The sequence below is a fragment of the Nelumbo nucifera genome, chromosome 8 (genome assembly GCF_055504915.1).
Source record: "Nelumbo nucifera cultivar China Antique chromosome 8, China Antique-T2T, whole genome shotgun sequence".
NCBI classification, from domain to species: Eukaryota; Viridiplantae; Streptophyta; class Magnoliopsida; order Proteales; family Nelumbonaceae; genus Nelumbo; species Nelumbo nucifera.
The window spans coordinates 30,382,499-30,454,587 of NC_142656.1; the positions used below are offsets into that span (position 1 = coordinate 30,382,499).

A 72,089-nucleotide genomic window follows, 5' to 3' on the forward strand; every position below is an offset into this window, starting at 1 on the left:
GGAGCTAATCCAAATTAATTTGGATTAGGGCTTATCCATGTTTAGATATGGACATTATATTCTTAAGAGAATCATTGCTCCATAACCATATCCATATCCATATTTGATCCATGTCAACTTAAGTTGTCATGTGACTATTCAACTAATTAAGACCCTTTTTTTTTAATGGTTCACTTCTATAGGCATTGCATGGTGTGGGACCCACAAAGGTCTCACATAAGTCTACAAGGGTTTGGCCCTACCCCTAGAAAGGGGTAGGCTGAATTCACTGCCTAAGTGATGTAGAACAAAAATGAAACACGTGAGAAAAGCTTCAAAGAAAAGAGTAGAAGTCGAATTTTAAGAAGAAGAATTTTTCACTAAACAATTAAGATAAAATTGATAACAAGAGAACTACCCATAGCCTTCCCCTAACTAATCTTTATATAGGCATACACCCTTATGTCTCTTAATCCTAATCTAGAAACACTCCAAAATAGAATCCTACTAAAATCCTTCAAAAGGAAAGTCATAATTGAATATAAATTTGAAATAATGTTATATTGGTAAAGACGAATTAAGATGGAAACTCTGAGATGACACCAAGTTGGTAAAAACGTATTAAGATAGAATTCTCGTGATGATGTTATATCGGTAAATTTTTACTAAGATGGGCGAGCAGCGTCATTTCTGCTTCTTATGTGTCTTGGAACGGTCTCAACTTGCATAGAACTCATTGGCCTTCTCTTGTACTACATCACTAAGGATGGTAAACCCCTAAACCAATCAACTTGGGCTCAACTTAGGCCTAACATTTAAACAAAAATGATCCTTAGATTTAGCTACCTTATGAAGACTCAAGGGTAATGGACTTATGTAAGATGAATCCCATCGAGTTATCATCCCTATAATGGTTTGTTTCCCTTAACCTCTCAGTCCATAACCATTAAATACTGCTCATAGGGAATGACCTCTTCCTTGAATGCAAAATGTAGTGTTACACTCTCTCCTCAAATTAATCGCAAGATTAAAACCATTTGCAAACATTTTTTTCTAAAAATAATGACATAATATATAAGTTCATTTTGCAACTAATATTTCAAATACCTTGATATTCACTTTGTCTAACAACGGAGCTAATCCTATCACTAAGATCACCCACTTAGGTAATTTTCTAAACTTCTCCAACATACTCAGATACTTGACCATTAATGAATTTCTTTTGCCCGCATGTCAAAAACAACTCAATCCAAAACCTAATGCAATATCATAGTCAAGTCTAAGGTTAAGTGTAACATTCCAATTTTTTTCCATTTATCTCCAAGGTCTAAGGCACAATTGATAATTGGTCTAAGTTAGTATTTATCTAAAAAACCCACTATCTATGCTTGGGGTCCAATCCTAATGGTTAAGACAAGTTGCTCTAGTAATTTGACAACACATCAATGTCAGATTTGTTAGGATAAACTCTCCAAGTCTATCCAATAGTTGAAAACTTTTCTAAACTAACACAAGTATAATAAGTGTCCAGTTTAAGGAGTAATATAACCACACCAATTTGAATATGAAACAATAGTGTACTTATATATTACTCAAATATAAATGTTTGTGTACATCAATCTGATTGGAGATAAGAGCATACACTTTCTAACAACTCCCACTTGCACTTAAATTTAATTAGGCATAAACCTCAGTCACATGCTATCCACATGTTCCTCAAACACTTTTTATGTCAATGGCTTAGTTAATGGGTCTACCACATTTTCTAATAATGCCACCATTTGAATTTGGGTGTGTTCTCTACTAACAATCTCTTGTGTGATGTGATATTTCCTCTTGATGTGCTTTCACTTCAAGTGGGCTCTAGGCTCTTTAGCTTGAGCAATAGTTCTACTATTGTCACATAATAGTGGAATGGGCGATGTGTTAAATGGTACAACTTCTAATTCTTAGATGAATTTATTCATACGAACTACTTTCTTGGAAGTCTCACTTGCAAGTCAAATTTTATAGGTTTTAAACTTTTCATCAGGGCCCTTTTTTCTTTTATAGATCCACTTGTAACCAATTGTTTTTATACAAGGGTGATTCTATAAGAGTCTAGATCCTATTGGTGTTCATTGAGTCTATCTAAACTTTTTGCCATCTACACACTTTAAGGAGTCTATGCTTAATAATAGTTTTTGTAAAAGTTAAGGGATCTTCCTCATTATTCATTGTTTTCATCAAGTAACTTTCTTGATCATAACGAAAACAAACAGGATGTCCAAACATCAGAGTTGATCTTCTAAGTTGTGTATTGATATTTATAACTTAAAGGTTACCTCCCACTACCCCTATTCCCTCGAAATAATGGTGATTTCTTATGATGCAAATTACTTCTAATAATGGGAATTTCAACTAACAATGTTAATGCCCCTACACATCACTATGAATAATATCAAAAACAAAAGAACATTTTTTATTGCTTGCTTTAAAGGAATGGCTACAATACTTCTAAGTTGACAACCCTCACACTCTAAATTGGACAAATTAACAGACTTAAACATTTTTTGAAACAAAAAACACAAAGAAGCAAAAGACAAATGCCTTAACTGATTAAGCCAAAGCATAATCTAACCAATTAACTCTAACTCATTGTTCTCGCTGACATAATAACTCTAATGACTAGGAAACTCATCCCATTCACCTCACAACCATTCCCAATCGTCATCTTTGATTCCAAATCGTACAAAACACAATGACTAGGAGAAAAAAATCACTAAATAGTTCAAGTTCTTTTTCAAACTACTAACACATAAAATATTAGTGTTCAATCTAGGAACATGAAGAATAGAAGGTTGGGTAATTGTATCAGTTATCTTAATAGACCCTTTCATAGCAATGGAAACATGTGATCCATTAGATGTGGAAACTCTATCTCTACTGGAGCAAAGGTGGTATGAAGAGAAGATGGTGGAAATATTGGTCATATGTTCTAAGGCTCCCGAGTCTATAATCCAAGGAGGTCCCCATTTACTTGTAGTGGATGCATAATTGTAGTGGCAATGTGAACTACCTGTATATGCAAATGAAGTAGAATAGCTACCTCCTGATTCACCTGCACCTTTTTATGCACCTGATAATGAGTTGGAATTGGATATATCCCTCTGATTTAAAAACTACCCATGTCTCTCCAATTTGACCCTCACTGCAACTATTATAACAGACACTAGAGAAGTGTCATCTTGATATAAGGTGTGGGTAAAGCCTCTAATAGGTATTTCTAGTATGCTTAGGTTTCTTGCAATAGTCGCAAATTAGATCCTTCTTGTCTTCCTTCTTCAGTTCATTTCCACCCTTATCCTCACTCGCCTTAGGCTTCACTATGCTAATCGTAACTAACTACTCAAGGCCCTGATTCCTCATCATCACATTCATCTTACTTTTTTCTCCAGACATAAAGGCATATGCCTAAAAGAAATTGATGCATCTTTGCTAGAAACTCAAATACCTTATTTGGGGTTAAGTCTTGTTAGAAACTCAAATACCTTATTCTTTTCTACCAGCTTCTAATAAGTTGATGCATCTTTGCAACTTTCCCAAACCATAGTCTCAAAATGATCTACCTCCTATTTCATAAGGTATTAATGGTTGAAAAATAAATTGCAACAAACTTATATCCCTACCTAGTAGCAATCACCTGGTTTCTCAATTGGTAGGCTCTAGCAACATTCTTATTCTGTGAATAAGTTTCTGCTACTCCATCCCAAATCTCCTTATCTATATTAGCCCATAGAAAGTTATTACTAATTATATGGGATACTATGGAATTGCACAACCAAGTCATTACCATATATTTCTCCTATACTCACCGAGAGTAGTTAGTCTCAGGCTTCTTTTTTTCACTAGTGATATACCCCAATTTTCCATGAACTTCAATGGCTGTATTTGCAGTTTGTGACCATTCTAACTAGTTTATACCATCCAACTTGATTGTAGTGATGGTCCCAACCTCAAAGAGATCACCAACACCTCCTCCACCTAGTCCCATTTCACCTACAAATTTGTTTTAAACTCCACAACCCTCCATAACTCTAAGAACTTATTATGAAATCAATTTGAGATGAAAAGAAAGGGTTTTATCTCCTTTAGAAACCTCTAACACCTTCCTAATACCTTAGAAGCCCCTTCCTCCAAAGATCCCCTTCTTCGTGAGAGTAGGAGAAGAAACAGAAGAGGTTGTCACTCCCTCCAAGGGTCCCCAAAAAGCTGGAACTTGAACCACCCTCTTCAAAAAACCTCAAGAAACCCTAGAAACCAAAGTGCCACTTCCAAGGTCAAAATTGAAAAGTTCTACTAAATCAAGACTTTTCCCCTTTCTTCAATTCTTCATGATTTTGGTGCTAAACCCTAGACTAGTTATAAGGGATTCCAATTCCACCAAAAACTGGGCTTACCTAAAGTCCTTGATCAACACTTTACCTCTTCATGCAGTCAACTAATCTAGGGCTGAATGATGGAACAAATCAAATAATCTTTAACGACCTTGCTCTAATACCAAGTAGAAAAGTGCAGAAGATCTGTTTTGATATAAAATTTGTGTAAGGAAGAGAAATAAAGAAAAGAGAAGGTTTGTGTAGAGAAGAAAAGAGGAGAAGGATTGAAGAGAATGGGTGAAGCCAAAATTAGGTTTGGCCACTCCTTTCATAAGTTTATATATTCACAAATAAAAGCAGAATACAAAGACAAGTATGCCCTTAGTAAGTCAACTACTTATAAAAACTAACACTCTTAACTTAAACATAAACTAATGGGCCTTGGGCCGAATAATTCTCTAAACCAAAATTAATAACAATTTATAAAGAACATAGGAACTCACCCTATGTGAAATCATCTTGAATGAATAAGGAATTTGATTGCCACTACTCTCCATCCATTCAACCATTGAATCCACCGTAAAGCAATAATAAATAATGGAAGAAATAATATAAAAAATATTAAGATCATTGGCCCAATCAAGAGAAAACCAAATTCTCAAAAACTAGTGAAAAATTGCTCAAATCGCCTAGACTAGTTCTAGCTGATTTGATCGATGCAAGAATCAAATTGGATTGCATCTAATGCTAGACCAAAACCTAGTGCTCATATACTACTGTTGGTAGGATTGTAAATTACCTAAAATTGTTTAACCATGCTAGGTTTTCTAGGGTAAAATTCAATTCTTTTAATAGTCCAACAAATAGAGAACCAAAACCAAAATTCTAATTAGAGAAGCCAATTTCTCTTAGACTTGGGGACTTAGGAGCTAAAAATCAAATCTCCGACATTAACTAGGAGTTAAAAAAATAACTCATCTTAAAATTTTATACCATATGAATAATCAATTAATACAATAAAAATATAAAATGATTAAATAAAATTGAAAAAAATGCTTTAACAAAATAGAAAATAAAAATTTGCAATGAAGTTGAAAAAAAATTTAAAATTAACTTATAAGGTACAAATAAAATTGATAAAATATCAAATCATAAATCTAAAAATTTTCTTCAAATCCCACTAAGTGGTGATGCTTTGGATGATTTGTCATGTCTTCCTTTATCTTGCAGTCTATCTTCTACATCAAATCAATCTTTAAGACAAATGCACATCTCTAATATTTCATCACGTGCCACAATAACAAGAATAGGATATATAATTATTTTCCTATGCTTTCCACCAAGCTAAAATATCAAATTTTCCTATGTTGGACATCTAATAGTTTTATAAATGTCTTTTCAAATGGTTGTGCCAACATTACTTTGATAGAAAAAAAAATCATGTTTTACATTTATTGCAAACTGCTCTCATGCTATTTTCCGCTACATCCTTTATGGTAAAATAATTTCAAAGATCACTGGTTTTCTTTCTTGGTACCCTAAAATTATTAAGGTCAGCACCAATTTGGGTTTGAAAAGAGAAATTAGCCATTTTAATAAATATTAAAATCTTATAAAAATCCAACTAACCCGATAATTGCACTTGGATCCTTGGAGTTCAGTCTACTACTTCGGTCTTTCAATTTGAATGCAAAGCTTTTAAGTCTCTAAAATTTCCAACTTCAACTTGAGACACTCGATTAGGCCTCCATGTTGAGAGTAGAATAGTATGACATGAGAGTATGAGAATGAGAGATTGTATTTGATTGTTGTTGTGAATCTTTGGTGAAAATGGGTAAGGATTAGGGTATTTATAGGGGTTAAAAATAAATGAGTTAACCAAAATACCCTCCTAAACTAGTTTTTTGAGTTATTTAAAGGGGTATTGTGGTTATTTATATGTTTATTTATCACTTTACATGAAATGCCCCCCTTTAAACTAGTTGTTTGTAGTTTTTGGCATTTTAGCTATTTTATTTCACCCCCTTTAGTAAAATACACAAATTAATGCCCCCCAAATATTTATTTATAATTGTTGGAGTATTTTTATAAAATGCTCGGGCCATGCTAGGCCATGAGGTGTGTCGTGCTTAGGGGTGGCAACGAGCCAAGCTTTTCACGAGCTGCTCGAGCTTGGCTCGACTCAGTTGAAACCGAGCTCGAGCTCGAGCCTATTAGAGCTCGACTCGTGAGGCTTGCGAGCCAGCTCAAATATATATATATATATATGTATATATATATATATAATATTATATAGTATAATAATCATATATATAATAAAATTATAGAAAATAATATATATATAATAAAAATATTATAATTCTTAATTTTTTAAATATCAAATAAAAAATATATATATATATATATTTTTTTATAAAATATTTTTCTTAAAATCGAGCTCGAGTCGAGCCGAACTCGAGCTCGAGCCTTGTAGAATAGTCTCGAGCCATGCTTGAGGTTGGTACTATTCGTCTCTGCTCGGCTCGAATCAACCCCCAGTCATGCTTGTACCAAGTCAATAGCCATGTTAGCACAAGCCCACATGGGCTGCAAACTATGTTGTGCCGTAGACCAAAAGCCCTCAGCTCAACCCAGCCTAGGGGGTCGTGTTGTGCCTAGCATAGACTATCACTATAGCTGCCTAAGCCGTGTTGGGTCGTGCCGGGGACCAATTTTACACCTCAATGTATGGTAGAGTGTAGATAAAATTTTTGCTTGCAAACTTGCTCCTCTCTCTCTCTCCCCAAAATGAGAAGCTTAATTAACAGTGTTTTCTTTTCTTTTTTTTTCTCTAGTTACTTTTATATTTTAGTTGTGATGATGTCCATTATAGTGTGACATGTTATTTAAATCATTTTAGCACATGATTTTTGGTTCCTCGTCTATTCCAACTATGGAAACTACAGCCTGTAGGTTCTTAGAAATGGCATAGAGTTGAATAAGCATTGCTCTTTGTGTGATTGATGCTCCAATAACTAGTAAGGGAAGGATGATAACCTTGGGTATGTGAAAACATGTTGTCGAATGATTTAAAATTCGGTGTATTTGATTACTTTTTCCCTTTCTTTAATAGTGCTCATACAACATATACATTTCCAATGGCTTTAACTAAGGCCAGTGAGAGAATTCACTCCCCTATTCTTTTGGATCACCATGTGCTATGTCCCACATGTAACTTTCTTTAAAGAAAAACAATTGTCCTTGTTATTTAGGATACAATTTTTCTATACTTCATTTGATTCTTCCTATATTTTTCAATGGGTTATAGCCAAGGATCAACGTATGGGTATCAAGTATCGCATTGGACAACCCAGATACAAATATTAGATATGAATACACTTTAAAAACACATGGATACAAATGAAAGATATAGAAACGCTTAGATAGATAAATGCATACATATCACATAAATACATTAATAATATTAAATCTAAAGATGAGTTATCTATGAATAAAGTTTAAACACATGACAAAGACTTTAGAACATGTACACATCATGCAATAATTATCACTTTTCAGTTTTATTAACTTTTCAGGGAAAATTATTTATTTAGTAAATTTATATAAATAATACCTCCATTTCTCAAATAATAAATATTTTTCATTTTTAACAGATAATTGTAAAATAAAGCATATTAACCATTTAAGGTAGATAAAATAATTTAGTTTTATAATTTTCATTTTTTATGAAATTTTTAGAAGAAAAATAAATATTAAATTATTTATATCAGATTTTATGGTAATAATTTTCTATTTTTATTAATTTTTTGGGAAATTTATTTATATATATTTATATAAACAAAGATTATTTTTTAAATAATAATATTTTACATATAAATCATTTTTAGGTAGATAAAATAAATTATTTTTATTTTTTTAGTATTTATTAAAATTTTAAGGAAAAATAAATCTTAAATTATTTATTTCAGTTTTTATTATTATAACTCTATTTCAATTTTATAATTATAATTTTCAGTTTTTATTAAAGTCCAAGAATAGTCAACATTAAATTCGTTAACCCAAACACCAATGTGCTTTTGAGACCTGGCATTCAATTTTTCAAACAATAGTATTTAACAAGAGGGTATTTTCCACTTTCAAATAGAAGTTTTTTTTTTTTTTCCTTCGGACATGTCTCTATCTATTCTCAAAAAAGTGAAATTAGTTAACTTCACTATTAGAAAAGTGTTAACTTTAAATACATGGCTAACTATAAGAAGAAAAAAAATATCCACTATAAGTTAACTTTAAACACATGGCTACTTATAAAAAAGGTATCCACTCTATCTTTGTAATTCAATTTCCTAATTCAAATAGAAGATTCATTACAAAAATTTAATTATCTATACTATATAGAATGGATACTTTTGGCATCAAGTATATTTATATCTCTATATATATAGCAATGTGGTCCACTTAACCATGCCTCTCCTTGCTCCAAACCCCCCATGCTACCCTCCTTAATTCTCTCTCCCTCTCCTTCCCACCATTCCTATTAAGACATGTCCGCACCCTCTATCTCCATTTATTAATTTGCTCTCTCTCCATTACTAACTCTCTATACCCACACAACCACTCTCCTTAATTAGCTCAACTCATCTCTCTCTCTCTCTCCCTCAAAGCATTCCTATTGACACATCTCCTTAAAAACATCCCTAAAATCTCTCTCCTAAAACCTCTCCATACTCCTAATTTATTGCTCTTAAAACTCTCATTCTCCCTATCTTACTCTTTCTAATCCAATTTTTCAATTATTTAATAAACCTTTCCATTTCTTAATTCCTAAAACTTCTCTCACAACTAACTTTTTTTATACTCTTAACTAATTCCCACTTCCCCACTTCTAACTAAAGTGATGTGGTTTATTTTGAATCTGGTATGGTTCTATTTTCATTAATCCGACCCGACCTATTTACTTTGAATGCTATATTACCTACTGTTTATAATTAATAATTTATTTCTATTTTATTATAATCCATACCAAAATGAATTAATTATTTTTAAGATTAATTAAAAATACCAAAATTCACTTAAAAGCTATTATTTATATCCATGATTTATTAAAAATTACCAAATAAATTATTGTTTTTAGTAATTAATATTACTGAATATTATTGTTAATAATAGTGATATTTTTACAAATTAAGAATTATTAATTTTATTAATTCATAATTAAGAATTATTAACTATAATTATAAATTTATTAATATTTTTAAATATTAATTATAAAATTTAAAATTAATCATTAACTATCTATATGCGAATAATTAAAAAACCATAAAATATTACTTCTTCTAGTAATTAATATTATTGTTAATAACTATAAATTGAAATTTGTGCAATGCATGATTTTTGTTAAAAAATTTTGAGGCAAAAGGAGCTAGGGGAGTAGCTTAGGTTGGGTGGGCCTCACCCGAGCCTGACCTAGTTCAACCAAAGCTTTTGCATAAGTTGGGCTTGAGTTTTCGAACTTCTAGTTGAGTTTAGGCCAAAAAAGTCAAGGCTAATCTAATCTCAAGTTGGGCTTTGGTTGAGACCTTAGGTAGTTCAAGTGCAATCCGGCCCAATTTGATCTCGTGCCAACATTTTATGATATACATATCTATGTATTATCAATATGTTCTACTTGGAAATTGCGCTATAAAGTTCAATATGCCTAAGCCCAAGTCCAGCCCAAGATGTTAGGTTAAGCTTGGGGTTGGGCCTGAGTTAGTAAATTATCAGTAATTATTGCCATTCTATTTTTGTTATATATTAGTAAATTATCAGTAATCATTGAAAATTACAAGTAACTTTTCTCTTACCAACTTAGCCTTAATCCGAGCTTTAACCCAACATCTTGGGTTGGGCTTAGGATTGGATGTGTTGAGCTTTGTTGCACAATTTCTTTGTAGAATATATTGATAATATATAGATATGTATATCACAAAATGTTGGGTGGGCACAAAATGGTCGAATCAGGCTCGAGTTACCTAAGGCCCCAACCCAAGCCCGACCTTAATTTAAGTTAGGCTTGAGTTTTTTGGCCTAAGCCCAACTTGAAGTTCAAAAACTCAAGCCCAACGTATGCAAAATCTTTGGTTGAATTTGGGTTAATCCTACCTAAGCTGCACTCGTAACTCCTCTTAATTTGCCTATTTTTTTTTAACAAAGTCCATGCATCTAACAGGTCCCCATTATATAATGGATACTTGCCTTGATTTGCACTATCCAAATACCATATTTCATAGACGTAATCTTACACCATTGTTGAATGAATAGACACCAACCCCATTCGGTCCCTTTGGAAACATACACCATGGTTCTTAAAGTGTGCTTCCTAGCCATGATCATTGTTTTTGGTCGCATATGTGGGTCTCTTGTTTAGTTATTAAAACTGAGTAAATTGGGCGGTTATTGAGTAATTTTCTTTTCTTTTAAAGTCTCAAAAGAGAGTTTCAATTTCCTTGGTAAAAAGGACTCATAATTGAAAACTTGGCAATTTGTTTTTCTTTAATAGCTCAAAAATTTATTTTTTTTCCTCCAAAATTTTGCTATTGATTAAATAACTGAACATTGTGGCATGGATCGGCTGCACAAAAAACACTGAGCACATGCTATGCACAGGACACTACAGCTGCAGATTGGGAAAATCTCCCCATGAATGACAAATACAGGAGAAAAAACTGAATTTAAATAACGTGCATGGCATAGAATACAAGGTATGTGAAAGTAAACTCTTCATATTCTTTTTCTGTTCTCATATTAATATTGGCTTTTATCTTTTTTAAGGAAATAAACAAGCAGAATCCCTGATATTAAAACTTAAACAAACAATTTCATTAGTTGGACCATTAATTTTCAACTAAATAGTTAAACTAGGCTCCTGTTTCAGCAAACTCTGGAGCCAATTTGATCTAAATGGGTAGATCTGCAAACTTTTCTCTGTACATTCAAGAATATGTGTTGGTGTTCTTAAGATCAACTACAAACTTTGGAATAATTGATCCTAATAATGTTTGCATGAGATTTGCTTTGAAGATACCTTACAGTTCTGGTAAAAATGGGCTAGGCTCTGAACTCGTGTCTGAAGAGGCTAATGTGTTTGCTTGGATATTATGGCCTAGTTTGTTTAAAATATAATTTGATATGCACCGGTGTTGAATGCAAATTTTGATTGATTTTTGTTTTAAATTTTATTTCGTTTTGTATGTTTGTAGTACACTAAGTAAAATAAAACCTGAAGCAAAGTAAAATCTGTACTAAAGGTAAATAAGAATTTCTGGTTTCTACACCAATGCAGATGTTCTAGTGCAATTGGAATTTCATAGCAAACAAATGAAGCCTATTTGGGGCTCTATAACATGCCATCTGTATCAGGACCCACTATTCAACAGTTCTCACCTATAAGGATAAGAGATTAACTGGAATTCATATTTGCTCCTCACAGAGCGCGCCTCGCACCAACCTCACCGTGCATTGCAGCTGAAAATCTTCCCATGAATGATGACATCAAGTACGACAGATGTTCTCAATGCAAGGCTACACTGTGCCTGTGAGGTTGGTATTAAGCGTGCTCTGTGAGGAGCAGACCCATCTCGATTAACTGGGCCAAAAGTCAGTTTAAATTCTTGTCCAAAATGTGGGTCTATCTATAATGGCAAAAGCTTCTGTTGGAATTTTTTCACTTTCAACCTTTACTAGGAACTATGTGGCTGTCATAGAATAATATATCAACTGGTTAAACACAAAAACATAATTTAAAGTGGCAAGAAGGAAAACAAAGTTCAAGTTACCCACAGACTACAAAGACTAACTCCTTTTCCTTCTAACTTGGGACTTTGCATCTGTTAGCTGCTTCACCACGTCTCTCATGGTGGGTCTCTCACTTGGCTGCTGTGCTGTACATTTCAGTGCTACCAACAGCACATTTGCTGCTTCCTCTAGGACAGAGGAATCCAAGAATTCTTCAATGAGGCTTGGATCCGCAATCCTATTGAGGGACTCGGTTGTACTCCAAATTGAGCTTACCCAATGGACAATGCCTGTGTCCTTGGGAAATGAAGGATCCAAGGCCTTCTTTCTGGTTATTAGTTCAAGCAAAACCACACCATAGCTGTAGACATCGGATTCCTTGCTTTTTGCCACTCTATATGCAATCTCTGTTACAAACCAGAGTCAATGAAAATTTTACAAATAATTTCAAGATAAAAAGGCTGAAAAATTAAGGTGAAGAAAGTGAAATGCCAGAGAGCATGAAAAGGAATAAAAAGGATAAGAAAAAGAAATAAAGCTAATATCCAAAGGGCAGACCTGGTGCTATATATCCAATGGTGCCTGCTACTGTGATGGACTGATCTAAGGCAGAAGAATCTAGAAGTTTGGCAATGCCAAAATCAGAGATATGAGGCTCCATCTCCATGTCCAGTAGTATGTTATTTGGTTTGATATCTCGGTGAACAATAGCAGGATCGCAGTCATCATGAAGATAAGTTAATCCATGGGCAATTCCCAGTGCTATCTTGAAACGCACTTCCCACTTGAGAACTGGAGGTGGTTTTATCTCATGCAGAACATCATGGAGGCTTCCATTCTCCATGTACTTGTACAAGATCAATCCGTAGTCATTCCTCAACCAGAAAACTTCCAATTTCACCAGATTTCGGTGTCTGATCTTCCCAGCAGTCTGGATTTCCCTAATCATGCTCCCACTTGCACCTTTATGGTGTGAAAATGCAAGTTTCTTTACAGCATACAATTTCTCTGGACCCAATACTACTTTGTAAACAGTCCCATGGGCTCCTCTGCCAATGATAAATCTTTCATTCAGATTATCAGTGGCCTCCATCACTTCATTCAGTAAGAAAGTTGAAGCTTCACAAAAAGAACTTTCAACTTCTGGTTTTGATCTTCTAGACATGAAAAATACATAACTTAACAGGAGAATCACTAGAACACAGAATAGTGATGATCCAAGAGCTATCAATGCAATCTTTACTCTAAAGCTTTTCTGATCACCAGACCGATGATTACAAGTGCTGTTCATACTGCAACTTGAGCCATCCCCAAGAAGACAAGGAACACAGATTCCTGGGTTCCCCAGGAATGATGAAGGAGAGGACTTTAGCAACTTAATTAATGTATTTGGTACAGGACCAGTGAAGAGATTATATGAAACATTTACACCCGTCAATGACTCAAGTGCACCAAGAACTTCCAAGCTTCCTGAAAGATTGTTGTGAGATATATCCAAGCATACAATCTTATTCAACTTCCCAATCCCTGATGGAAGTTCCCCCATCAGTCCATTATCACTGAGGTTCAAAGCAATGACTAGGTTCTGCAACAATCCAATTGTTGAAGGGATTTCACCCCCAAGAAGATTTCCTCCAAGTTGCAGCTCTAGAAGATTTTTAAATTCTGACAAGAAATCTGGAATACCCCCATTGAACTTATTCTCTCTCAGTACCAAATTGGATAATTGAGTTAAGCTTCTTAGACTTGAAGGAATTGAACCATTTAATGAGTTAAACCCCAGGTCCATCTCCGATAAGTTCTTACAGTTTGAGATCTGTGGAGGCAATGGACCTAAAAGATTGTTATGAGACAAATTTAACCGCTCTAGGTTCGCAAGGTTTCCCAGTTCTTGAGGTATAAACCCTGTAAGTTCATTCATGGACAAATTAATTGTTCCAAGATTGGTACAGTTCCCCAAGCTTGAAGGAATTGTTCCATTTATTTTATTTCCACAAATGTTCATGAACAAGAGGTTTGAGTTTTGCACAAAATCAGGAAGGGGGCCAGTAAGATTGTTTTTCTTAAGAATCAGTCTTCTCAAGGACGAGCAACGCCCAACATCTGAAGGTATGTTACCTTCAAATTGATTTAGGCCCATATTCAAAACTCTCAATCGTTTTCCAAAGCAGAGGTTTGGCGGGATTTCACCAGAGAACCTATTGTTAGTCAATTCCAACTGCACCAAGCTACTATTGATTCCCAACCCTTGGGGTATGACTCCAGAAAAATGGTTGCTGAACAAAGATATGTTTTCCAGTTGTTGGAGCTCAGTAATCTCTAAAGGTAATTCCCCAGATAAATTGTTCTGATAAACCATGATGTATTTAAGTGTTGGAATCTTCCAAATGCTTGTTGGAATCTCTCCAGTCAATTGATTGGAAAACAACTCAAGGTCCTCTAAATAGCTCAATGATCCCAACTCACTCGGGATTTGACCCTGTAGTTGGTTGGTATACAACAGTAACACCTTCAAGGATTTACAGCTCCCAATCTCAGGTGGTATTTCTCCAGACAAATTGTTTTGATTAAGGTAAAGTATCTCAAGTTTAGTAAGTAAACCAAAGGAAGAAGGGATCTTACCTGTTAAGCTATTGTTAAGAGCTGCAAAACAATTCAAGCTACTGCAATTGCCCAGACCTGCTGGAATTTCTCCAATAAAACGGTTGGTAGACAAAACCAACTTCTGTAAATTCTTGCATCTTCCTGAACCCAATGTAATCCTGCCCTCGAGTCTGTTCGAACTGACATCCAAGACGGTAAGTAGCTCAAGATTGTTTAGGCTCTCAGGCAAAAAACCAACCAACTGGTTGTCAGTAAGATAGAGTTCTTGCAATTTAGTACAATTCCCAATAGATTCTGGTATGCTACCCGATAATTGATTACCAAAGACCCACAAAGAAACAAGTTCAGTCATGTTCCCTACATTCGACGGGATAGAACCTGTGAATCCATTATTCTGCAGGTAAATCGTATCCAAGTGTGGAATCTGAAACAAGGCTTCTGGTATCTTTCCACTCAAGAAATTATCAAAAAGCATTAAATACCACAAGTTCCTCAAGTTTGCTAAATACCCAAGCGCTTCACCACTGAAACCATTCGCAGATAAGTCCAAGTATTCGACAAGACTACAATTCGACAGCTCCGGCGGTATCAAACCTGAGATATTGTTAGTGTCCAGGTCAATCGTCTTGAGCGATCTCAACTGGCCAATCTCCGGTCTTAGTGAACCAGAAACCCCAATACCCGACAAGTTCAGAGTGATTACATTCTGTTTGAGCTCATCACACTCAATTCCTTGCCAGTTACAAGGCGTGGAATCGTTCGAATTCCAGCTCGATATAATTGAAGGTGGTACTGTCAAACCTTTCAGAAGTGAAAGCAGAGCTTCTCCATCGGAGCTCAACCCAGAACCGTTACGAACCCAAACAAAAAGAAAGAACAAGTGCAAGCACAAGAAGTCTCTGAGAACACTACCCATTACACCAGAATCAATCAAAAGCACCAAACTTGGGTTATGAATATGGCGGTATGCTCACCTTTAATGAACCAGTCTTGCGAAAAAGCAAGAAATCTGTTTCTGTTGCCTTTATTTGTACACCTTGAACCTGTTATGATAAGAGCTGACAGCTTCGACATTTCTAAGCGGTTTCCCTGTGTTCATACCTAGTCTAGTGTAGTAGTGCTCTTGCCTCCTGCTCTCTGCACGCGTTGCTGCCGCCCTGCTATTTGTTTTTGCTCTTTTATTTTTCTCAAGAGTCCTACTAGCTTTGAAAGATGCAGGCTTCTTTTGACATATCTGAGACCCTCTGTCCTGTCTTTGCCCAATTCAAAAGTTAACCCTTCGTCCTCAGTCCTCGCTTTGTTTTCTTCTGGAATGAATACCGGCAGTCACCTTCTGTGAATTTAGTGTTCACACTGACTTTTTTGAAAATCCAACTCTAAATTTCCCTTGTTGGGCATGGTATTCTGGAATGAATACCGGCAGTCACCTTCGTCCTCAGTCAACTGTCAATGCATGAATAGAAATGACTTTAAACTTTTATGAAATGAGTTGAAAAAGAACTTTTTTTTTCTGAAAAAAGAACATTTTCTTGAAAAGCACTTTAAAAAAAAGGGATTATAGGCAACTTTTGGGTCTAATACCAATAAACTAATACTTTTATTTAAATTTCAAAAATAGGTTAACTTTTTAAAAATAATAGCAATTAAGGGCAAAAATACCGTTCATCTTCTTCCTCTTGCAATTGAGTCATTAGCGCCACTGCCCACCACCGCCTCCGGCAAACTCTGGCAATGCCTCCTCCTATCTCCGGCAACGTTGCCGGAGGCGGGCAGAGGCAAAGGCGGCGGTGACGGCGCTGGTGGTCATTCCTCTGCCCAATGCCGCCACCACCGCCTCTGCCTCTGCCCACCTCCGGCAACATTGCCGGAATTTGCCAAAGGTGGTGGCACTGATGATTCAATTGCAAGAGGAAGATGATAAGCAATGTTTTTTCTCTTAATTACTATTATTTTTAAAAAGTTAGCCTATTTTTGAAATTTAAATAAAAGTATTACTTTTATTGATATTATGGCCCAAAAGATGCCTTTATCTGTTATAATCCAAAAAAAAAGAACTTTTATAAAACTTAAACCTATATCTTAAACATATTGTTACCTACTAATAATATTAATTTTATTGTGCTTAAGCATAAAAGTAAATGCTTAAATATTATATCCGATCACATAGAGGTAGATTATATTCAGTCCACTTATAAATGGATTAGGTTCAGATTGCCTTATAATCAAATTGGACGAATTGAATCCAAAATGGATGTCATTTAAAGCCTTAGATTGCTATAGTGATCAAACACTATTTGATATACTCACGCTGAAATGATTCATCAATAAGCCCATAAAAGCAACACTTTGTTGTTCTTTGTTGTTCATCTCAAGCCTTGGCCACCATTTCAAGAGTTGTGATGGATGTAGGAGAAGACAGCCCATGAAATATCATGAGCCAATTCTCGGGCTGCTTGAACTGAAAGCCCTGGAACAGCTTGGAATATTGTCCTTCAGAAGTAAATTTAATGATCAAGATAGTATTCACAGAATGTAGGATAAGAGAAACTGTGATTTAGTAGGCACACTTGTAAGTACTTAGGGTCTATTTAGTTCACAGTTGAATTGGATTCAAAATCTGTTGGAATCAGAATCAGAATGATCTGATTGGAATGAGAATTGGCTAACCAAACATTTGGAATTGGAATGGTATTCTAATTTTGCCTAACCAAACAGTTGGAATTGAAATGAGAATGTCATTCTCATTCTAATTCCAGACCCCTATTCTTGCAACTAAACAGGCTCTTAGAAAATTTTTTATGCATATCCCATATCCAGTCTCCTAGGTTAAAACCAAATAGTTGGAATTGGAATGAAAATATCATTGCCATTCTGATTCCAGACCACTATTCCTGCAACCAAACAGGCCCTTGGTAAATTTTTTAAACATATCCCATATCAAGTCTCCTAGGTTAAAACTAGAGTATATTTTTTGAGATATTTGGTGAAATTCACCACTAATAACCCCCACTCCCCAAAGTTGGTGGTTGCAGGAATTGGCTCCTAGAGTATAACTGTAAGCCTGAATTGACTCTACCAATGACGACTGTTCTGCTTGAAACATCACTTACTGCTAACCGCTCACTAGTCACTAGGGTTGTGTTTGGTACCATAGTGGTTGAAGTGACAATATTTGTGTTGGGCTTCGATGTTTTGCACACAATTGAAGGTATAATTTTTTTAATATAATTTCACTCGCATCAATACTATTAGGATGGTGTTTGGTTTCATTGTTGTTTGTCTGAAAAAATGGTATCATTAATTTCAATGCCACATAGGCATTTCTCCTCTCCTTAAATGGAAATAGACCTAAGCACACCCTAGATGTTGCAAGATAACGGAATAAAGGAGGAAACACCAAAAGTGACTTGCAACTTGCAAGTAAACCTGAGTGATAATGTGAATTACACATAACTCCAACCAAACATGTCGGTTTAATAAAATCAAAGCATATATATATATATATATATATATATATACTTATGGAGGCACAAGTACAAATGTGAGACTTCAAACAACAATGACACTAAATACTCTTTAGATCAATCATGAAGGGATGATAGTATATATACACTACATTTGTTGTTATTGTTGCTAAAGTCATTCAGGCCCCATTTGGTTCACAGGAATAGGGGTCTAAAATCGGAATTGGGATGGGCTATTTCGATTATAACTGTTTGGTTGAGTGGAATTGGAATCCTATTCCCATTCCGGCTGGAATGGCAATCCCCCATTTCAGGGTATGGTCAATCCCTGCCTCTCTCTTCAGAATGAAATATCATTCCAGCTGATTCTAACTTCTATTCTCATTCCTGTCTGAATCAAATAGACTATAAGAGTAGACCATTCCGATTGCGGTTCCAAAGAATTTAGATTCCAATTCTGGCTGTGAACCAAAAGAACTCTCATTTTGGCAAATACTCCTAAAAATAAAATCTTTTAGGCAAAGTGGATCATGGGCATGTTACATGCATGGACATCCATCCTGTAGAGGATATTAATAAACCAATTAAGAAGAAAATGAAAAAGAAATTCTTTGAAAATTGGCTATTTCACCATAAAGAAAAAGCTTAAAAAGCTTCCACTCACCCTAAAAGAGGAGGGAATATAATCCTAACCAAGTCATGCTGCATGGTTGATCTTAAGCTTTCCTCTTGATAATTTATATAGATGCTGTGGCTATCAGCCTATCATCATTCTCCAAATGCCAAATGCATTATGAAATGCAAAGGTTTGATTTCCGATTGTGAGAAGTGGGAGAAGGAATATTCTAGCAGCGAAAAACAAACAAGCATTTAAAAACTGAGAACTAAGCTATCATCTCAATGGAGTACTTTAACTTGTTATCTGTTTTGTTTACTTTTTGTGGGCCCACTCCTTAAATGACTTCCTAAAAACCCTTTTTCACATTTTAATAGCTGTTTTAAACTGACTTGGAAATAGAACCACTTTTCCTTTTCGGTAGTGGGTCAAGTATTCAACCATTTGAATCGATCAAAGAATAAAAAATACTAAGAATATATAAATCTTCATATTAAATAAAACAAATGTGAGAAATGAGAATTATTTTATTACTGATAATGGATGGATAAAAATATAAAAATGGAATGAACCCACTGATTCAGTGAAATGGTTCAGCAATTCAACCAGTCAGGTAAACAAGTATTTTATTGAGGCTACGTATAATGCCCAAGCGATGGACCACCACTTGTTCGAATGCCTGATTAAAATTTAACATTGAAGTCACTTGGCAAGTGTTACTTTAACTGTTCTTTTGTCATCTAGCCTGTATACACATTGAACTCTCAGACAAATAAAAAAACACAGATACGGGTAGCTCTGTTCCATGAGGCAGTTCAGGGTGGTCGAATGACGATTAGAGTGGTAGAAATGGTGGGATGCTGTAGGAAATAGAAGAAGGAAGAAAAAAGAACTGAAAACTAGGGGGTTTTTAATGGATTCAAGTGGGAACGAAGAGGAGGGACTTGCCGCTGCAACTCCCCTGCTTTCGTCGGAGAAGACAATGGTAATGGCTCACCGGCGAAAAGGAAGATGGAAAGGGAAGCTGAGAGAATAGGAGGAAGATAAGGGAATCAGAGAACAAGAAAAAAAATGGAGGATGAAAAAAACAAAGCTCTAATTACCGTCGTTGTTTGGTGCTTTAGAATGTTGATGACGATGAATAGGACCATTATCAGAGCAGAAAAGTGGTGAGAAATAAAAAACTGATGAGAATGATGGGGGCGGATCTGAGGAAAAGGAAGAAAAAATGGGGACAGATCTGACAACGATGCATCCATCCGTTCCTCAGATCCGTGAAAAAGGAGAAAAAACTGGTGGCAAATTTGAGAACGATGCATCCCTTCTTCAGATTTGTTCATTAGCTGGGAACAAAATGGTGCAGATATGAGATTTATTCCTCATATCTGCTCCTCCAGATCGAAAAAAAAAAATGGTGGAAGATTGTACTCGCATCGTTGCCGATAGAAAATAGTACTGGTGATTGTTTAGATGTTGCGACGGCCAGAGGAGATTCAAGGAGGGAGTTTTACATCGATGGGGAAGACAATGGAATTTTACATTGATTTTATCGCTGATAAATTTTCACCGAATATTGATGTAAAACATGGGCACAGTGAAGTTTTACGCTGGTTTACGGTGTAAACCAACACCTCAAACAAACGAATGCAAACTCAAACCGAAATGTAATCTTCACACTGGTTCGCATTTCCACCTCAAACAAATGCGGCCTGAGTGATTTTTTTTTTTTTTGCAAACAAGAAGTTCAGGGTGAAACAGACCCAGAAATCTGGTCCGTTGACAGGTTCATCAGTCCAACCAGCCTATTAGATCACGGATTATGAACATTATTTTCATCTATTGTTTTCTCCAAACAAAAAAAAAAAAAAAATGTAGGAGCCACTGCAGTCTGTGCAAAACTTATTCCATAAAACGAGCTTCCAAAAGTTCAAAGAAAAAGAAAACACATTTCACACTTATTTCAAGGTTTATATATATATATATATATATATATATATATAGTTAAAGGGCAATTAAGCATTTGAAAATTTCCATATAGGCAAATTTGCTTCAAGATAAAATACCTTTGAAAAACAAATTTCAATAAGAAAAGGTGAAAGAACAATTTTATTTTTATCTTAATTGTTTGGACACATTAATACTCGAAAAGTAGGGGTGCAATTTGGGTGGTCTAGGCCTTGTATAAGGTCAAGTCAAGCCCAAACCTAAGACTTGGACCTAATGCTGGATTAAGCCCATAACGTATTCTTTGAGGAGGGGTGGTCGATTTCCTTGTGTGCCTAATCTTGGCACTCTTAGACTAACATCCCTTGTGGGGCGGCTCTGGTTAATGGTTAGCATGGCTATCAAGGTTCCTCATGGATACACACATGCTCATTGGGATGGTGCATAGACCGGCACTGCGCTTCCACTCACTGAAGGGAGGCTTGGCATGTGTGTTTGACTTAAGCATGTCCCTATACCTCACCAGCCCCTTGCCTAAGCTGAATGAGCTACCCCATTTCCCATAGCACACGAGCGTGTTCCGGCCCAGCGATTGCCTATCATCATTGGCACAATAGGTGCCTAACATCATTGGCATAAAGGAGCCCCTGTCATCACACCAAGTTACCTCTCTTCTGGCTGTCCTCCTTTAGCAAGCGGCGCCTCCCATGTACCGGAAAGAGCCAACAGACAGCCCCGATCATACGAACTGTGGTAATGATCTAGTGCTACTGACCTTGGTGGAAACATCTTTCCAGACAACTCCTAACCCCAAGCACATATAAGGCTTCTCCTGACCTACCTTGGCCTGGACAGTTCAAGCCCAATTTGTTCAATCCAAACCTAGCCCAAACTGAAACTTGACACACTCAAGTTTGATTTGGGCCCGAGCCAAGCTCAGGTTGGATGGGCGAAGCTTTGTCCACACGACAACCCAAGGGCTAAGCTCAAAACCAGCCTATCTAAAATTTAAGGATGGATGGATCGGACCAAGGTCAGATTAGGCCCATCCAAGTTGAGTTGCATACCTATCCTAAAGCACTATGAGTGCTTGTCTACCATAGAAGATTTTCCATGTTTTCTGCTTATTCAAAAAGCATAAAAGCATTATAAACGCTTCTAGCTTTTGATTTCCGCAAAAACTAAGGAGGCAGCAAGTATGTGCACAATTCTAAAGGCTCTGCCCAATTCTAAATCGGATACAAATTTTGCATTCCACTCAATTTTGCATTTATGTATTTGTAACTATGATTTGTCCTCTTACCCAAGGTTCAAAAATATCAATACAGTCTAATAGCAAGAAGGGAGGGGGCTATTTTTATGTTCTTTAATTATTAAAAAATCTTAAAAATGACTTAAAATAGGCGTATTGGTAGGCAAAAGATGATACACTACGTCCAATATAGACCATATTGTATCAAAATTTCTATGTTTGTCTCATTTACATTCATTGGAGTGTAAATTTTACATTTCAAAAATTGATGCAAAATTTGCACCACTTTCCTCCAACTTCAGTTCTCTCCCACAACATCTTGCTTCATACCTTATTCCTAAACAAATATCGCTTTCTTTCTAATTCAGTTCTCTCATATAAAGTGGGGACCACCTCATCTTGCTTCTACCTTATTCCTAAACAAATAACGCTAATTCTATCTCTGTTAACTTTCATATAAAGGGAGGATTACTTTATTTTATTTCCTATTTACTTCTTACAAATAAACAAGGCAAGATCAAACATAAAGCAACCAGAATTTTACATTCAGCCTATTTGCAGTTCCCCTTACATTTACACCAGGTGCAAATTATATTTATATTTTTTAACAATTAGAGGTCATTTTTTTATAGGTCCATACGTGGGAGTTTTGAAATCAGCCCCTGTTTGATTTACGGTATAAGGGGTCTGGAATCGGAATTGGAATGGGCTATTTTGATTTTAACTGTTTGGTTGGGCAGAATTGGAATCTCATTCCCATTCCTGCTGGAATGACATTCCCCTATTTGAAGGAATAATTATTCCTTATCCCTCCCTTGGGAATAAAATCCCATTCCTGCTGCTAAATTGGCAGATGCAATAAAGGCAACTTTTTTACTCTCATTGACTTGAAAGATTATTGGCCGATAAGTCTAGTGAGCAGTAATTACAAACTAATTGCCAAAGTACTAGCAAATAGATTGAGGTACACCCTAAGCCCGTTAATATCACCTTCTCAAGGTGTCTTCATGGATGGAAAGCAAATTCTAGATGGAGCCCTAATTGCAAAAGAATGTATAGATACCTAAATTAAATCTGGTATCCCATGAGTAATATGCAAACTAGGCGTCTGTTTGGCATTGATGATGTTGCTCCAGAAAACAGTGATACATCAGTGCCAAGTCAGTAAAAATGGTTTTTCAGGAAACGCTTGTTTGTTTAGAACCATTTTTCCATAAAAAAACAGTTCTCCAAGCCACGCCTTGGAAATCGGGAAGGTGTGGCTTGGAGCAACACTGAATTTGGTGTTTCCTAGAGATGCAGCTCGTTGTTGCCAACAGGGACATGAGGTGGCAGTGATAGGGAAATGATGTGGCACTAGATAATAGGTACCAGTGCTGAAAACATTTCCTAGAGCATTGGTACCAAACAGAAAATGTTGTTGTTCCAAGAAACGTCCTACCTGGAAGCAACGTCCTACCTGGAAGCAACGTTTTCAAATAAAAAGAAAACACCATTTTCTTAGAAAATGGTGCTTCTAACCTACACATAAGTAGCAGAAAACGGTGATGTATCTGTAGCATCAATGCCAAACATATAATAGATTTAGAGAAGGCATATGATCATGTCCAATGGGACTTTGTGGAGTATATTTTAAGGATGGGTTATGGCTTGAAATCTTAATTATGATCATAAGCTGTATGGAGGCAGCTAAAATCTTAGTTATGGTAAATGGTCGGCCTAGAGGTTTCTTCCCAATAAAAAGAAGCCTGCACCAAGAGGATCCCTTATCCCCATTTCTTTTCATTATGGTAGTAGAAGCCCCAAGTAGAATGGTGGAAAGGGCAATGTCTAGGGGCATTTGGAGGGATTTACTGTCTTAGAGAGCAGCAATCCAATCACCCTCTTACAATTTGCAGATGACTCCTAATCATTTCAAGGGCTAGCTATAGAGACTTGTTCCTGAGATGCCTCATGAATTGCTTTGAAACAGTGTCCGGGCTGAAAGTTAGCTTGCAAAAAGCAACTCTTATTTTGGTAGGTGAAGTCCCTCAGATAGCTCTAGTGGGCCTGTTGAATGTATTGGACAAGGGCAAATCCTTTGACAACGGTAGAACCAGATCCCCCTTGGATCAGCTGGTTGTGGAAAACCTCTATTCCACAAAAAATTCAATTCTTCATGTGGGTGGCCTTAAAGGAGAAAATCCATACCTTGGATGTCTTGAGGAGGAAGGGAGTAACCTTGGTAAATAGATGTCGTTTGTGTGAGTTGGATGAGGAAAGTATAAATCATCTACTAATTTTTGCAGTTTCTCCTTCAAAATTTGGATTCATGTCTTAATGTTGTTTGGTCTAAGCTTGATTACACCTCAGAACCTGTATTCTCTGCTGGCTTAATGGAATGCATTACCGGCGGCGGTTTGTTGGTGCCTATGGAAATAGAGAAACAATCGCATTTTTTGAAGAAAAAGCGAGCCCTCTTGAAAAAATCTATGCAGAAAACCTTGGTGAAGTGGGTATCTATCAACAATCTTTTCAAGGGGTGTAGTTTCAAGTTCTTTTGTTGATCATTGGAGTTCTTTGTTATGGGATGAAAATCTTGAATTGTAATTGGTAGCTTGTCGGCTATCTTTTGTATGGCTGGTTAAGGAAATCTCTCCCTCAGCAATCTATTTAGATATTGATATTATTAATGTAATTTATCATTTCTCAAAAAGATATAATACTTTTTTGAGAAAATGCCACTTTTGTCGTGTATTTTGCGAAAAGGCCACTTTTGCCCCTGTATAATTAGAGGAGCCAATTTAGACCTCAAACTTAAAGAAAAAGGCCACCAGTAGCTCCAGAATGCATGGTGTTAGTAACACCATTCACAATTCATTAAATAATGAATAAAATAATATGAAATATTGATTTGACACTGTTAAAATAAAAAAGTTGAAAAATTATAAATGAGCCTTATTGAATAAAATAAAATCATTTAATATGTAATTAATAAATGTTGAAAATAATATATAAGTGGGTTCTATAGGTGGATCCTACTTCAACTTTCCTATTCTTAGAAAAAAATAATAGGTGAGTCACACTTAAACTTTTTTTTAAGAAAAACAATAGGTGGAGTCTATTTGAAATTATATGTAGGCCCCATCTTTCTCTGGGCCAGATATCCCTCCCATGTCTTCTCCCACTGCGGCTACAACTCTTAGCAATAGCGATTAACACCCTCCTTTTTCCTCTATTGTACAACTTCTGTGTGCTCTCCCCTGTCGTTGTCGTCTGGGGCGAAAGGCAGACTTCAACATTGGCTCTCCCTTCACTCCTCCGTTGGAAAATCGTCATCTTCCCATCAAATTTGTTTCCACAGCCACTACGCACCGCCAGAGGCTTTCTCCACCCAACATCATTAACAAGCACACTGAACCTCAGCGATCTCCCCGTCCCTAAAGCATTATTATATACTATCCTATCCATGAACGTAAATGTAAGTTCATTCTAGCAGCTCCCCTATCTCTATCATTGTCGTCCCTCCCTCCACAAAGCAACCAAAGTGTTCATTAGGCAAGGACGGTTGCAACCTAGCCCATTTACCTATAAGCAACTGATAACAAGTCTCTTGGTTGGAGTCGAGCCCTTGGGCATGGACCACAGATTACCAAATATGAGCCAATATTAATTGCAGAGAGGATATCCGGTCCATCCCGCATTTAGTATTCACCTGCACTTTGAGACTTGCGATCTTTTCTTTGGTAAAATGAAACGTTCTCTCTTCCAATGGTGGTGCTGGTGGGTAGGGCTGTTCATAAGAACGCCCAACCCGATCAAACCGACTAACCCGGATCGATCCAATCTGAGTCGGCCGAGTTTTCATCAGTACGGGTCGGTTTTGGGTTGTGCAAATTCCTAAACCGATGATTCGGGTCGGTTTTGATTTTCACACAAGAAAACCGAACCGAACCGACTTAATTCCTAGTTCAAATATGAAGTTCCAAAGCCCATTAGGCCACCTAGTTTTTGAATGGTTGCAAGAAACTTTGGATTAGTGAATAGTGATTAATGAATAACTTTTCATTTAAATTTTATCATAGGAGATGGCTGAAATGATGTTCAATTTATAACTGTTTTTAAAATTAGCAAGATTTTATCACAGGGATGAACTTAGAACCGAAACCGACCCAACCCGACTCAAACCGACCAGGTTGGTTTTGCTTAATACTGGGTTGGTTTCAGTTTTGATATCAGGTAACCCGACCAGGTCGGGTTGGTTGGAAAAACTGTAGTAAACCGACCCGACCCGACCCGACCCGTGAACAATCCTACTGGTGGGGTATATCTCAGCGAGAACTTTCCCTGTTAGAGATAGAAAAGCAAGCAGGACAATCTATGCCAATAGGAAATCAACGTTAGAAAACTAGAGGGTGCACGATACAATCTGCATCCTACAGACCACCGGGTGGAAAGGAGAGAGAAGACTAGGGAGGGAGATTCGACACACACATAGAGAGAGATGGGGCCTATATATAAGTTTAAGTGGGAGTCGCTTATTATTTTTTTAAGGTAAATTTTTTAAACTACCTTTATGATTTAGTTAATTGACAAAGTGTATCTTTGAAAATTGAATAACACTATCCTTATTGTTTTTGACAATTGACTAACTCTTCCCTCGTTATTAATGTCCGTTAACAGAAAAGTGAAAAAAACTATTTTACCCTTTCTTCTTCAAATTTTCAAAATGAAACAGAGAAAAGGAACTTGCTGCAGTGGTGTGATGAAACAGGGACGAGGGTGACTGAGGGGGAGAGAAAATGAAGGGATGAAGAGAGTGTTAGTATTTGTTAATTTCAAAAGAAAAATATTTATTGGGTTGACAATTGATATGTATGGGTCTATGAGAGTGTTTTGTAAGTTGAAGATAGACTTCCTATTTGGAGTGGGATTCTAAATTGATAGGACTGGATTGAGATTTGTTTGATGGGGAACTAATCTCAATCAGTGATAAGAATTGTTAGAGTCCTGATTAACTCTAGATAGGCGTTATAAAAACCACATAATGGTTCTGGACCCATCATTGTTGGCCTCAAGATCCAATGAAATCAAAGAATTGATAAAAAAAGAAGCACATCACAAACATTCAACAAAGTGGCCGGAACACAGAGTGGAATCCAAACGGGTGCGAACTTTTGAATTTGATTTCTTATTTTGTTTCACTGTTCGTCGATTGAATGAGTTTTAAAGCTTGCAATTGGTATCAGAGCCAATTATCATTAATTGATGAACGGCTTGATCAGAATTTTGTTGCGTCTTGGTTTTAACAAAATTTCAATTTGTATCTAGTTGATATGTCTGAACAAGACTCTTGATTGATTCGTCTTTATTGGATTTGACGATTTGTCTTGAAAGTTGTGGGTAATCGCTTGAACATCCGTCATTTTTTTTTCTTTTCTTTTGGGATTTTAATAGGAAAGACTAGTTTACAGCCAATTGGATTTTTAATCGATTAATCTTCCTTGTCATCTATAGCGTTTATAACTAATGGGTATGAATAATGACTGCCGCTCTTAGTTTTTTAACCATTTGTTTGTATGGACTTTGCTGTGTGAAGGGGTTTTTTCTCATCAAAGCAAAAGGTTTAAAAATTAATAATAAATAAAAGAAAAGGGGGCGAAATATTTTAACTTGCCGTTGTGAATTGCTTTTTACCTTTGATTAATTTAAGTATTCAAAAGGCAAAGATAATTTAAGTATTAAAAATCCTTTTCAAAAGGTAAAGATAATGCCCTTGGAATTCGTCAGTCTATTCAGCATTTCTAATAGGACTGAACCTTGTTATTTAGACCCGATTTAGACCCAACTACTTCTATTTCTGTCTTAGTTATCTGAATTCTTGTGTAAACCCAAATTGATTTATCTGAAATATTATTTGTTCATTTTATTTCTCTTTTTAGCATTAAATTTTATTGCCTCCTTAAGTTTAAGATGAATTATTTGATACATTTGCTAATATTGTATTTTTGTTTTATATGCTTAGAGGGAAGGTATATATTTAGACTGCATTATTGATTGAAACCTGGGGACATTTAATAAATGGATGGTGCCAAAGTGCTTGAAGTTTATGACATGATAACCAAGAGTTCAATCCCTTATTTGTTATTTTAAGAACCTTGAGATAGGTTGTGATTACCATTCTTTCTTTATTCTTGTTATGATTAGCCCAAAGGCAATATTTTAGCATTGTGATAAAAATGGAATGACACAAGGGAGGAAAGTATATGGTGTGTAAGTGAACTTCTTAAGCCCAAAAGAGTAAGAGGAGATCATATACATTCATATATGGAACTTGCTTTGATTAAGCAATGTTTGTTCATTGAAAATGATGGCGTGGCTATTTATCTCAGCCCAAAGGAGGGGGTAGATAAGCCATAAACATCTAGGGTGATATACTGTCTCTATGTTAGTCATTAGACATTCCCTCTTGTATGTGATTAGGTGTGATGCATGATGTATGGACTTTAGATATAAATATACTCCTTTGACATCATGATAGCGTAGTTTTTTTGAAATAATGATTAATTTGATGGTTTAAAATTGCAGTTGATGTGAACACCTTTGTTGGACCTAATCAGCCTTACCCAATTGAGCTTCTCACCAATAATAACTATAAGAGATGGAAATGCCAATTGTAATCCTACTTAGGAATCTGAGAAATAGACTTTTGTCTCACCCAACTTGAGCCATCTGAGCCTGCTCCCAATGCTTCTGAGGCACTTAGAACAAGATACACCACTTGGCACAAAGCAAATAAATTAGTACTAATGATAGTTCAAAACACTATCTTTGAACCTCTTAGACCCGGGATTCTCATTTTGAACACTGCCAAAGATACACTTAACAACATAGAGGCACAGTTTGTTAGATCAAGTAAAGCCCTCATAATGAGCTTGTTCACACAATTCTTCACTATTAGTTTTCCTGAAATGAATGTTAGAGAGTTCATCTTTAAGATGTTAGGAATTGTTTACCAACTTAGAGATTTGAATATGAAATTAAGTGATGAATTTTTGGTGTATGCTATCATGTCAAAGTTACCAAAATCCTTTGAGACTTTTGTGGTGAACTTTAATACAAGTGTAGCAAAATGGACCGTCAATGAGACGATAAATCAATGTGTTTTCGAAGAAAAAAGGCAAAAAAGAGAAAATAGAATCTACTCATTTCACCTCCTTGGGTCCTAAAAGGAAACCCTTTAAGAAAGGTCCAAAGAAGGACAATGAGGGAAAAAAAATATAAGAAAGGTAAAAAGGTGTCACCCACCTTACAACCTGAACCGAATTTGACTTTCGTTGAGCCATCCACCAGTGTAGATAAGGAGATATGTTACTATTGCAAAATGCCTGGACATTTCATAAGCGATTGTCAAAAGTTGAAACAGAAGAAAAAGAAATAAGGTATTTCTTATGTAATCTCTGAAGTAAATTTTTTAGACACCCCATTTGATGTCTAGGTTATTAACTCTGGTTGTACAGTTCATGTTGCTAATTGTGTATAGGGGTTCCAAAAGCTAAGAAGAATTGATGATGGAGAGGAGATACTAATATATACAGGAGATGCACATAAACTAAAGGCAACCGGCATAGGAACCTTTAGATTAGTCTTGGATACTTGATATGTTCTAGATTTATTGGATACTTTATTTGTACCTGCTATGAAGCGCAATCTTCTTTCCATTTCTAGATTCGATACAATTGGATATTCCTTTCATTTTGCTTCTGCTACTTTGTCGATCTTACATGATGCAAACATTATTGGTTCAAGTGTTCTTCAGAATGGATTATATCTATTAAATTTGAATAGGTCAAATGCATGTTTCCTTGCTAGAAATGATGTTATGTTGATAAATGAAAAGGGTAAAAGAAAAAAACAATGTGATAATTCTTCCCTATTATGGCATAGAAGGTTAGGGCACATTTCTAAAGAGAGATTGGAACGACTGTCAAAGATAATATCTTGCCTATGCTAGATTTCAGTGACCTTAATCCTAAGGGTACTAGGTCAAACTCTCTTTTAGAACTAATTCACTCTGATGTATGTGGCCCTTTATGGTATGTTGCACGAGGTGGAAAAAAATATTTTGTGACTTTTATTGATGACTACTCAAGATTTGGGTACATATACTTGATGGAACATAAGTCTAATGCATTAGAAACGTTCAAAATTTATAAAGCTGAAGTTGAAAAACAACTAGGGAAGCAAATCAAGGTAATAAAATTTGACAGGAGAGGAGAATATGATAGCTTTGATGCCTTTTTTCAAGATCATGGGATTGTTCATCAAACCACAATATTAGGAATTCCGCAACAAAATAGAATTGCAAAAAGGAGAAATAGGACATTGATGGACATGGTGCATAGTATGATTGTTGGATCAACCCTACCTGAATCCTTTTGGGCAAAAGTACTCAAAATGGCTACCTACATATTGAATCGAATACCCATCAAAGCAGCATTGAAAACTCCATTCGAACTTTGGACTAGTAGGAAACATAGCCTAAATCATCTTCATGTTTGGGGCTGTGAAGTAGTGGCTAAGATTAACAAACCTAGTTTACCTAAAACTGCTAGTAGGGCAATTAAGTGTGTGTTTGTAGGGTACCTTGAAAGATCTAAAGGTTATCAATTGATTGAAGTGTCTAACCTAAGCAATGCAATTTTTTTAGTCTAGAGATGTGGAATTTTTAGAAGAGACTTCTACATCACAAGGGAGAGGACAAGTAGAATTTGAAGAACTCTCAGAATTCAGACCTTCACCTATTGAATCTATTAATCCTCCTGTAGTTGCTAGAGAAGAACCTCAACGCTCCCAAAGAGTGAGAAGGTCTGCCATATCATATGACTCTCTTGTGTATTTATCTGGCTCATTTATTGATAATGTCATAGATCCGAATAGTTTCTCTGAAGCCCTGACTCATAAAAGCTCAAATGATTGGATAATGGCAATGCAAGAAGAAATGAGATCCATGGAACAAAATTCTGTATGGGAATTGGTTAGCTTCCCTGTAGGTGCAAAGTCCATTGGTTGCAAGTGGGTTTTTAAGACTCGAGGCTCAAGTAGTCAAATTGAGAAACATAAAACGAGAATTGTAGCCACGGGCTATACTCAAAAGGAGGGTATTGATTATGATGAGACTTTTTCTCTTGTCTCAAGAAAGGACTCTCTTAGAATATTATTAGCTCTTGTGGCACATTTTGATTATGAATTACATCAAATGAATGTAAAAGCAACATTTACATAGACCAACCTGAGGGATTTGCAGCCAAAGGACATGAAAGGCAGGTATGAAAGTTGAACAAATCATTGTATAGACTCAACCAAGCTTCTAGACAGTGGTATTGTAAACTTCATGGCATTATCACTGAGTTCAGATTTAAGGAGAACACTGCCGACAATTGCATTTACACTAAGACCAGTGGGAGTAACATTATATTTTTAATATTATACATAGATGATATCTTCCTGGCTTCTAATGATCTAGCATTGTTACTTGATACTAAGACCTTGTCTAGGTCTTTTGACATGAAGGATCTTGGAGAAACCTCATATGTTTTGGGTATTCAAATTCAACGTAATAGATGTATGAGAATGTTGGGATTATCACAAGAATGGTATATGAAGAAAGTGCTAAAAAAGTTTGGGATGACAAATTGTAAATTTGGTGAATCTCCTGTTGTAAAAGGAGACAAACTGGATAAGGGGCAATGCCTACAGAATGATTTGGAACGCAAAGACATGACAAACATTCCATATGCCTCTGTTGTTGGTAGTATCATGTATATCATGAATTGCACCCATCCGGATATTTGCTTTGCTACTGGTTTGCTTGGCAGATTTCAACACAATCCTGAAATGGATCATTGGAAAGCTGCTAAAATGGTTTTAAGATACTTGCAAAGAACTAAACACTTCATGTTACTTTTTAACCAAGTAGACCAATTAGAGATTATGGGATATGTTGATTCAGATTTTAAAGGTGATCTTGATACTCAAACGTCCACTTCATGATACATTTTCACTATTGCCAGTGGTGCTATTTCTTGGATAAGTCATAAGCAAGAATCTACATCTCTCTCTACAATGGAAGCTGAATATGTCTCATGTTGTGAAGCCACAAGGCATGCTTCTTGGCTTAAGACTTTCATCACTGATTTGATTGTGGTGGATTCCATTCATAGACCTCTTCAGATTTATTGTGATAACACTGCTGCTATACATTTGACTAAAGAGGCACATCATCATGCAAGATCAAAGCATATAAAGGTTCAATATCATTATGTCAGAGAAATGGTTGTTGAAAAGGAATTAACAATCTTTTACATGTCCACTAAGACATGCTATCTGACCCTTTGACTAAGGGTTTACCTATCAAACCCTTTCAACGTCATGTATCCAATATGGGTGTAATAGATGCTAGTTTTGATTAGTAGGAGTATGATGTTCATCTTGTTTTGTTTTGACATTGACATCATTTAATGTTCATTAATAATGATGGCTCATTTAATATTTTATAATTTGTTTAGAAATATATATGTGCACATTTGATTTCCCACATGGGAGTTTAACTATCCATGTAGATTTGATGGCTTGGGCATTCATAGTGACTGGACATCACCTATTAAGCCCTCACCAGATGAAATGCTTGTTGAAAGTAGCATTTTTAACCACATGGTTTGACATCCAAGCGACGTGTTTGATCAACTAATTGACACATGAAGTTTAGTGACCATATTTGGAGAAGCCTTTGATGGCTTCCCAAACCACCATTCCCACTTTTGTTTTGGCTTGTGGAAGGTATGCTTATAGATGCTTTGACCATGGAAATGAGTCACTACTACATAATAGCGTAGGTCTCTCCTGCTTGGGCATTTGTAAGGATATTGAAAATGGGACTGATTTGATGTTGCACTCTCATAACACATATGTTTTTTATTTATCTTTTTTCTTTCTTTAGGAGAGGCCACTCGATTTTAAAAAAAAAAAATTGTTTCAACCCAATGGATGTTTTGTTTTAAAACTTTTTTTTTTAAATTGTGACAAATAGTGGGAGATTGTTAGTATTTGTCAATTTAAAAAATATATATATATTTATTAGGTTGGCACTTGATACATATGGGTCTATGAAAGTGTTTTGTAAGTTGAAGATAGACTCCTATTTGGAGTGGGATTCTAAGTGTGGTAGGATTGGATTGAGATTTGTTTGATGGGGAATTAATCTCAATCAGTGATAAGAATTGTTAGAGTCCTGGTCACCTTTGGATGGGGGTTATAAAAACCACATAGTGGTTATGGACCCATCACTGTTGGCCTCAAGATCCAAAGAGACTAGTGAACTCAAAGAGCTGATAAAGAAAGAAGCACAGCACAAGCATTCAACAAAATGGCCGGAACACAGAGTGGAATCCAAATGGGTACGAACTTTTGGATCTGATTTCTTATTTTGTTTCACAGTTCGTCGATTGAATGAGTTTTAAAGCTTGCAGAGAGAAGGAGAGAAATAGAGAGAGAGAGGGAGCCCTTTGTTAGTGGTTGTCGTCACCTGCGACGGCTGTGCCAAGTGAAAGATGGAGGGGGATAAGACATAATTAATAGATTCTCGACAGGAAATAGTGACACGAATGAAGCGGGGCTCTCTATTAATCTGTACCCATGACTCACTATAAACCTAGCCGACTTGGTCCAGAACAACACCATCACAGGAGGTGGTGCCTCCTGTTAAAATATGGTTGGGTTGTTTTAGCGGAGACAAATGTTGATCCCACCCATAGCTTCCATGCCCTACGGGTAGCTTTAACTGTTGGCCTGGAACATTGTAAGGTGTGGGGGGAGGTATGAAAATGGAGAAAGAAGGAGAAATCTGACACCACCGTCGTGCGTGCTATCTTTTGAACCACTCTGAAATCCCGGAACACGTCGTCTTCGTTCACCTCTGTGATCATCACAGTTGTTCCACCCAGATTGAATCCTTTATGGTCAAAAATTGAAGATGAACCTCACTTTCTGAAACGCCAAGGAATGCATAATGGTCTAATTTTGTTGTCTGAAAGGATGAGAGATTCATCATATGGATGGTTGAACCCTGTAGGAAGGTTGGGCGAAATTTCAAAATTTCTCTCTCCCATGTGAGAATCACATTCCCTATTTTAGAAAACTGCATTTTCAAGGATTAATCTTGAAACCAAATCGGACCAGATCTGAAACCAAAAGGTTGGAGAGGGATATACCTTATATGAAGTAACAATAACTCCCAACAAAGGTGTTCACGCCCAAGGAGAAAACCAAAGACTACTCCCACTGAAAATGACACAGTGTGAGGTGGAGCAGAATTAGTAGGATGGCTCTTCAGCAAGAACCAAATTCTTCAGCAAGAATGTGATGGAGGATTGGTGAGCACGACTTCATATTACCTTTTCTACCAAAAGGTAATATCAAGAACCTTTCTTGATCACTTCCACAGGTGGAAATCGAACTGATAGGGGTGGCAAGAGCAAGAAAGAGCAAAAGACAGGAGCAATCAAACTGCAGATTCTTCTCTCTTTGTAATCTATGAACTGAGAATTGTGTATTAGAGGTTCACCATACTCCTCTATTTATAGCCGTTAAAGAGAGCATCTCCTAATCCTATTAGAAGTTTCTTAATCCAAATCTTGTATTTGGATCTAGACTCTCCTTAAGAGATAAGGATAATCCCTTATCTTATCTACAGGTAAAGATCTGACTTCCTAATCAAATTAGGAGTTTCTTGATCCAAATCTTTATTTGGATCTGGACTCTCTAAGTGGATAGGGATAATCCCTTATCCTATCTACTGATCTTAATCCCATAACCGCCTCTAATTAATTAATCTTATTAAGCCAGTTCGAATGGGTTTTAGGCCCATTAAATCTATGTACTCACTTAACCTCATAACTGCTGCCCAGTTGGCTATCCTTGTATGGCGTGGGACCCAAACATTAATCTACACATCAGCCACATGGGTTCAGCCCAGCCTCTATTACAAGGCCTGGCCGAATTCATTGTAGGAAACAGTGAACCCCTGGGTCCATCACCATGGGCTCTTAATGGGCCCAACATTTACACTAAATGGTCATTCGGTCAAGCCACCTTATAAAAACCCAAGGACTGTGGGCAGATGCAAAATTAGCCCATTAGGTATTACCCTCAATGGTCTTACACTTAACCTCTCAACCTATAATGATCAAACACTGCCCGACAAGAGAGAACCTCTCTCTCGGCTGCAAGGTACAGTGTTGCACTCTCTACTCACATGGATCCCGGTAATTAAAACATTTTACAAACATTTTGAAACCATAATTTATATATGTATATTTATATATAAATATATTTTGCAAAACAAATTTCAACGGTTGAAATCAACTGTCGACAATTTTGGTTTCCATTAGAGAGAGTACAAAGGGGTTGATCCTGTCACTATGATCACCCACTTAGATGAATTCTCAGACTGTCCCAACATATCCAGGTTTTGGCCCCCTCTAAGGATCTCACTGATTGGCATATCAAAGACAACCCAATCTGACACCTAGTGTAGTATCATAATCGAGTCTAGTGGTTATGTGTAACATTCCAGTTTTGCCCATCTATCTCCAAGGTCTAGGGCAATACTAGAATTCTGGCCCGGTTCAGGGTTTCAAGAAAACCCACACTTCATGTACCTCAGGTCTCACTATGGCAGCTAAGACAATCCACCCCAACCAACTTGGCGGCACATCGGTGTCAACTTTGGTAGGATAAATCTCCCCAGATCTATCCAACGACTGTGAAGATTCTAAACTAACACGTGTCTCATATGTGTCCAGTTTAAGGGTATTACACAGAAACACATTATAATAACATGAATCAAATATGCACTTTATTCATTTACATTAAATGTCATAGTGTACATCATTCTGATTTGAGATAAGGGCATACACTGTCTAATAGTTGTCACGCTTGAAGCTCCCATTATTGGTAAGGCTTAAATTTTGATGAAACTCAAGTCTTACAAAGTACTCTAATGGTGGGTTTCTTGTCGGTAATCAAAGGCCTTTATTGCTTACAACTAATTGTATAGTCCATATTTTGTTTATGTCAGGAGAGATAGAAAGAGAGAGAGAGTGAAAGGGATAACCCATCTCGTTCACACTAGTGGTCTAGTGCCCAACTCGGGGTCTATCATGTTCATCTCCACCATCCCAATAGTCTTCACTCCTTGTGTAGCCTTTAACGTTGCTGCTCACTTAGTTGTAGGAAAGAGATTCCACTACGACTTCCAAGCACATTATACGAGTCTTACAATCTCTATTAATTTGTACCCATGACTCAAGGGTAATATTGGGAGAGGTCTTAGAACGGGAGGGGGGAGGGGGCTCAGGGTACTAGGGTAATATTAAGTTTTAAAAAATTGTATTGGTCAGATGCGGTCACATGTGCATAGATTGTGATGGAGTATTAACGGATGTTAATGACAGGGGTAAGAGTTAGTCAAGTGTCAGAAACAGTAAAGATAGTGTTAGTCAATTTTCAACAGTAAGGGTACACTTAGTCAATTAACTAAACCATAAGAGTAGTTTAAGAAATTTATCCTATTTTTTTATTAAAAGAGAATGTTCCAAGTGAGATTCACCTATTATTTTTCTCTTAATGAAAGAAGTTAGGGTCCACCTTATTTTTCTTTGAAAAGAGAAACGCTCAAGTGAGACTCATTTATATATTATATTTAATATTTATTAATTATATATTAAATAGTTTTATTTTATTCAATGAAACCCATTTGCAATTTTTTAGTTTCTTGAATTTAATAGTGCCGCATCAACATTTTTTATTATTTTATTTATTGTTTGACAGATTGTGCCGCAAAATACAAAGTTGTTAGAGACAGAAATCCCATAATATCATATAATATATTTATATATATATATATATATTTTATTAAATATAAACATTATCGCGCTAAGCTAAGGCTTGGACTTCGGTGTGGGTTTATTTGGAAAAGACCAAACCTGACGTCCTGACCCGAAAAATAATCAGGCCCGGTATTTAGAAAACGAGCCCGAGAAGAAGGGCCCGCGGGTTACCCGGCCCATGAATAGATCTATTATGGTGATTAACCATTTAGTCGGTTCAGTGAAAGATCACCAACAGAAAAAAAAAGAAAACAGTTTGGTCGGTTCATTTTCGACCATCTCTCATTTTCCACTGTTTTTATTAAAGTGCAGTAGATGTTTCTCCACCGTCCAAATGCATTCATTAAATTTCTCATCTGCAATCATCAAATCAAATTGAATTTGAACTTAGCCATAGGTCCCAATCCCTTGCCACGTGTATTAAATTCACTATATGAGATTGAATGGCAAATTACTCTCTCAGTCGAACACATTCTACAACTGAGGCCAAGTGCCAAATATTCAAGCTGAAAAACTGCTCTGAAAAAGGAATTACTCAGGGTATCTATACAGTCAAGCGAGCGTACATGTCTTTCTGCAACTTGTTACCTTCTTCATCCATACAGTCGGTCACATTCCTGGTACCAACTCTAGTGACCTCTCCTGCTGTCTATGTAACCATCCCCTAGCTTAATGTTTACACTGGACAAAAAGAGGATGGTAAAACTTAAACTTTCACCTTCAACTTGCTTAAGGGTATACTTATCTATGGCACAACAATATGATGATGGTAAGATGGTTAGAGTTCTCACTCCATAAACTTCTATCAAGAATTACATAGCTATGTACAAAATATGTTATTAAATTTAACATAAAATACAATTTAAAGTGAGAAAAACCTAAGTTACCAACAAACTTCAAATCTAACTAAACTTTTGTATAACTTGGTCCTTAGCATCTAATAGCTGCTTCACCACATCTCTCATTGTTGGTCTCTCACTTGGATGATCTGCTGTGCATCTTAATGCCACCAATAGTACATTGATAACTTCTTTTATGGCAATAGAGCCCATGAATTCTTCGATAAGGTTTGGATCTGCAATCCTGGTAATGGCTTGAGTTTTGCTCCATACTGAACGTGCCCAGTGAACTATGTCCATGTCCTGTTGAAATGAAGGATCCAAAGCTTTCTTTCTGATAATCAGTTCAAGCAGAACCACCCCATAGCTGTACACATCTGATTCCTTGCTCTTCACTACCTTAAATGCAGTCTCTGTCACAGTCACAGTGAGTTAACATGTTACAAGTAAATTTCTGGATGAAAGAGCTATGAAGAAATTGAAACTATGGACTGACAATGGAAACAAACAAAAATGAAAACATAGAAGTTCATTTATACCAGGTGCTATATATCCAATGGTGCCTGCAACTGTGATGGACTGAGTTGAGGTAGAAGATTTATCCATGAGATTGGCAATGCCAAAATCAGAGATGTGAGGCTCCATGTCAGTGTCCAAAACTATGTTATTTGGTTTGATATCTCGATGAACAATTGCAGGATTGCAGTCATAATGCAGATATGCTAACCCATGGGCGGTTCCTAGTGCTATCCTGTAACGCACTTCCCACTTGAGGACCGGAACTGGCTTGATCTCATGTAGAACATCATAGAGGCTTCCATTCTCCAAGTAATTATACAAGATGAGTCCCTGGTCCTCCATCAACCAGTAGGCTTCGAACCTTACCAGATTTCGGTGCCTGATCTTTCCAATAGTTTCAATTTCTCTAACCATACTTTTTATGGTTTTTCCTTTATGATGCGAAAATGTAAGCTTCTTTACAGCATAAATTCTCTCTGGACCCAAGTCTGCCTTGTAAACAATTCCATGGGCTCCTCTCCCAATGATAAATCTGCTGTTTAGATTATCAGTAGCCTCCATAACTTCACTCAGTAAGGAAGATGAACCTTCATGAACAGAGGTTTCAAATTTAAGTTTTTCTCTTCTCAACTTGAAACACATGTAACAGAACAAGAGAAGCACTAGAATACAGAACAATGATGACCCAAAAGCTATCATCACAACCTTTATTCTGGTGAGGTGTTTCTGATCATGCAATTCATGATTGCACGGGCTGAGATTGCTGTTTACAATGCAACTTGAGCCATCTCCAATAAGACAAGGAACACAGAGGCCCGGATTTCCCAAGAATGAAGAAGGTGAGGAGTTTAGAAACTTAATCAATCTGTCCGGTAGTGGACCACTGAAGTGATTATATGAAACATTCAACTCAACTAATGAATTTAGGGTACCAAGCTCTGCTAAACTTCCTGTCAGATTGTTCCAAGATAAATCCAAACTTGGCAGATAACTCAACTTTCCCATCCCTGATGGAATTTTTCCTGTCAGTCTATTACCACTGAGATTCAAAGCAAAGTTTAAGTTCTGCAATAATCCAAGGGATGGAGGAATTTCACCCTCAAGAAAGTTTCCTCCAAGTTGTAGCTCTGAAAGCTTTTCAAGTGCTGAAAAGAAATCAAGAATCCCCCCACTGAACATATTCTCTCTCAAAATCAAATTGGATAATTCTGTCAAGTTCCTCAGAGACAACTGAATGGAACCATTTAATGAGTTGAAACCCAGATCCAATTTCAATAATTTGTTACAGTTTGAGATTTGTGGAGGTAGCAGACCTATCAAATGGTTATGAGACAAATTTAAAAGCTGTAAGTTCACAAGGTTTCCTATTTCTTGAGGAATGGGTCCTGTAAGGTTGTTCATGGACAAATTTATTGTCGCAAGATTGGTACAATTCCCCAAGCTTGAAGCAATTGTCCCATTTATGTTATTTCCTCTAATGTCCATGAATAGAAGGTTTGGGTTTTTCATAAAATTGGGAAGGGGACCTGTGAGACGGTTGTTCTTAAGAATCAATCTTTTCAAGGTTGGACAGCTTCCAACATCTGAGGGAATGCTACCTTGAAGTAGATTCAGACCCATATTCAAAATTCTCAATTGTTTTCCAAAGCAAAGACTTGGAGGGATTTCACCAGAGAATGAATTGTTAGTTAAATCCAATTGCACCAAACTACTCTTAATCCCCAAGCCCAGGGGTATGGCTCCAGAAAAATGGTTGCTATACAACGAAATGTTTTCCAGACGGTGGAGCTCAGTAATCTCTAAAGGTAATTCCCCAGACAAATTGTTCTGATAGACCAGGAGATACTTAAGGGTTGGAATCTTCCAAATGCTAATTGGAATCTCTCCGGTCAATCTGTTTGTAAACAACTCAAGGTCCTCTAAATTACTCAAAGATCCCAACTCACTTGGAATTTTGCCTTCAAGTTGGTTTGTATGCAAGAGTAATTCCTTCAAGGAACTACAGGTTCCAATCTCTGGTGGGATTACCCCTGACAAAGAGTTCTCATTGAGGTAAAGTTGCTCCAGCTGAGTTAGTAACCCAAAGGAAGCAGGGATCTGACCTGTTAATTTATTACCCAGGGCTTGCAAGGTTGTTAAGCTACTACAGTTGCCCAAGCCTGATGGTATTTCTCCATCAAATTGATTGTAAGTAAGGACCAATTCCTGCAAATTCTTGCAACTACCAGAACCCCCCAACTTTATCCTGCCCTCAAGTCTGTTCGAACTGACATACAAGTAAGCAAGGAACTGAAGATTGTTTAGGCTCTCAGGCAAAACTCCAACTAACTGGTTGTCAGTAAGATAGAGTTCTTCCAATTTAGTACAATTCCCAATAGATTCTGGTATCATCCCTGATAATTGATTACTATAGAGCCACAGAGAAACAAGATCAGTCATGTTTCCTACATTCGACGGGATAGACCCGGTGAACCTATTAGCGTAGAGATAAACAGTGTCCAGACGTGGAATCTGGAACAAAGACTCTGGTATCTCCCCACTCAGGGAATTATCAAACAGAGATAAAAATCTGAGCCCCCTCAAGTTTGCTAATTTTCCAAGCACATCACCGGTGAAACCATTCATCGATAGATCCAAGTATTCAAGCAGACTACAGTTGGACAAGTCTACCGGGATCAAACCCGAGAAATTGTTGTCACTAAGGTCAAGCCTCTTGAGGGATCTCAACTGGCCAATCTCCTGTCTCAATGAACCGGAGATTCCCAGACCCGACATGTTCAGGGAGATCACATTCTTTTTCAGGCCATCACATTGAATTCCATGCCAGTTACAAGGAGTGGAATCGTTTGAGTTCCAGCTCGACTTGATAGAGGGAGGTACAGACAGATCTTCCAGTAGTGAAAGCAGAGCTTCTCCATCAGAGCTCAACCCAGCAGCAGTATGGAGCAAAGCAAAGTAGAAGCACAAGCACAAGTACAGGAAGTCTCTAAAAACGCTACCCATTACAGTTACACTACACCAGAACAAATCAAAAGACTAGATTTGGAGTATGGCTATGCTCACCTTCACCTAAGAACAAGAACTCTTGCACGAGAACAAAAAACTCTGTTTCTCTTGCCTTTTGCTTTCCACCGGAAGAACGAACCCGTGATTCATTCAGCACACTGAAACAGACCTTAAATACTTCACAGGATCATACTCCACCTCAGAATTCATCCCGCCTGTACGGTGGGGCTAAGATTTGTTGGGGTGGACTGAAGTCTGAACAATAAAAACCCCTTTTAAAATTCTGATAAACGGTTAATGTCGCGTTGAAGACGAAAGTCAATTCTAACTAAACCCAAGTTATTTTTGCCATTTAAAATTCTGACATCAGACCTGCTTGCTGACATCTTTCAGTCGACCTGCAATTCCAATTAATTAGAGTTTAATTTCTGCTCTCGCCATGGAGACTGATCTTTTCATGGAAAAACTTTGGCTGTCGATAAGGATGTGAGGGAAGTCACTTTTAAGTCATTTCGAAGGATCCACGCATGGTCATTCCGGGGTTCAATTCGGGCGGGTTGACTCGGGCTAAGGTTCAACCCAGGCCCATCTACAAGTGCAAATCTCGGGCTTTGGTTACGGCGAGTTCAAAAAGATTTTTTTTTTTTTTTTTGGCTTCAGACGAGTTAAAAAATATGAATATAGTTTTATATGGTCATCTTTTATTGGGTTAAGGGCTTAAGGCGGTCATCTTTGATTAAAAAATATGTACAAATTTTGTTTATAAAAATATATATCTATTTATTTGTATGGCTCGGATTGGGTCAAATCTGAACTGGACTGGGCTGAGTTAGAGCCCTTAACGCAACCCGAAAACACAGGTCCGATCCATGCAAAATCTCAGCTTGGATTGGATAGGGACTGCCCAAAGTTGCTGCTTGGTCACTGCATCTCCACTCACTTCGTCTGATATGAAAAACTGACAAAGTAACGGTCCGGAAGTAACATAGGAGAAATAGACCATAGTGTCACGGGGGTAGTTCTACAGCGGAAGAAACCCGTGCGGCGTCCTGGCCAAGGCAGGCCAGGACAAGCCTTTCTGCGCTTAGAGGCTAGGAGTTGCCCGATGGGATGGCTCCACCAACGTCAGTAGCACTGGATCATGACCTCAAGTCCAATGGCCGGGGCACTCTCCTGGCTCAGACCGGTCCATGGGAGGCGCCGCTTACGTGCTAAAGGGGGACAACCATCATGGAAGGCGACCATGCGCCGATAAGGTGACTTGGCACCGATGTGAAGGGTCTCCTGTATGCCGATGATGACAGGCACCTGTGTGCCATGATGATAGGCAACCGCTTGGCCCGGAACACACCCGTGCGCTAAGGGCAACGGGGTAGCTCACTCAGCTTGGGCAAGGGGCTGGCGAAGTTAAGGGACATGCTTGAGCCAGGCCCGCATGCCAAGCCTCCCTTGAGTATCGGTAGCGCAGTGCCGGTCCAACACTGTCCCCATGAGCAAGTGTGCGCCCATGAGGAACCCTGGTAGCCATGCTAGCCGTTAACCAGGGCCGCCCCGCAAGGGGATGAAGGTCTAGGAGTGCCAAGGTTAGGCACCCAAGGAGGTCGACCACCCCTCCTCAAAGAGTACGTTAAGCTTCTGGTGGTCTGCCTGAAGATGACATCAGTTCTCCCAAAAATCTTACAGGCGAAAATGACGGGCATGTCCCTAACGTAAGCCTGCCAAGCGTAGGCAAGGCTAAGCCTGTGCTGAACCGTAACAATAGGGACTAAATAGTAAATACCCAGTTTGGGAGAAATGGACCACAGCAACTTGTTTCACACTGGTTGAGTTTTTCTACTAGGGGATAGGGGATAGGGCCCAGGGAATAATGGGATCCAAATTCCGAGATCCATCAAGCTTTCACACAGTTGGGCCCTACCTTCTGGGGCCCAGCAATTTGTTTAACACGGTCGTCGGTGAGATCCAGAGTCCAGACTCGTCTAGCTTTCACATAGTTGGGGGCCCTACAGGGTACGTCCCAGCAAGGCAACAACTTCTTTCGTGAATTCAAATCAGCCCCCACGATGTCTCACAGCACATTTCCGCGGTATATTAAGAACATTTTGCCAAGACGATATCATCATTTTTTGTATATCATCGAGAGATATTCCTAATATAAGGCGGGGATGTACTCTAGGACCTTATTAGGGAGCAATTTTGTGGGGGAGGGGATTGATTTGATGTCTTCTTTCTTACGGTTGAGATTAAGACCCGTCCAGTTTTCCGGTAACCTTAGTCTCAGACCTCACATTTAAGTACCCATTGGACACGTTACTTTTTGCTTTAGGTATTGCAAGGTGGGGCTCACCTAGACTTGGCATCTAGTAAGAATGTTTGGTGAAAAAAATGCAAAAAGCCTAAACGGACTATTTTTATGTTATTTTTTGAGTCACTTTTAAACATGGTTTTTAAAATCGAATCAGATCGGATGGTCGGACTGGGAAAACCGAAATCCGGTCAAGTGATCAGTTTCATTTTACCCCAGAATCGTTATTTTGTCAAAAACCATTGATTCGATAAGTAAATCGCTGATTCAGGCAGTTGAATCAATCGAACCATTCAGTGGTTATGGCCGTTTTTTATTTTTTTATTTTTTATCAGAATGGGTCATCTACTCAACTCAAATGATCGGACTGTTCAACCCAGGAACTGGACCCTAACCGGTTCGTTGTCCGGTTTTCTTTTAAAAAATACTTGCTTTTAAGTCATTCCAAAGGATCCCGTGTGACTATATTGAAGTCATATTTTGGAGCTTAACGATAATGAGTTTGGGCTCTCTCTCTCTCTCTGTTTTTCACCAAACACAAACACTCACAGGCATTCCGTGTAAGCCGGATTTCAGAAAGCAGCTGATCAGCCATTTTATTTGAAATCAACACTGAATAAAATTCCGATCCTTAATTTGTCTCGTTGTAGTAAACACCTGGGTTCAAATCTCGCTTCACCAGGGTTTGGGGCTCGGGGGTTAAGCGGATGGGGAAAGCGACCCCGTTGTGTAGGGTTTTGCATTCGCCCCAAAAAAGTCCCATGCGCTGTGAGCGCGTCGCGTGTCCACACACACGCGAATTAGAGGGATTCGTGCGTTAGCTCCCTCTTGCCCAACTCTGCTCTTAGAACTCTGCTCCAATCACATGTGTGTCCCCCCACAACTCCGCTCTCAGAAAACCCGCCGGAGATTGCCCCCTTTGAATTCTGCTGGAGCACGAGATTCGCCCCTTGCTGCATATTACGTTGCGATTCTCTTCTAGTACAAGAAAACAAAACGTTCACAATAGACATTTTTGATTCTCGGAGAAAGAATAAAAGCTTTTCCTTTCCTCTTCCTCTCTACTGGGAGATTTGAAGGACAACCTCAACTCAACCCCTTTTTGTTTCAAACCTCAAAAAATGAAGAGAGCTTGCTATTGGAAACTGAACAACAGTAACCCTCTGTCTCTCGCTTATCTGATCTGGGCTATACCTCGTTCTTTCTATACTTGAAGAAAGACACCTCCAGATATCAGAGCTAAAGTGCGAAACCAAAGACTGAACCGTAATCAACTGCCAAGGATAAGATACAAAGCACCCACCCTATAAATTGCCATGATTGAAATGAAAAAATATATAAAAAAGAGAAGAAAAGAAAATCTGTGTAGGCTCACAAACCACTCAGTTAGTCTTACTGATGCGTCAGCGTCGCCTTCGGGAGGAGGCATTAGAGAGGACATCTTCTTCATCGTTTCTCACTGTTAAAAATGCTTCGGCGAAAAGGTAGAAAATGAAAAGAAACTTATTTGAAAAGAGAGGGATATTTATCTCCGATAAATAAAGCTTCCAGAACGGTCTTCGGTGTTGATCAGCGGAACTCAAAGGGGGGCAATCTCCGGCGGATTTCAGTTCTAAGAGCAGAAGGTCGAGGGTTGAAGTGAGCCGAATTTCGAGAAAAAGGAGAAAGAAAATCTTTTGGGCGAGAGGGAGCTAACGGCCGTCCTGTGGGACGTGTGGGGAGGATACGCACGAATCCCTCTAATCCGCGTGTGATAGGACACGCGGAGGGCTCACAGCCCATGGGACGTTTTTGGGGAATGGGGGACACAGATGCGAACCCGTTGTGTAGCCCCATGAAGCATATAATAAAGGATTCATTACTTATATAATAATCCTATATATAATATTTGATAAACCATTTATATATATCCTAAGCTTTCAGAATCACCAAGGTGGCTTGGTGGTGTATTAGCTAGCTGGTTTGTTCCAACAGTGATGATGTAGAATCTAATACCAAAAAAAAGCTTTCAAAACCAAATTAAACGTGCCTTATTTATTTTACTTTATTTTTTTGATAAAGCCAAGAAAGGGGCGTATCCAGAAATCTAAATAGTTAATCATATTTAAGAGTCTAGGAACAAAGGAATTAGATACATTTTTCGGAAAAGTACGGACAGGCCTAATGCAAATTTTTTATTCCCACTGCAAAGGTAATAAGGTCCAAAATATTACACAAGGTTCTTCAAAGAGTCGATAACAAGTATGGAGTCGCCCTCAATAGTAATATTCTTGTTTGGGAAGTTTAAAGCCCATATTAAGGGCTTCCCATGCAGCCCGGGCTTCAGCCACATTGATAGTGGTTTCGCCAACCCTATATGCTTTATGGTCCAAAATTTGGCCTAAGAAATTTCTAGCCACACCTGCAATGGTGTACTTACCATTTATGAAGGAGGCGTCGAAATTAATTTTGATAGAGTCCATTTCAGGACTAATCCACCAAACCGGGATAGTGCTTTTCCCTTCACAAACATTATCATTATCTTCCATATACTTTCAAGTTTCATCAAAGGCATGCCGAGCCCTCTCTATAACAATAGGAGGGGGGTTAATCTTATTTTTAAACACACTCTCATTTAGATTTTTCCATAAGTGTCACAATAAGAAGGTAACATTTTCTTTTTTTGAAAGAAATCCTTACAATCTTACCTATGCTATTTTTCCACAAGAACTCTCTCTACTTCTTATCTAGCTCCTCAAGGGCATTTATTTTGAGATTTTGAAGGGCCTCATTATATACTGGGGATCATATTGGTTGATGCTTTTAAGAGAGTGACTTTCCCAACAAGGGATAAGGAGTTTTGCTTCCAACCCGCCAATTTATTTGTGATATTTTCACTAAGAAATTTAAAAGTATCCTTGCAATGCCTATTATTAAAGACTAGAGCTCCCAAAATACAAATCTTTCTTGGTATTCAGAAGAATTTTAAGCATTCTAGATAGAATTTTCTGAATTCTATAGTGAATATTCTTGGAAAACATAATGCATGATTTAGCAAAATTAGGGGCTTTCCTTGAGGCTCTGGCAAAATTATCAAGAATATTTTTAATTTCTAGGCAGGCATGGATATTTGCCTTCACAAACATGTCTTATTGACTTTTCAAAAGTTAAATGTAACAGATAAAACGTAAATGACAAAAATGGGCTTAATTGTTCATTCTCTCCTCTCTTTTCCTTCTTTTCTTTCTTCTTCTTCAAACTTCTCAATCAAAGTAAGAGATCTTGCCGCCTCAAGGCCACCTCTCTCTCTCTCTCTCTCTCTCTCTCTCTCTCTCTCTCTCTCCTTCTTCCTCCTCTTCTTCTCTTTGTTGTTGAAACCTAAAACCTACAACCACCCCCAAGCTCCATTGCACACTAAAGTAAGAAAACAGTAAGGAGTGCCATTGGAGCAACAAAGGAGGCTCTGCTACTGAAATTTTCCATATCTCTTTGTTGAGGTTCTACTTTGGTAAATCCTTAATTTTCAAGAACATGATAGAGACGTAGGAGACTTCTATGCTTTTATCTATTGAATCTCACAAACTAGATTCAAGGTTTTATAAATACTAGTAATTAAGTACGTGAGTTGCACATATAGATTTTTTTTTCATATTAATTACTTTAATCTTAGATATATCATATTTAGGATAGAAATTGAAAATTAATAAAAGTAACAATATGGTTAAAAATAAACTTAAATACTTGTATTAAATGTGCACCTACTGAAATTTTAAATTAAATTACAATAACAATTATTATTATTATTATTATTATTATTATTAAATGTGCACCTACTACTACTACTACTACTACTACTACTACTACTACTACTACTACTACTACTATTACTACTACTACAAGTACTACTACTACTACTAATAATAATAATAATAATAATAATAAATTTTGTATTCCATTTCTTTCTTAAATAAAAGTAATTTTTATTTTAACAATTACTTTTATTTAATATGATGATTATATAACATTAGAAATGTTTCAAAATGTCATTGAAAAACTCTATACTTTTTATCTTTTATGTTCTACCTTTTTTTAAATATTTATTATTCAATTATAACATCATGAATTTCTTTGAAAAGATGGATAATTGACCCACCATTTAAATAAGAAAATGACTTGGTGAGTGCATCTCAATCAAATGTAGCAAGGGAAAGCGAGAAAACCGAGGAAGATGGTTCTTTGCATACCCCTATTACTATGACAAGGACACCAATTGTGTTTTTCTTCTTGTGAGATGATGAACTAAATCCTTGTCCTTGTTGGTGAGATATTTATAGAGTTAGATCATCTAAGTGAGAAAGGGCACGATAGAGTAAGTTTTAGATTTTTGTAAAACCCTTAATGATAATGGGTGCAAGTTCTTTGCTTAAATTCCTTCCCAACAAATGAAATCCAACTTGAATGTTGATTTAAGTAAACTTGCAATCTCAGGATAATTCTCCATTAGTCAAAAGGCTACCTCTATCCTAAAAGAGGAGGATATGTTTGATACGGAGCTCTTCCTTTCCAAGGAAGACACCTATCATGTCTTGGGTGAAGGTTGGTCAATGAAGACTTTGTTGCCCAGATAGCTTAACCCAAGAGGGGGTGTATTAAGTACTAAAATGATTACCCCAACTAAATCCTTCTAAGATAATGAATGCAAGATTAATGGAAGGTTGTGCATATGCTATGCAAATGCCGTGGATAACAAAGCAATCAAATAAATGAAACTAAACAAGTAAAATTAATGATTGAAAGAATGTAAAACACAGAGATTTCTACAAAGGTTTGACCAAACCTTGGTCTACGTCTTCTCCTTAGGTAACCTCTTAAGAATCCTACTAAAACTAACTACACTTCTGAATGCCAGTCAAACCTTATAATCAACAAGGCTTTTAAGTGCCTACAATACATTAGCCAATCGAACTTTTAGGTGTCAACCAAACATGAACAATTGACTTATGGGTGCCAACCGCACCTATAATAGTGTTCCTTTCTTGAACACCCCAAATACAATAGATATAATAATGTAAATTTAAATGTAACTAATGCCTTTAATTGGGCTAACAAAATAGATATAGATCAAAACTATATCAATGTAACAGTATGCATAATCAATATAGGCTCAAATTCTTGAAGAGATTCAACAATTCTCAGTGAGAAACAATTAAGCTAAGAAGGCTACTTGGTTTCTCTCACTATAGATTAATTTAAAACAAAAGTTTCTTCTTTTAGAGAGACTCTTGCTTACAAAATGCTCTCTTTTTCTTAGTTGATATTCACAAATTGAGTTCTAATTGTTCTTCAAGCCAAAACCACTAATATATAGTGGTAGAGAACATCTGAGCTTTAAAGAGTCAATGGGAAGGTATTAATCCATAATAGGAAATGTTCAAATTAAATTCCCAACAAGATAGAAGGCATACTATAAGCAGTAGTAGCTATTAGCCTATTATGTCTTCAAACAATAAAAAATTTCTATAAGTAGTCAGCTACCACTCGTAGGGAGGAATCATTTTTCTCTAGTAAATAGCTACTACCTCTTGATAGTCAACTAATAACTTAATCCCAATGTTGGTTGTACAACATAGTTGACTCATGATTTGCTATAGTCGACTACTTAACAATGCCGATTCAAAACTGGCCTCGATTGTGAAGGTTAGTTAACTATAGGTTTATTAGTTGGCTTCGATTGTCAAGGGTAGTCAAATATAGGTTTATGGGTAGTCAACTATTTATTATTCATAATCTTAGAAACATAAAGATTTCTATTACAAAGGTCTATAAATTATTTCTTTAGGCTTCAAAGCTTAGATTAATTACTTTTTTAAGTCTAGGAACACCTAAGTATTAGTCGTTGGTTTCTAAGGTTAGGTTAACCAAGATTGGTTGAGTTTAAGCCCATAATGGGCATCTCATGCAAAAGATTTACGTTAAATCTTAAAACACGACACACAATAGACCATTAGATTCTAATGCTTCTTCCTTTTCAATTCTTTGTAAAAAAAATATTCTTTGGAGAGATTCAAGTTGATCTTCAGCTACCCAATGCATTTATTCATGTTTTGGTTCTCAAAGTAATTTATTAAACACTTTTAACTGAATAAATATAACTACACACTTAACACCAATCATTAGTACTCTTGATGATTCTATTATCATCAACGCATGTAAGGTTAATAAACTATGACTTTGACAATGATCATTACCCGAACAGTGACCATGAGCCAACTACTTGGAAGTGATCTTAGTGTTTCATAAGTTTGATCTTTATTGGTTGTGTAGTTTAGGTCTAGAATTTTACTAATGTGTGATCCTTTATCTTCTACCTTTTCTCATTACTATGGTTATTTAATATTTGGATGCTTACTTTGTACTCATTTTTATCTATTACATGCAAAAAGGGGAGAGATATTACTTCAGATTTCTCCATTCTTCTATACTAGTACTTTGCTTTATGGGAATGAATGGGATGATTATATTTCCTCTTCCCCATGTGTTTTGATGGTTAGACCATTAATATGCTTTAAAATGTCTAGTTTTTATTCTTATAGCTTTTCCCCTACTAATTATTGTTGGTGCCAAAATAGAGAATATATATGTATGAAAAATCATAGTCTTGAAATAGGGAAGAAATCATGAAAAGGGAAGAAGATATGCAGAAAGAGGGAGAAACTATGAAAAAGAGAGAAAAAATAGGGGGAGAAAATACATGTGTATAAGAGAGGTATTCGTTCACGAAAATATATGTGCTTGAAAATGATATTTGCAAAATCTTGAAAAATATTGGAATATGAGCTTGAAAAGTTAAAATCAATTTCTTTTATTAGAGGGAGCATAAATTGAGGGGGATCATACTATTCAATCCATTATATCTGCAAAATTGATGTTCATGTATGTTTGTGTCATATGGGGGAAATTGTTGACTCCATGTTTTTGATCATAACAAATTCATTTAAGCTATTGATGTGATTGGATTTCAATTGTGTAGATAAATTCAGGTTTCTACCAAGTTCAAAGTGCAAGAAAAGATAAGAACAGAAACTCAGTTGCAAGACGCTCAAAATGAGTTTATAGCAGACCAGCCCTGGTCAACAAACACTTTAGAGACCAATTGTTAATTCGGAAATATTCTTAGGCATTTCCTGGACCTTGTTTTGCTCAGAAAAATTCATTAGAAATTGTCTTTACATGTTTTGGTGGACTAAAGAGTCAACTCCCAAAAATCATTTCAAAATCACCTCTAAACTTCTCTATTTAAAGAAAAGTAATGACTTGATGGATTCAAATAATCATATTACTCATATTTTGAATCCTTGATATATAATAACCTTTGAGAAAATGAAAAAAGACAAGAGATTGAAAGGAGATTACAAGAAAAATCAGAGGGAACAAGTGAAGGAACACAAGTAAGATAAAAAGAGATTCCCATGAAATAAAAAGAGAGTGAAAATGAGAAAAATTTCTAAGTTTTCTTTGAATCGGCAAAATCAATATTACATTGAGTCCCAAAAGTCCTACAGAGCTCAAGCTATTTCATACTGAAATAGTTTGTTTGTATTGTTATGTAAGCCTTGTAAAGGTAAAGATTTGGTATTCCTTAGATTTTATCTTATCATATTGTCAACACCCAATTTTTGTTCATTCCTTCACCTACCTTTGTATACCCTCTTTCGAGACCCCAAAACTTGAAAACATAACCTAACCAACTTGAGGTTTGTTGAAACTCAAAATAATGTGAACATCTGACACTACATAGGCTTTAATACACTAATAAAAAATGATCTTTAGAATTAGGAATCTAAAATGTCAATTACACGGAATTTTGTGATTAAAATCCAAAAATCTACTATTATATCCTTTCCAATGGTATCAATCTACACAATGTTTGAACCTTGACTTCACAAAATTAAATCTGAAAAATTTGACACACCCCTAAATCTTACCATAAATTTACAATGATCAACCTAAAAAATGTTGAGATTCCATTTTGACAGCCTTGGATGAATGAAACTAGACAACTAAGGTCCAAAACTCATTCTCAGATCTTAACCTTCCACCCAACTCTTCATCTTAATCCACGCTTACAAGCTAAAATTCAACTTAAAATTCCCTTGTTTTGTTTAACCATATGATCAAAAAATATTCCAATTTGACATTTATGATTTAATCGCATAAGAAATTGTAGTACAAATAAGGAAGAACCTCTTGTTAAGTTCAAAATAACCCACCTATCCAATTTTCACTCTTAAAATTCATTCATTTCCTTCCATTAGTTGATGAGTCATAAGTCAAACCTTGATTTGAAATAAATCTTTCAATCCAAAACTTTGATCAAAGATCCGAATTTCTCATCAAATTCAATACCTTTATAAATGCCTATCCACCAAATTGCATCCCAAATTCCCTCGTTTAACCCACGATTAGGAAAAGATTCCATTTCAATAAATCTTATTGGTTAGAGCATGACAGTCGTAGCTCTTCATCATCCAAACCTCAGTTAACCAATTAGATCTCACCACCACGTTTAGAATCCAAAAAACCCTACTACATCAAATTTCATTACTTAATTCCTCAATATGACTATTAAACAAGCAAGATTCCACTTTAAACCTTTTCATTAAATAATTAGCCATTAATTAAAACCTTGATCTGAAGCAAAACTTTAAATTTACACCTCTAATTAGTGAGAAATCTCTTCCATTATATTCATGATGTTTAAAATTTCTAATCCACCAAATTTCATCCTAAAATTCCTGTGTTTGACTTACCATCAAGCTAATATTCTATTTCAACAAATTTCATTGGTTAAAGCTTATCGGCCATAGATTTCCATCATCCAAATCTCATTTGACCAATCGAACATCACCACCATCTTCAGAGACCCTAAAAAATGTAGTATGTCAATTTTAACAACCTAATTCACTTGTTTAACCGTTGAATAAGAAAGATTATGTTTTGATGCACCAGATTAAATTACCCCTTCATTTGTCCCAACTTGAGACCTCAAGAGACTGAGGGTTGATGTTAGCCATTCACTTAAATCTCCCTATCTCATTAAATCAATTAGGACAAGGCAAATAGACTAAAAGAACCTAAAGACCCTAAAGTGACCCTTCTTGAACATAAAAATTGACATAAAGACCAATATGACCACTTCAAATTTATTCTTTTTACCACTAGGAGATGAAATTCGAACCTGACATGAACAAGTTCAAAAAATACCCCATTAGGCATGAGAAACCCCAAAAGATTTCATGAAAATCTTGGATTGATTGATTAAACCTTTGAAGATCTTCTGAAAAAAGTGTGACAAATCATGATTCTTAAGTTATTTTACATGTTTAACATTTTCTAAAACCCTAGACATGTGGAGGAAAAGTTTCAGACCTGCCCCAACCTTTCCTTTCTATAAATAGGGCAGAAATCAAGCATTGGGGATGATTTTCAAAGGGAAAAAAATAAGAGACACGTCATTGGAATCCCTAACCATTTTCAGCAAGAACTTAAGAGTTAGAATTCCAAATATAGAGTTGGAACTTGCCAAAACCGCCCCATTTCCTTGTGCATCTACATTCTAAACTTTAAGCTTCAAGAAAAGAAAAGCCCATTCAAATATTCTCTTTTGAATCAAGGAGCGATCACAAGTCATTTTCTAGGTCTAGAATTTCAAAAAATGCCATTTCTGGTCTCCGGAATAACTATTGTCAAGATTAGTCAAGGCTAAATCAAAGAGGTAAGTTTCTTAACCTGTGTTGTCAGTTTTTTATTCTTTTTAGTTAATTATTATATTAGTTTTTATCACATATTTTGGTAGCCAAAAAGTCAGATTTATTTAGACTCCAAATTTATGAAAGCCTTTCTTAAAATTTTTATAATTTCGGAATTAGAGGGAGAGAGGCCAAGGTTTTAGGGACTTGATTCCCAATAGCATCCCCTCAAAACCAAGATTAAGAGATGCTAGGAAGGATTCTTTTCGAAGATTTTAGAATTACATCTTTATTAATTCGAGTTTTGTGAAGATGAGCGTCTAAACAACTCCCATATTAGGTTATCATTACAGGCTTTTACAGCTTAGAAAAAGGGGTTTCTAACACCTTACCTCTCCTAATCCAATTTAATTTAGAGTCTTTTGGTTAAGTGCCTCATAAATGGAGAAATGGAGTCATTATTTTTCATAATAAAATTAATTTTCCAGAATTTATAAAGGACCCATTTTCACTTGAATTAAATAGGTGGCGACTCCTTGTTTTGAGCCGACCATGAGCTTCTAGAGCTCACGTGTATTTACAAGAGAGTGGTTATCAGGTGGCTAGAGATGCTAGCTGAATGTTGATTTGTTTAGGGGTTAAACCATAGTAAAGGTTTGGATAGCACTTGTAAGCAATCCGGTGATTGTAGTAGGTCATGTTGGTACCTATAAGTCTAACTGAGGGTAGTAGATTAAAATTCTTAGGTGGTTTGCTTACACTGTGTTTGGTTTGAAGTTCTAAGTAGGGAAAGAAAAGGAAAGGTAGGGAAACCTTTACAAACCTTATATGAATTTCCCTAGCTTTCCCTACCTTTTCCTTCAAACCAAACATAGCCTTAAGGAGAGGATGAAGGCCAAGAGAGCTAAACCTCTGTAATCCATGATATTCTTATGCTTTTCATTCTTGCATTATATTTGTAATTATCCGATATATCATTCATCTTGCAACACAACACTCACATTCTTTCACACACTCGTTCATTGAAATAGGGAGACCTTAGGTGAAATTTGTTTGAAGAACCCAATTCACCCTCCTCTTGAATTCGGCCTTTAGGCAACAAAGATAACTTAAATGATTATGGACGACAAGACTCAATTCCTAGTTAGTAATTCCACCAAATTTGTTATCATCAAAACACAAAGTTGTGGCCATTGCCAACAACCTCAACATATATATAGCTCACCAACATAACCATTAGATTTGAATCTCAAAGTGTAGAGTTTACAACATGGTTGTTGTACAATAAGCCACAATGGAATTTCTTCTCAACAATGATGGACTCATTTGCCGTTTTGGTCGGCATTTGGCCCATGGCCATTCTAATGCATCTCTTAGCTAGTTTTAAATACAAGCCTGCGATATTTTTTTCTCGAAAAAAAAAAAAAAAGTGAGCCAAGATTTTGGGCTTACTATTTACTTTAAAGTGAAACACAAATAACAAAAGACTTCAAGATACTGCAGCTAAAAAGAGAAAATCAAAAACAAATTGAGACCTATCTTGGTTAGTATGGAAATAGTTATGAATGAGCTAAGTGCAAATATCACATGCACTTACAACACATTCAAATCATATGATAAGTAGTTCATATATATATATATATATATATATATAACAAAAATGAGAAACCAGCCTACCTCAGGTCATGCTTATGAGATTGGTATCCAATAGTCTAAAATGAAAGTAAAAAGAAAGCTTCTCAATTAAACACAGCAAAATGAACTCAGGACTGGTTTGGGAGGGTTTTAGCTTTGATTCAGCTTCATTTATTAAGCCACATTGAAGAGGCTACTAAAACTAGCTTCATTGGAAAGTCGACTCATTACTTATATTCTAGCTTTCCAGGTTTTTTACTAAACATAAAATAAAGTTGACTTAGACCAAATCCGAATTCAATCCCAAAATCAATAGTATCCGAATCTAATCTAACCCAGAGATTCAATTGGATTAGGATTTAAGGTTTAGATCTAAATTTGAACTCAAATATTAAAAAATCAATTTTATATCTAGTTATATTGAGTGCAGATCTAGTAGGCACAACATTGTAAGCACAGCGAATGAGCACACAATAAATATTCTACACCTATATCAAAAATTGATTTTAATCTTTTTCAATGATAGGCTGGGGACATTTTAAGGGACATACGTCAAAAACACTTCCGAGTGCTTATCAACATGTTTACAGTGTGTGCCTACCTGATCTGGATTGAGATATATTTGACTTGATTCAAGTTGGATCAAAACACCCTCTCATTTTAAGGACCCTCAAAATTCTATATATTTTTCATTTCTAATAATAATTGATGAGGGCAGATTTGGCCCTCCAGTGAAATTGCGACACGTGGCACCTTGTGACAATTAGGCGACACCCAGGCAACAACTTACCAAGTTGGTGTCCCACCGGGGCACCGGCCTGGTGCAGCCTTGCGCGCGGCCTGCGTTCTGCCTGGCGCGCGGCCTGTGCGACCTGGCCGACCTGGATCAGCGTGGCACATGATCCGACCTGGCCGACCTAGCCGACCTGGATCAACCCGGCACATGATCCGACCGACCCGACCTGGCCGACTTGGCACCCATAAGACGCCCACCGATGAACTATAACGGCATGCATACCTCACGAGCTCGGTAGCTCACCAAGGAGCTCGCCAAGGAGCTAGGCAGCTCCAAGGAGCTCGTCACAACCAGCTCGGCATAGCTCCCCCGGGCAGCTCGCCACTTGTAGGGTAGCTCGGTATAGAAGAATAGTTTGGCATATCGTAGGAAGATCTCTTGCCTGACAACCTGGCCCAGACACCAACCCGCTGAATGACACAGGTGCCGACCTGACAACCTGGCCCAAGCGCCGACCTGGCCGCCTGACACAAGCGCCAACCTGACAGCCTCGAGGAGTTCACCACCGTACCTTGGTTCTGACGGGATGTGACAAGTCTTACCATTTGAAGGCTTTTCACCCACCTAACCCACGAGGACACCACTATATAAGGACTCCGACCCCCAAAGCCAAAGGGATGATGAAAAAGGATGGTAACCCTTGTTCTCTAACTCTCTCATTTCTCTCCAAGTTCTTTGTAATCAGAATGCTAACTTAGGCATCGGAGAGTCCCCGCTGGGTAAGCACCCCTAGGTCCTCTGATTCAGTTCTCGCAGGTCCCTCAGCTCCTGCCGCCTACAAAGGAGAAGAGATCACCTCATGCAGAGGGCAATCGTGTTGTGCTGCACTAGGAATCTCCACCATCCTCTGAGTTGCAGGCTGCCTTGGAGCAGGTCAAATGACAAGTCCACCAAGGTAGCTCACCATCAGGGAGCTCGGCATAGCTCTCACCCAGGCAGTTCGCCATCAGGGAGCTCGACATAGTTCTCCCCAGCTCGGCATAGCTCGGGCAGCTCAGCATAGCTCTCCCCCGGGTAGTTCGCCACCAGGGAGCTCGTCACCAAGTAGCTCTCCACCAGGGAGCTCACCACCAGGCAGTTCTCCACTAAGGTGTTCGCCACCAAGTAGCTCTCCACCAGGGAGCTCGCCACCATGCAGTTCTCCACCAGGGAGTTCGCCACCAAGTAGCCCTCCACCAGGGAGCTCGCCACCAGGCAGTTCTCCACCAGGGAGTTCGCCACCAAGTAGCTCATCACCAAGCAGTTCGCCACCAGGGAGCTCCATCATCCTCTGAGTCACAGGCCACCTAGGAGCAGGTCAAATGACGAGGTACTTAGCCAAAAAAAATTTGATACATCACAAAAATTGGTACGTGACCAGAAACGGTTACATCAATTGGCGCCGTCTGTGGGAAAATGCTACAAAAAGCTAAGTTCTCATCTTACAAAAGCTAAGTCATCTTCTCCCAGAAAACTAAGTCCTCACTTTTTTGAAATTGAAGCTCTCACTTTATAGTTTACATTTTTATGAACTCAAAGACTATGCAGGTAGCTAACAGACTAAGTTTACATTCAATTCAGATAAAGCATCATCAGTCCTCCTCGCAAGGTCCCCCTACAAAGATGAGCTCTTCGTGGCTTCCGCAGGAGTTGGCGGTCAACAGACTACATGGGCGCCCTTACTGGTCGAGCCTTCTAAGACTCCCATGTGAGCTGGCGACCTAAAGTTAGTAGTGCTGCACCCGAAGGTCGAGCTCCTAGTAGCTTCTTGTAGGAGTGGGTGACTGGCATTACGAAGCTGACGCAGTGCAATCATAGCTCTAAGGCACCCACCTAGCCAGCTCGGCACCTTGCAGGTAGCTCGGCGCCTGGTCAGCCCGGCACCTCACTGGTAGCTCGGCACCTTGCAGGTAGCTCAGCACCTAGTCAGCTCGGCACCTCACAGGCAGCTCAGCACCTGGTCAGTTCGGCACCTCACAGGTAGCTCGGCACCTGGTCAGCCCGACACCTCAGGTAGCTCGGCACCTGGTCGGCTCGGCACCTCACAAGCAAAGCCTATGGGCCACATTACTGCTTAAGACCCAATCGCCTCTTCGGCACGGGCAAGGTCAAGAAGAGAGGACTATGAGTCACTCCCAAAGCCTACGGGCCACATTACTGCTTAAGACCTAGTCGCCTCTTCAGCATGGGCAAGGTCAAGAAGAGTGGACTACAAGTCGCTCTCAAAGCCTACGGGCCATATTGCTGCTTAAGACCCAGTCGCCTCTTCGGCACGGGCAAGGTCAAGAAGAGTGGACTACGAGTCGCTCCCAAAGCCTATGGGCCATATTGTTGCTTAAGATCTAGTCGCCTCTTCGGCATGGGCAAAGTCAAGAAGAGTGGACTACGAGTCGCTCCCAAAGCCTACAGGCCACACTATTGCTAAATACCCAGTCGCTTCCTCGGCATGAGCAAAATCAGCAAAAGTGAACTATAAGTTGCCCCCAGAGCCTAAGGGCTACACTACTGAACTGGCGGAGACCTCCTCACCTTACAGGTAGCTCGCCACATACAAGCAACTCCCAAAGCCTAAGGAATTGGATCAGCACTTACTAGCTCGTCGACTTACGGGCCAAAAGAAGAAATCTACTCCCTTCGCTGAGTTACTCTCAGCTCGGGAGTGGGGGGCAAATGATGAGGGCAGATTTGGCCTTCCAGTGAAATTGCGACATGTGGCACCTCGTGACAAATAGGCGACACCTAGGCAACAACTTACCAAGTTGGTGTCCCACCGGGGCACCGACATGGCTGGCCTGGCGCGCTGCCTGCATGCAGCCTACGCACTGCCTGGCGTGGCCTGCGCGACTTGGCCGACTTGGATCAGCCTGGCACATGATCCGACCTGGCTGACCTAGTCGACCTGGATCAGCCCAGCACATGATCCGACCGACCCGACCTGGCCGACCTGGCAACCCATAAGACGCCCACCGATGAACTATAATGGCATGCATACCCCACGAGCTCGGTAGTTCACCAAGGAGCTCGCCAAGGAGCTCGATAGCTCACCAAAGATCCAGATAGCTCCAAGGAGCTCGCCACCAAGGAGCTAGGCAGCTCGGCAGAGCTCGCCACAAGCAGCTCGGCATAGCCCAAGCAGCTCGGTGTAGCTCCCCCGGGTAGCTCACCACTTGTAGGATAGCTCGGAATAGAAGAGTAGTTTGACATATCGTAGGAAGATCTCCTGCCTAACAACCTGGCCCAGACACCGACCCGCCGAATGACACAGGCGCCGACCTGACAACCTGGCCTAGGCACTGACCTGGCTGCCTGACACAAGCGCCAGCCTGACAGCCTCGAGGAGTTCACCACCGTACCTTGGTTTTGATAGGATGTGACGAGTCTTACCGTTTGAAGGCTTTTCACCCACCTAACCCGCGAGGACACCACTATATAAGGACTCCGACCCCCAAAGCCAAAGGGATGATGAAAAAGGATGGTAACCCCTGCTCTCTTCTCTCTCATTTCTCTCCAAGCTCTCTGTAATCAGAATGCTAACTTAGGCATCGAAAAGTCCCCACCGGGTAAACACCCCCGGGTCCTCTGATTCAGTTCTCGCAAGTCCCTCAGCTCCCGCCGCCTACAAAGGAGAAGAGATTACCTCATGTAGAGGGCAGTCGAGTTGTGTTGCACTAGGGAGCTCCACCATCCTCTGAGTTGTAGGCCGCCTAGGAGGAGGTCAAATGACGAGTCCACCAAGGTAGCTCTCCATCAGGGAGCTCGGCATAGCTCTCCCCCAGGCAGTTCGCCATCAGGGAGCTTGAAATAGTTCTCCCCAGCTCGGCATAGCTCGGGCAGCTCGGCATAGATCTCCCCCGGGTAGTTCACCACTAGGGAGCTCGTCACCAAGTAGCTCTCCACCAGGGAGCTCGCCACCAGGCAGTTCTCCAGCATGGAGTTCGCCACCAAGTAGCTCTCCACTAGGGAGCTCGCCACCATGCAGTTCTCCACCAGGGAGTTCGCCACCAAGTAGCCCTCCACCAGGGAGCTCGCCACCAGGCAGTTCTCCACCAGGGAGTTCGCCACCAAGTAGCTCTCTACTAGGGAGCTCACCACCAGGCAGTTCTCCACTAGGGAGTTCGCCACCAAGTAGCTCATCACCAAGCAGTTCGCCACGAGGGAGCTCCATCATCCTCTGAGTCACAGGCCACCTGGGAGCAGGTCAAATGACGAGGTACTTAGCCAAAAAAAATTTGATACATCACAAAAATTGGTACATGACTAGAAACGGTTACATCAATAATATTAAGGGAAAATTACAGATAGGCACTCCTATTTTGGGGATAGTTATGATTAAGCACTTAAACTTTCAAGTGCGACATTTTAGTACCCTGGACTTTAGGAAATATACATTAAAGTTTAGCTATTAATTAGAAGTCCCTCAGTTGTCTTGAGCACATGATATCATGTGCACTTTAAAAAAAATAAAATCCCAAAAATACTCATTTCTTCAACCTCATGTCAAGCATCATTTTCTCTTTTCTTCCAACCACAACATTGGAGCTTTGGCAAGATCAAAATGCCTACAAGTGTCCTTGTGCATGTGATTAAACCCAGATTTTTTGTCCAGTTCTAAGGCCCTGTTTGCTTTCTGAGAAGTTACTTACTAGGAAACACTTACCTAGGTAAGTACATTTACCCATATTCTTTTATTTTGCATGTAAATAAGACAATAACAATTTTATCCATAAAAATCCATTATTAAAAGGGGTAGTTTCGTCCCATCAAAGTGTTGACAACTTCCCCCCAAGTGGGAAAGTTACTTGCCCACATGGGATATGGGTGGTATGTGATACCCAAGGAAAATAAATTTTCAATGGACCCCACATATATCTGAAAAAATAAATAACATGGGTATCTTGGTCAATGGAAACCAAAATCCCCCCTCTCAAAATGCAAACAAATGAAAGCCCCCTAAGGCGGCATTTGGCATTCCCTCCTTTTTGTGGTTAAAATGCCATTATGAACACTAAGTTTTTAACTACAAAAAGGAGATAAATCCTTTGCCCCTTTGCCCCTATGAGCACTGAGACCCAATCTTGGTTAGTATGGAAATAGTTATGAATGAGCCAAGTGCAAATATCACATGCACTTACAACACATTCAAATCATATGATAAATAGTTCATATATATATAACAAAAATGAGAAACCAACCTACCTCAGGTCATGCTTATGAGATTGGTATCCAATAGTCTAAAATGAAAGTAAAAAGAAAGCTTCTCAATTAAACACAGCAAAATGAACTCATGGCTGGTTCGGGAGGATTTTAGCTTTGATTCAGCTTCATTTATTAAGCCACATTGAAGAGGCTACTAAAACTAGCTTCATTGGAAAGTCGACTTATTACTTGTATTCTAGCTTTCTAGTTTTTTAACTAAACATAAAATAAAGTTGACTTAGATCAAATCCGAATTCAATCCCAAAATCAATAGTGTCCAAATCTAATCTAACCCAAAGATCCAATTGGATTAGGATTTAAGGTTTAGATCTAAATTTGATGAACACGATTTGACCCCAAAATGGAACCATTCTGGCCTCCGGTTTTTGGGTCGACGATTCAACTATCCAATTCGAACAGACGACCCATTCTGATAATAAAAATTAAAAAAATAAAAAAAAAACTGTCAAAAACCATTGAAGGGGTCAACGGGTTGACGATTCGACCACTCGAGTCAATGGGTTGTTTACCGATTCAACAGTTTTTGGCCAGGGATCGGGATTGGGGTAAAACGAAACTGGTTGCCTGGACGGTTCCTAATTAAAAAATAAAAAAAAAACAAATGACTCATCCTGAAAACAAAAATTACAAGCAAAAAATTGAGTGTATGAGGTCTATTAAGTAGTAACATACATGTTATGTCATTCGAGCGTATGACTCATGCAACCTAAAAACAGAACCGTTCTGGCCATTGGTTTTCGGGTCAACAGTTCGACAGTTCAGATCGAACAAATGGCTTGTTTTGCAAATAAAATAAAAAAACTAAAAAAAATGACCAAAAACCATTGAACGGGTCAACGGTTCGACTGCCCTCTCTAGTATATATATTAAAGGGAAAGGGGTGGCCTCCCCTTTCGCCAAGGCAGTATTTCCCTTTAATAGGGTTCGGCCATCTGGTTTTTGGGTCGACGGTTCGACCATCCGGATCGAATGGATGGCCCATTCTAACAACCGATGGTTTGATCATCCGGTTCAAACGAACAACCCATTCTGACAACAAAAATTATGGAACCGTTTTGGCCACCAGTTTTCGAATCGACGGTTCGAACGAATGGCCCATTTTGACAACAAAAATTACAGGCAAAAAATTGAGTGTGATTAAGCAGTACCATACGTGTTATGTCATTCAAGCATATGACTCATACGACTCGAAAACGGAACCGTTTTGGCCATCAATTTTTGGGTCGATGGTTTGACCGTTCGGTTTTTGGGACTGTTCTAACAACAAAAAATTACAAGCAAAAGGTTCTAGAACCGTTCTGGCCACCGGTTTTTGGGTCAACGATTTGACCGTCCAGTTTGAACGGACAACCCGTTCTAACAACAAAAATTATAGGCAAAAAATTGAATGTGTAAGGTCCATTAAGCAGTATCATATGTGTTATGTCATCCGTGTGTGACTCATACGACCCAAAAACGGAATTGTTCTGGCCACTGGTTTTCGGTTCGATGATTCGACCGTCTGGTTTGAACGGATGGCCCATTTTGACAAAAAAAATAAAAAAATAAAAAACAGCCAAAAACCATGGAATGAGTCAACGGAATGATGGTTTGACCACTCGGGTCAATGGGTCGTTGATTGGTTCAATGGTTTTTATCCAAGGACCGAGATTGGGGTAAAACGGAACCATTTTCCTGGATGATTTCCAATTAAAAAAAGAAAAAAAGCAGACGACTCATTCTGACAACAAAAATTACAAGCAAAAAATTGAGTTTGTGAGGTCCATTAAGCAGTATTATATGTGTTATGTCATTCGAGAGTATGACTCATACGACTCGAAAACGGAACTGTTTTGGCCACCGATTTTTTAGTCGATGGTTCAACCGTCCGATTTGCATGGATGGCCCGTTTTAACAACAAAAAATTACAAGCAAAAAATTATGGAACCATTTTGGCCACCAATTTTCGGGTCAATGGTTCGACCATCCAGTTTGAACGGGTGGCCCATTCTAACAACAAAAATTATAGGCAAAAACTTGAGTGTGTGAGGTCCATTAAGCGGTATCATGTGTTATGTCATTCGAGCGTGTGACTCATACGATCCAAAAATGGAACCATTATGGTGGTCAGGTTTTGGGTCGACAATTCAACCGTCTGGTTTGAATGGATGGCCCGTTCTGACAACAAAAATTAAAAAATAAAAAATAAAAAATGGCCAAAAACCATTGAATTAGTCAACGGGTTGACGGTTTGATCGCTCGGGTCAATGGGTCATTGACCGATTCAATGGTTTTTTACCAAGGACCGGATGGGGGTAAAATGGAACCGTTGCCTAGACGGTTCCCAATTAAAAAAAAAAAAAAAAAAAAAAAAAAAAAAAAAAAAACAGACGGCCCGTTCTGATAACAAAAATTACAAGCAAAAAATTGAGTGTGTGAGGTCCATTAAGCAGTATCATACGTGTTATGTCATTTGAGCGTGTGACTCATATGACCCAAAAACATAACTATTCTGGGCACTGGTTTTTTGGTCGACCGTTTGACCGTCTGGTTTGAACAAACGACCCATTCTAACAATAAAAATTAAAAAAAATAAAAAAAGACCAAAAACCATTGAACAGGTCAACGGGTTGATGGTTCGACCACCCGGGTCAATGGGTCGTTGACCAATTCAACGGTTTTTGGCCAGACATCGTGATTGGGATAAAACAGAACCGGTTGCTTGGACAGTTCCCAACTAAAAAAATAAAAAAAAATGGCAAAAAACCATTGAACGGTTCGACCGCCCGGGTCAATGGGTCGTTGACCAATTCAACGGTTTTTTGTTAGGGACCGGGATTAGGGGTAAAATGAAACCGATTGCCTACATGGTTCTCAGGCCGAAATGTCCATCCGTCAGGGACAATGACGATTTAAAATCCATGGTTTTTATGCTTTTGGATTTTCACAATTCAAAGGTTCTTCTAATGTGGGCTTTATTCGAGCATGTGCGGTATGTTCCTTTTTTTTCATTTTCTACTTTTGTTCTTTTTTTTTTTGTGTTTTGTTTTCTTCAAGATCCTCCAAAACAGTCTAGGGTTTACCACCATTTTATTTCTTCCCTTTTGTTTTTTCTTTGGGTTTTCTTGTGCAATGTTTTTTCTTTATTTTCTTAAAGACAATCTGCTTGATCTCTTCCTTTGATTGCATGTATGTTTAACTCCATCTCAAAGCGGAACTATGGACTCAATTTTCTGATTTTTTTTCCTTGGTTTTCCCAATTTGGTGGATTTACCGCCATTTTTTTTCTGTGTTTAAGGTCACTTTGGATTTATCTTTCAAGGTTTTGTAATTCCTTACAAGGTCCACCCTTCCCATGACTATGACTACAAAGGTATTTTGCCTAATTATTGACATCTAGAAAAAATGACTCAAAAACAAAACCGTTCTAGCCACCGGTTTTCAGGTTGATGGTTCAACCATCTAGTTCAAATGGATGGCCCATTCTAACAATAAAAATTAAAAAATTAAAAATAATTAAAAATAAAAAATGGCCAAAACTGTTGAACAAGTCGACTGCCCAGGTCAACAGGTCGTTGACTGATTCAATAATTTTTTGCCAAGGATCGGGTTTGGGGTAAAATGGATCTGGTTGCCTGGACGGTACTCGGGCAACTGGGGGTTCTCAATGTGAAACAAAGGATAGCTATGAAGTAGAACTCAAAACTATCACTGTATGATCGTGTTCTTTTATATAAGATGCTTTGTTGAAGCAATATTTAAAAAATGAGCACATGATGTTCTCTTTTAAGTCTTTATATGAGTTTCAAAACTTGAGTACTTATAATTGGAAGTTTCTTATTGATGTAGGTGCACATGGCCTTGCCCAATGGCGGGCCTGTGCATGTTAGGCGGTGGTGTTCAGAGCGGACCCAATCAGGGCGCGCACGGACAGAGCTCGATGTGCACTCCAGAGCCAATGGCGCAACGTCACTTGGCGACCTCGGATACCATGCTCCTCGCATACGGACTACATCTAGACCATCCGAGTGCACCCACCTCCTGGCGGACTAAAGTATAAATAGGGGGCACCCCCTCAAGGTAAGGGGGGCAACTTAGACTCTCTAGCTAGCACTTGAGAATTCTTGTGGCCTCGTCTAAGTTCTTACACCTCAGGCCTCATCCACCTTACACCTACCGCATACTAACTTGATCATCGGAGTCTCCACCTCGGGTACCAACCCGAGGCCTCTGACATTCTCTTTCCTTCACTCCCTACAAGACCATCCTACCAATCCTCAGCCACCCTAGGCCTCGGACAGCTCGATCACACCTTGACTTAGGAGCAAATTGATAGTGTTGCCCTCAGTCCATTTTGACCAGCAACAATTGGCACCGTCTATGGGAACGTCGCTAAGACTTCCCTCAACTAAACTCTTAACACTTAAAAGAAATAACTCCTAAACATCAGCCAACATGGCAAGAAACACCAGGAACACTCAGAACCTGATCATAATGGACCAATTTGAAATGGTCCTCGACAAGCTCGACGATCAAAACACCCTCTCATTTTAAGGACCCTCAAAATTCTATATATTTTTCATTTCTAATAAAATATTAAGGGGAAATTATAGATAGGTACCTCATATTTTGGGGATAGTTATGATTAAGCGCTTAAACTTTCAAGTGCGACATTTTAGTGCTTTGAATTTTGGGAAATATACATTAAAGTTTAGCTATTAATTAGCAGACCCTCAATTGTCTTGAGTACATGATATCATGTGCACTTCAAAAAAATTTAAAATTCCCAAAATACTCATTTCTTCAATCTCTCATCAAGCATCATTTTCTCTTTTCTTCCTACCACCAGATTGGAGCTTTGGCAAGACAAAAATGCCCATAATTGTCGTTGTGCATGTGATTAAACTCACATTTTTGGTCCAATACTAAGGCCCCATTCGCTTTCCGAGAAGTTACTTATCAAGAAACATTTACCTGGGTAACTACATTTACTCATGTTCTTTTATTTTTCAAGTAAATAAGACAATAATTGTTTTAGACATAAAAGTCCATTATTAAAAGGGGTAGTTTTGTCCCATCAAAGTGTTGACAACTTTTCCCCAAGTGGGAAAGTTACTTACCCACCTGGTTTATGGGTGATAAGTGATACCTAGGGAAAATAATTTTTCAATGGACCCCACATAAATTTGAAAAGAGAACATGGGTATCTTGGTTAATGGAAACCAAAATCCCTTTGATGACCAACTTCCCCCCTCTCAAAATGTAAACAAATGAATGCCCTCTAAAGTTGCATTTGGCATTCCCTATTTTAAGGACTTATCTCCTTTTTGTGGTTAAAATGCCCCTATGAACATCGAGTTTTTAATTGCAAAAAGGAGATAAGTCCTTTGCCCCTATGAGCACTAAGTTTTTGAATGCAACCTAACATTCAAAACAAACACCAACAACTTCAGTTGTAAATAATTGATTTCTCAATGTCCATACTCTCCAAACACATTGATAGATACTCAATCCCATTTACTGAGCTTTGATAAACACTAATCGAAAGATTATATTCATTAATAGAGAAAACAAGACTCATAACAAGAGTGAGAATGGTTTTGTTCATGTTGAAGTTGGTGGCAGTGGAGTTGTAGTGGTGATATTTGCTCCATACACTAACAAGACTACATCGGTGGTGTTCGTAGAGGTGGTGATGTGGTCACGTGCCCTAGCTATTGAGAAAACAAGTTGTCCTACTTGTTGAAATGCAATGTATTTGGAAAAATAATTTTAAGTGACGTGTCGTGATACGCTTTTTATATACATGGATATAGATAAAAAATCGAGATATGCATAGATACACTATGGAAACTCAAATAAATCATAAAATACATCAATAAATTCCAAAGCAGGATACTCAATTTAGTGCCCTTCCTTTTCTTTCCCCTAGTATTAGTACTAAGGCTGGGAACTCCAACAATATCAACGCATTCATATTTGATGCTAATACTATCATGTTGCGAATGAGCATCATCATCGTCGACATTGAACATGTTGGTGATTTTTTTTCGGGAGGAGGCGCCAACCATTTTTTTAATTCTAAAAAAATAAATTAATTTAATTATACTTACTCAAATTGCCAGTTCAGAATCTCAACTTGATTTCAAGGGTTGAAGCCTCCAAGCTTCCAAAATTGCTAACTTGAGATACTTGAGTAAGCATTCTTCTTGTTGAAACTTGAATAAAGTTGAGAATTGCTGAATTGGAGAGTAGAGAGAGTATTAGAATGCATGGGACTGAGTGACTGAAAGAGTATAAAGAGTATGAGAATTGCTAAATTGGTGTGATGAGAATGGTGGAGGATAAGGCTATTTATAAGAATTGAAAATAATTCAATACAATACCGTAAAAGCTATTCGTTTTTTAGTTGTTAGGAGGGGTATTTTGGTCATTATAAAGTCATTTATCACTTTACCCAAATGCCCCTCAAAGTAGTTGTTATATAGCTATTGGAGGGACATTATTGTCATTTTCCCCCAAAGCTAAAATACACCTTATATAGCTGTTTATAGTTGTTGGGGGGTATTTTATAAAAGCCCCCATGAAAGCTAAAACTAGCCGTTGGGTAGGCCACACTCGACTTGCTATGGGCCCACGAGTTGTGCCAGCATGTGGGCTATGGGCGTCGTGTCGTGCCATGCTGGCCCATGGACTTGAAACCCCAAGCCCAACATGACTCGTGTTCCACCATTCTAGGTTGTGTTAGGTTGCGGGTGGCACGACCCAATTTACACATCTAAAGGTAGGGTGTAGATGGGTAGGGAGGCAAACGTCTTCAAGATGATGAGGGTAATTGTAATATAAGATATGATAGGGAGGGCTGTTCTCTCCTCCTCCCCCTTTTCTTCTTTTATCCTTATGAGTTAAATTGGTTGTGGCTTTATATTTTTTCCATTTTTCCATTTCATTCATTTCTTCTCTCTTTCTCTCAATCCAATGTTGTCCAGTATTACAATTTTTACGTAGTTGTGTAATTGGGAAGTTTGACACAATGTGGTAATGTCTTGGACTTTAAGTAATTTGAGTATTCTTTTTATACTAGAGGAATTCCCAATGCTCCATATTTTTAGCTAGATTTGAGTTGTTAACCAGGTCTAACACTTGAGTTTTATTAGTTTTACACAATCTTAAATGGGCAACCCAATGTGTACGAGTTTCCCAACACAAAGCAAATAATTATTTTTTCACTCTCAAGACCTGTTTGTTTGCTCTAACGTCTAACATCTGAAAGTGCAATAATTACATTAAGAGGTATATTGGTAATGGTGAACTTTTCTTTCCTTTGAACTCCGAATGCAAAGAATGTCGTTCTGAATTTGAATTCTAAATTTTGAAAATTATCAAATATCCATTTTGACCCCATATATGAGAGGTTTTGTTAGTCTTTTTGGGGTATCATTAGAAAACAAAAAGTTGTATGATTGCACTTTAAGAGAAAAGAGGAAACAAACAACCATTTTTCTCTTAAAGTTAAAAGATTCATCTTTAAGAGATAAGAGTTAAGAGGAAAAGAACAGGCCCTCATAGTGGGGCTCTGTTTTCGCTCTCATAGTGGGGCTTCGTTTTCTTTGTAGTTGTGCTGATGGTTTTTGTGTATCAATTTAGGTCAATTTTTGGTTTGGTTGGTCGGTTCAAAAGATTTAAACTAAAAATTTTAATTTAAAAAATTACAATAGTACTATTAAAATAATAAATTTTAAAAATTAAATTTATAATATAAAATATTAAATATTTTAGACTCAGAAATATGAGAATTTCCCACTTTCCCATATTAGAAAAATTATATTTAAAATATAAAATATTAATATATATCTATGGTTGGGTCGGTTTTGATTTAGTTAGTTTACAAATAGCCAAACCAAAATTGACCCAACCTAATTGAGTTGGAAAATTACTAAACCAAAGCTGACTGGAAATATTAGAAAGTCGACTAACTCGGGTTGAGTTGGGTTCGGTTTGTCGGTTTGGTCGGGCTCATTAGTTTGATGGACAATCCTAGCTGAAATTAATTATTATGATTTTTGTATTATAAAAAATATTAAAATTATTATATAAAATATAAATAATTATTAATTCTTTAAAAATTACAATACAAAACAATTTTCTACTCTTATGTGTTTCTATTGTTTAATTTTCACTTAATAAAGCTCGTCCATTGCACAAGAACCCCGCTAGTTAATATATATTAAAGCAAAGATGGCCACGTCAAATGACCTTTCCTTTCTCCCTTACCCCAATCCCCAATCCTGCATTCTCTCTCTCTTGAGAATACCCTTTCTTGCACTCTCAAGAAGCCACCTCGCAGGGCCTCTTTCCATTTCCCACCTTTAATTTTTCCGTAAATTTTAGAGCCACAGTTATTCACGTCTTTCCTCTTTGTAACCATGTTATGCATCAAACGAAACCTTCCTTTCTTTTCACAACTCTTTCTCCTCTCTCTCTCTCTCTCTCTCTATTTTTGTTCTTTTACCTAAAACAACTGGAATCTTTCTTCCCCAATTGCACTCCTCCCAAACTCACATTTTCTCATCGAAACAGAGGCGGATAAACCACTTATTCTTCTCTCACATTGGATGGCCATCTTCAGCCTTACATTGCGCAGGGCATTATTGAACTTTTGTCGTCTTCATTAAATATTTTAATGTGAGCAAATGGTTTCTGTTTTTACACGTTAAAACAGGGTCTTCACCAGTGTGTTTTTTCGACGTATTAAACGTAACATCATTTCAGCTTTGAAGGGAAACTAGTCTCAGCAGTTTGTTCGTCTAAAGATATATAGATCGATCAGCTCAGCAACGTTCTCTTCAACTCTTCATTAGGTATTAATTTCAGTCGGCATTGCCTTCTTATTTCAGTTTAATAGTCTCACAAGTTCGTTCGTTTGAAAGCCAGAAATCAGTTCAGTTTTTTGGATCTGAAACACCATCTTTGTTTCTCTCATAGAATAGATTTGCCACCCATTGTTCTCAAGTGCAGTAATCTCATCCCCATCATATTTTTTACTATGATAATGGCATTTTTAATTTTGTTTTTCCACATTACATGAGTATTAACAACTAAATCCATTGGAAAAAAAAAAAAAAAAAAACTTTGAACACTGATTCACATATGTTGTGTAGTGAACACTCTAGTTGGAAACGAGTGAAAGAGAGAGGGTAAATGGGCCGGGTTAGGTATGACTCAGATTTTCCTCTACTTGATCCATTTAACTGAAGTGAGGTCGTTTACTAGATTAGGTATGCTTGGGTTTTTTATTAATTTGACTGAATTAGGACCCATGCATTGGTATTGGTATATTACCTATTTTTATAATTAATAATTTTATTTTATTTTATTATAACTCATACCAAAATTAATTAATCAATTATTTTGTGGTTACTTAAAAAATTTCCAAACAATATAACTGACTTTAATAATTAAAATTTTTCATTCTATTAATATTTTCGAGAGCTTACTAATATTTTATCAAAATTAATTAATTATTTTGGGATTAATTAAAAATCTCAAAATTCAATTAAAAATTTATTATTTATAGTCATGATTAATTAAAAAAATACCAAAATATATTACTGTTTTTAGGAATTAATATTAGTAATATATTAATAATTTATGATTAGTTCATTAATGATATATTACAAACAAGTTAATTAATTATCAATAGTAATTAATTGTTTTATTAATATTAAATTTTAAAAATTAATAACTGTTTTCATGAATAATTGAATTAGTCATTTTACCAATGTTTTAATATTATTGATATATTAATAATTTATGATTAATTATTTAGTGATATATTACCAACAAATTAATTAATTATTGCCAATAATTAATTATTTTATTAATATTAAAATTTAAAAATTAGTAACTGTTTTCATCAATAATTAAATTAATTATTTTATTACTATGTTGCTAATTCATAATATAATTTTATTAATTAACTAGTGGGTACCCATCCGATGCACAAGCTTTATTAAAAGAATTTGAGGCAAAAGGAGATAGGGTGGGCCCAACTCGAGCCCAACCAGCTCATCCAAAGATTTTACACAAGTTGGGCTTGAGTTCTTGAAATACAAGCTAGGCTTAGGCCAAAAGAAATTCAAGCCTAACCAAAACTAAGGTTGGATTAAGTTGAGGCTTCAAGTAGTCCGAGCCTTACCCAACCAATTTGAGTCCACCCAACACACACATATATATGTTATGAGGTTATGAGATATTTGTAGGCTTGAGTTTGAAGTTTGAAAATTCAAGCCAAACTTGTGCAAAAGTTTTAATTGAGTTGGGCCCAAGTTACACCCTTACCTCCTTTTGCCTCAAATTCTTTTTAACAAAACCCATGCATTACATGAGTCTCCATTAGTATAATACATCATAAAAAATATTGCACAAGCCCAACCTTGACTAGGCTTGGCTAGGCTTTGGGTTAGTGGCACAAAAAAATAAGGTAGGGGCATCATTTTAATTCCTAGGATTGATTTGGCTTGGCTTATCTATCGTTTTCTTGAACAATGTGAGACTTGGAACAAACACTCAATAATGAGTGTTAGCATGGACTGTTGTCCTAAGTCCCACATTATTTAGGAATAAGAATAAAGGCCTTTCCTTCATCTATATAAGGCCTTGGGAGGACATTTTCCATGCTTGAATTGATTCATGTGTTGGCACATGTTAGTTCATATGTACGTATTGACACATGTGTTGACTCATGAATTGCTCATCTTATTAAGGGTAAAAATGGTATTTTAATTTTTCTTTTCCATTAACTAAATTTGTTTAATAAATATTGTGGTAAAAAGGATCAATTAAATAGATCAATTGCAAACATTTTAATAAACAGAAAAGTACGAACAGGCCCAATACAAATTTCTGAATTCCACTACTTTAGGCCTAAAAGTTCTGACCCTGGGTTGAATCATCATTCTTCCAAAAAAAAGTAATTTATTTTTTAAAGAAAATAACTTCTAGTTCGCTGTAGCCACTAGTCAGCCAAGGAGGAGCTAGAGCCTAGAGATGCAGAACCTCCCCAGCACTCGAAGCGAGTGGCAGCAACTGAATGGGCAATAGTATTCCTGCTGTTGATACAACCAAAGATGACAGATTAGAATCTAATAGCCAAGGAAATAATGTCGT

The 72,089-nt window shown here is 37.5% G+C and overlaps 2 protein-coding genes across 3 annotated transcripts; both read right to left on the bottom strand.

The window, feature by feature from the left end:
• Positions 1-12,023: 12,023 nt before the first annotated feature.
• On the bottom strand, positions 12,024-16,140 carry LOC104590064 (uncharacterized). The gene is made up of 2 exons (XM_010248584.3): positions 12,669-16,140; positions 12,024-12,517 (listed from the first exon to the last, which is right to left on the bottom strand). The coding sequence occupies exons 1-2, from the start codon at positions 15,628-15,630 to the stop codon at positions 12,168-12,170; spliced, it is 3,312 nt and encodes a 1,103-aa protein (XP_010246886.2). The 5' UTR covers positions 15,631-16,140; the 3' UTR covers positions 12,024-12,167.
• Positions 16,141-37,684: 21,544 nt separating this feature from the next.
• Positions 37,685-41,755, bottom strand: LOC104590065 (uncharacterized). 2 transcript variants are annotated; one of them, XM_010248586.3, is made up of 3 exons: positions 41,654-41,755; positions 38,296-41,536; positions 37,685-38,169 (listed from the first exon to the last, which is right to left on the bottom strand). In XM_010248586.3, exons 2-3 carry the CDS (start codon positions 41,276-41,278, stop codon positions 37,820-37,822), a joined length of 3,333 nt encoding a protein of 1,110 aa, XP_010246888.2. In that variant the 5' UTR covers positions 41,279-41,536; positions 41,654-41,755; the 3' UTR covers positions 37,685-37,819. The 2 variants fall into 2 exon arrangements, with proteins under 2 accessions (XP_010246888.2, XP_088748707.1); XM_088892581.1 differs by having other exon boundaries at positions 38,296-41,752.
• Between the last annotated feature and the right edge of the window lie 30,334 nt (positions 41,756-72,089).

What these genes read in the sequence shown, in the direction of transcription:
- LOC104590064 (XM_010248584.3), bottom strand. Translation starts at nt 15,630, where the DNA reads ATGGGTAGTGTTCTCAGAGACTTCTTGTGCTTGCACTTGTTCTTTCTT. An exon ending in CATTGGATATATAGCACCAG is followed by an intron (nt 12,518 to 12,668) that starts GTCTGCCCTTTG and finishes GGTTTGTAACAG; the next exon opens with AGATTGCATATAGAGTGGCA.
- LOC104590065 (XM_010248586.3), bottom strand. Translation starts at nt 41,278, where the DNA reads ATGGGTAGCGTTTTTAGAGACTTCCTGTACTTGTGCTTGTGCTTCTAC. An exon ending in CATTGGATATATAGCACCTG is followed by an intron (nt 38,170 to 38,295) that starts GTATAAATGAAC and finishes TGACTGTGACAG; the next exon opens with AGACTGCATTTAAGGTAGTG.